Source organism: Perca flavescens, chromosome 8 (assembly GCF_004354835.1).
Source record: "Perca flavescens isolate YP-PL-M2 chromosome 8, PFLA_1.0, whole genome shotgun sequence".
NCBI classification, from domain to species: Eukaryota; Metazoa; Chordata; class Actinopteri; order Perciformes; family Percidae; genus Perca; species Perca flavescens.
This window is the reverse complement of record NC_041338.1, coordinates 8,265,999-8,338,087: the sequence shown is the minus strand read 5'-3', so window position 1 is coordinate 8,338,087 and position 72,089 is coordinate 8,265,999. Positions and strand designations below refer to the sequence as shown.

The window sequence follows — 72,089 nt, the reverse complement described above, 5'->3', positions numbered from 1 at the left end:
TGGTTTGGGAAAGGGCTGAAAGAGTTCCATATATTGTAGTCTCACTTTGCCAGACCCTCCTCCAAAGTGTGCTGGAGGGTCTGGCTACTCCACACAGCATTTGGGGATGGTAGGAAAATATGCTCTGGTTTAATGGCATTTCTTTAAACCAATCAGAATCATCATGGGCGGTGCTAAACTCCACACAGAGCCGCTGCAAAATAGTCGTGCGAGAGAAAACTCAGATTGAACAGATAGTCTAGCTAGCCATCTCAATTTATCCTGCAGAGATCTGAGGAGCAGTCAACAATAGTCCTCATAAATCCACCGAATTTAAAATTCCAACACAATACTAATACTGGATTTTGGTACCTATCCCTAAATAAAATGATTTTCTGTATTAATTGCGTTTCAGTTAGTCTTTTGACATACAAGCATACCTTTTAGCCATGTTGGAATGTAACTAAGTAAATTTACTCAAGTACTGTACTTAAGCACAAATTTTAGGTAGGCTACTTGTACTTGACTTGAGTCTTTTTTTTTTCATGCCACTTTCTACTTCTACTCCATTACGTTTCAGAGATAAATATTGTACTTTTTACTCCACTACATTAATCTGACATCTTGAATTACTAGTTACTTTACAAGTTAAGATTTGTGCACACAAAACACATGTAGTTTATAAAATACAATGTTTTATTATAAATTAAACTACCCAACAATATATAGGCCTATACAAGTAGGCCTACAGCTAAAATGATCAGCAGATTAAACACGTTTGATTGACAGAACTGTTTGGATTTTTCCAGTTTTTAAAATGTGAGGATTTTTTCTGCATTGAGTACTTTAACTTTTAATACTTTAAGTACATTTTCCTGATGATACTTACATACTTTTACTTAAGTAACATTTTCAATGCTGGACTTTTACTTGTAACAGAGTATTTTTACAGTGTGGTTAGTATTAACCTTTTAGTCTGCACCATAGTGATCTTGTTCACTGGCTATCAATGAAGCACAGAGATGAAAAGAAGAAGATGAAGAAATCAGGTTCTTATTAGAGAACTTGTCTTCCTGCTGTCCTTCTGTTCTCTGTTGGAGGGGAATCGTTTTATATCAACAACCCAAGAACCCCTCCAGTTGTCCATACAGGCAGAGATGTAAACAGGAACATACAATGAGGCCATTTTCCTTCTGAACTCTAAGCCAGCTGCTCTTCCTCCTGTTGTACTCATCTCTGTCCTCTTTAGACTCTGATGTAGTTGTTTGGGACTTCAAATATTTCAGACAAAGGACTTCCATCCATGTGACCCATGTTTTGACTCTAATGCCGCATCTAAACTGGTTTGCTTAAATGCATTTGTCAGTGCACCTCATTACATATAATCATATTGTTGTGAATATGTTACATTCCACATTCCATTCTATGAGAACTCTGAAGAAAGCCTCTCTCATCTGTTTTACTTGTGTCATAAATTGTTACACTGTTTTTCCTTCTGGATGAACAAACCTTGAACCAATCCTGTTTCTTTCTTATCTTACTACACGTCATCTAAATGAAAGAAGGGATTGTTAGAAAATATGTATCCATCCTTGTGTGTCTTGTTAAACCTTTAAAACGTGAACTGAACCCCGCTTTGTGTCCCTTTGTTTGATCAGAATCAGCTCACAGAGGTCAATCCAATAGATAGGATTTGAACCAAACTGAGACTTTCTTGACTTGTTGTATATTCTGCATTCCATTCTGTGAGCACTCTGAGAAGCCTCTCTCATTGTCTCTCTTTGTATCCTAAATTGCAACACTGTTTTCCTATGTGTGAGCCAACATCCTTCTGTCCATTCTGACTCTCTTTTGTATCTTACAACACTTCATCCAAATGAAGGTAGGAATTGTTAGAAAATGTTTGTGTATCCTTGTGTGTCTCATTAAACCTTTAGAACATTGTGTACTGAACCCTGCTTCATGTCGCTTTGTTCTCCGAATCTTGCCATTGCTTTCAGAATCAACTCACAGAGGTCAAGCTAGTAGATTATAGGATTTAAACCACAAAACAACTTGCTAAATTATCTTTTAAATGACATGACAAGATATGTAGTTCACTGAGCGGGTTCAAACAAAACTAAGTGGCCCTATGATGACCCTATGAAAAACTGACTTTCTTCACTTGCAAAATTCTAAATTATTACATAATCTAGATAGATTGGGGTGAAGTCTAGCAGCGGGAAGTGAGTCAGGCAGAGGGACCGTCAGCTTAAAGCAACACTAAAGAACTTTTCCCGCTTCGGTCCCCCTACAGGTTGGAAGCGGAATTGCCCATTACATTACATTGTCCAGTTCATTCGAACTACAGATCCGCTACCCGATCTGGCAAACTTGCATAATGTAATGTAATGGACAATTCCGCTTCCAAACTGTAGGGGGACCGAAGCAGGAAAACTTCTTTAGTGTTGCTTTAAAGGTACAATATGTAACATTTCTTCATTAAAATGTCTAAAAACGACTATACCTATGTTATATTTTTTGTTGAGTTGTGTACTTACACTATCCCAAATGTTTCCAACAATGTTCAAACCCAGAAAAATCTGTTATTTTATTTTAATGACACAGAACGTTTCATGTAGTCGCCTGTGAGTGGTGTCACCTTTGACCCCTCTAGTTACTATATCTTCCATCAAAACACAGGCACCCAGATGATACATTTGAGAGTAATCATAAATCATACAATGTCACAGAAAGAAGGCATAATTTTGTCATCGTTTACATTCCCCTTACAACACAGTGATGCAACAGAGACCTTATTTATTTATAAATTTCAATATCGATCGATCCAGCTTAACATTATGTGCTACGTTGACAAGTAGCTCATGCTAATGCTTGGTGGGGAACATTATAAGGTTACAAATATAGATATAAAACAAAGAATGATCACATATTAGATTCTGGCAAAATTTATAAAATGTAATTATTATCTGCAATATAAATGCAAAATTATGAAATTATCTTCATGAGTGAATGCATTATTTGTTCTGTTGGAGCTATAGTAATCAAAATGTAACCAAAATCTTAGATTTTTGGTTAATTCTAAAGAGGCACAGTTGTCCCACCCATTCATCCATCTTCGTCTGCTTATCCGGTGTCGGGTCGTGGGGGGAGCAGCTCCAGCAGGGGACCCCAAACTTCCCTTTCCCGAGCCACATTAACCAGCTCCGACTATGGGATCCCGAGGCGTTCCCAGACCAGGTTGGAGATATAATCCCCCCACCTAGTCCTGGGTCTTCCCCGAGGCCTCCTCCCAGCTGGACGTGCCTGGAACACCTCCCTAGGAAGGCGCCCAGGGGGCATCCTTACCAGATGCCCGAACCACCTCAACTGGCTCCTTTCGACGCGAAGGAGCAGCGGCTCTACTCCGAGCTCTTCACGGATGACTGAGCTTCTCACCCTATCTCTAAGGCGCCAGCCACTCTCCTGAGGAAACCCATTTCGGCCACGTGTACCCTGGATCTCGTTCTTTCGGTCATGACCCAGCCTTCATGACCTTAGGTGAGGGTAGGAACGAAAACTGACCGGTAGATCGAGAGCTTTGCCTTCTGGCTCAGCTCTCTTTTCGTCACAATGGTGCGATAAATTGAATTTAATACCGCCCCCGCTGCGCCGATTCTCCGACCAATCTCCCGCTCCATTGTCCCCTCACTCGCGAACAAGACCCCAAGGTATTTGAACTCCTTCACTTGGGTAAGGACTCATTCCCTACCTGGAGTAGATACTCCATCGGTTTCCTGCTGAGAACCATGGCCTCAGATTTGAAGGTGCTGATCCTCATCCCAACCGCTTCACACTCGGCTGCGAACCGATCCAGTGAGTGCTGAAGGTCACAGGCCGATGATGCCATCAGGACCACATCTTCTGCAAAGAGCAGTGATGAGATCCCCAGCCCACCGAACTGCAACCCCTCCCCACCTTGACTATGCCTTGATATCCTGTCCATAAATATTACAAACAGGATTGGTGACAAAGCGCAGCCCTGGCGGAGGCCAACCCTCACCTGAAACAAGCCCGACTTACTGCCAAGAAACCGGACACAGCTCTCGCTTTGGTCGTACAGAGATTGGATGGCCCTGAGAAGAGACCCCCTCACCCCATACTCCCGCAGCACCTCCCACAGTATCTCCCGGGGGAACCGGTCATACGCCTTCTCCAAATCCACGAAACACACGTAGACCGGATGGGCATACTCCCAGGCTCCCTCCAGGATCCTTGCGAGAGTGAAGATCTGGTCTATTGTTCCACAACCAGGACGGAATCCACATTGTTCCTCTTCAATCTGACGTTCGATTATCGGCCAAACCCTCCTTTCCAGCATCTTGGAGTAGACTTTACCAGGGAGGCTGAGAAGTGTGATACCCCTGTAATTGGCACACACCCTCTGGTCCCCCTTTTTGAAAAGGGGAACCACCACCCCAGTCTGCCACTCCTTTGGCACTGTCCCAGACTTCAACGCAATGTTGAAAAGGCGTGTCAACCAAGACAGCCCCTCCACACCCAGAGCCTTGAGCATTTCTGGACGGATCTCATCAATTATATTACTACATCAGTGACTTCCACCTGGGAAATTGACAACAATCCCCCATCATCCTCCAGCTCTGCCTCTAACATAGAGGGCATATTAGTCGGATTCAGGAGTTCCTCAAAGCGGTCCTTCCACCGCCCTATTACCTCTTCAGTTGAGGTCAACATTGTCCCATCCTTACTGTACATAGCTTGGATGGTTCCCCGCTTCCTCCTCCTGAGGTGGCGAACGGTTTTCCAGAAGCACCTTGGTGCCGACCGAAAGTCCTTCTCCATGTCTTCTCCAAAATTCTCCCACACCCGCTGCTTTGCCTCTTTCACGGCAGAGGCTGCAGCCCTTCGGTACCCTGAAACTGCCTCCGGAGTCCTCTGGGATAACATATACCCAGAAAGACTCCTTCTTCAGTCGGATGGCTTCCCTGAACACCGGTGTCCACCACGGTGTTCGTGGGTTACCGCCCCTTGAGGCACCTAAGACCCTAAGACCACAGCTCCTCGCCGCAGCTTCAGCAATGGAAACTTTGAACATTGTCCACTCGGGTTCAATGCCCCCAGCCTCCACAGGGATGCACGAAAAGCTCCGCCGGAGGTGTGAGTTGAAAGTCTGTCAGACATGGGCCTCCTCCAGACAGCACTACCCGTTTGGGCTTACCAGGTCTGTCCAGAGTCTTCCCCCACGCCCTGACCAAACTCCACCAGATGGTGATCGGTTGACAGCTCCGCCCCTTTCTTCACCCAAGTGTCCAAAACATATGGCCTCAGATCAGATGAAACGATTATTAAATCGATCATTGACCTTTGGCCTAGGGTGCTCTGGTACCAAGTAAACTTATGGGCATCCCTATGTTCGAACATGGTGTTCGTTATAGACAATCTATGACTAGTACAGAAGTCCAACAACAAACAACCACTCGGGTTTAGATCAGGGAGGCTGTTCCTCCCAATCATGCCTCTCCATGTGTCACTGCCCACGTGCGTGTTGAAGTCCCCCAGCAGAACTATGTAGTCCCCCACTGGAGCCCCATGCAGGACTCCACTCAAGGCCCGGAGAACCATCCCCCTCATTACGTTGAATAAAAAACAGTATTGAATGTATTGGTAGCGTAACACATTGATTATAAAGACAACATGAGCCTCTTTCACTATAGGTTCCAATTGAAGCAATTCTAAAACTTGACCCAGGTAAGATGGCCGCCATGTGGTTGCATCCTGGAGTGGAAAGTCAGAATTACATGTCACATCTATTGTTTTATATCTATGTGTTTAGGAGTGAAGAGGAGCGCTGCTTCTTGTTAACACTTTCTAAGTTTATACTTGTTCTATATCTATGCCTAAACCATTTTCCTATTATCTCAAGACATATGCAGCCAGCTGCGTTACAATCTACACAAAGAGTAATTCACAGGCAAAGCACTCCAACAGTATTGTTAACCACATCACAGCAACATGAAACACTAACGTAACCACACAATCAGCCAAGGGATCGCACTGAATGTGATGTTTACTACATCTAACGTTAGATAACCCCAAATTAGCTGCTTTCTCCAATCAGTTATCATATATTAAAAATGAGTAACAAATGGTTAGCTAATGATTAGTTACTGAATCAGTAACTAATTAACAGTCAATCAGTAAGTAGTCATTAGCTAACCATTTGTTACTCATTCATTAAACATTAGCTAACCATTCGATACTCATTCATTTAACAGTAGCTACCAGTCTGCTTACCAGTAACTTATCATTAGTGCTTGAATCACAGTCAATCAATAACTAATCATTAACCAACCATTTGTTACTCATTCATTCCTCATTCGCTCCTCAGTAACTACCTGCATTTTTGTGTACCTTATTGTAAAGTGTTACCGTATTTGTCTCTCCCTGTTTACTACCGTACATATTTTTTTACGAAATATGGTCCCATGGGGTCCACAGGAATGGGAGGGACTTTGCCTATCTATTTGTGGAAACAAGGTTGAATCTATTTCATACAGTTTATGGGTTGTACTAAAACCGTAAAGCTGCAGGTCGGAAAACCAACTTAGCTAAAGTGCTAAAACGCTTTGTAGGGCTGAGGTGAACTGTAGAGCTGGGTGATAATTCTCTGTGGGTTTGTCACTAAGAGCTACTTATTTTGTGGGGGGGAAAACTCTGACTGTTGTTTGTGCATATGCACCAAACAAGAGTTCGGAGTATTCAGCCTTCTTGGAGACCTTGACTGGAGTCCTGCATGGGGCTCCAGTGGGGGACTCTATTGTTCTGCTGGGGCACATCAACGCGCACGTGGGCAATGATGGAGACACTACAAACAGGCCTGAAATACACACACATGCTCAGGTCCTATACATGCACAAATGGAGAGATGTCAGAGTGAGGGGGCTGCGATTGCTGGACAGGTGCCCTGAGTGGTTGGAGGGGGTTTGGTGCCTTGCTCAAGAGCACATTGGCAGTGCCAGGAAGTGAACTGGCATCTCTCCAGCTACTAGTCCACACTCCGTACTTTGGTCCATTCGGGGACTTGAACTACCGACCCTCCGATTCCCAACCCAACTCCCTACGGACTACCGGCACCCCTATAATGTGAGTACCCGAATGTTGAAGTGACAAAAAAAATGCCTATCCCTACTAGTACAAATTAGTGAAGCTAAATGCTAACCTGTTCAAGGGTAAATTAGCCAACTCTGCATTCGTCCTAAAGAACTTTTTGGCTCTAAGCAGTCTCCACCTTTCAAATGCTATCTCCAATATTTACCCATGTAGCCTTTTTGTTTTTGGTCAGGTCGAATCTATAACTGTCGATCAAGTAAATTTGGTTGCTTTTTCCTTAAATATAAAACATATTGATTAATGCCTGGTGTATTAAAAGCCACTGTTTCTACCATGCATATCTAATTTTTCCAAAAACATTAGCACAAATGTTAAGCAGTAGCCTTCTAAAAAGTCTATGTGCTATTGCCAAGCTTGTTTATTGTTTATTTGATGATTTCAGTAGTCAGCCTACATGCAGTTTCCATGGGAGAGAAGCTGGAAACAGAGTGGATGTTACTACAGCTGCCAGGACAGAACCTCTCCCACATCGACACCACAGAGTTACGGCTTTGTTTACGAACCTTTTCCCATTAGAGCAGTACAGCGCGCCCTCTCATATCTGCAATGCTATGCTCTTGTAAAAGGCCCCACGTAAAGAATGTTCCCATACAATTTCATTGTTACATTCATAATGAGAGATCAGCAACATGTAGGACCAGTGTCAAGTGGGTCAGACTTTGTGGGAAACTTGCTGGATTTTTTTATTACATAAAACAGATACCCACTATCTGTAGTTCTGTTCTTTCTGAGATTTTCACCATCATCTGTAGATAGTAGTGAAAAATCTGCAGAGAATAAAAACTAAAGTTTGAAATAGAAACATCTTGCATCATAAAGCAACAACGTGTGTGAAATATGGTCCTAATTTTGACAAACTCTAGCGCTTACAATAGTCCCAGTCTTGCAGCATGTCTTGCAGCACCATGGCTACTAATCATCTGCAGCAAAGTCTCAGTTTGTTTGGAATACCAAACATTACAGTCATGTCACCATGACATTAAATTATATTGGCACACACAGAGCCTTTTAATGAACATGGTTGCAGACTTGAATGCACACTGATGTGCGATAAATCTTCCATCAAAAAAATATAGCCTATAAGCAATAACCTTTGTTTGAAAATTACACATGAGCCATAATCGTCATTGTTTAAAAATAGTTCTATTTTACAAAAAAGTGGGAGAGGGAATTTGTAATCAAATAAAAAACACCTTATCACAGACAATAATCTATTAGATGTGTAAATCTGTGTATTTTTTCAAAAATTATTTTTTGGGCATTTTATGCCTTTATTTTTTATAGGACAGCTGAAGACATTAAAGGGGAGAGAGGGAGAATGACATGCAGCAAAGGGCCGCGGTTTGGAGTCAAACCCGCTGCGTCGTTTAATAAAGACAAAATATAGTTTGTATGCATTTTCACATTGTCAGCAAATCCAATGAAAAGACATAAACTAACACTGTGTTGGCCCATCGCTGAATAGTTTCCAACCCTGTCTGTGGCTCTCAGCCCCAATCCATTGGTTACTACTGAAGGAAATCGTGATTTTCTAATGCGGAAGCCAGAAGCAGACCAGGACAAGGTGAGTTGAATGAAGGGGAGTATTTATTCAGTGATTTGAATGTGGAAGCAGGGGAATCCAGGTGTCGGAGCAGGCAGTGGAGGTGAGAGGGAATGAACAAACGTTGTTTCTGAAGCAACAGACTACCAGGCAGAGTTGGAGCGTAGAGTCCAGGAGAGTAACTGCAAACAGTAGAAAAGTAGGTAAGCTCACAGCAATGAAGACTAACAGAGCAGCTAAACTAACTCTCAGAAAACAGAGGCTTAAACGCAGGCACAACATACTGTAAGTGGCTAACGATCCGGCAGGGAATGGATGTCAGGTCAGAGCTTATGAAGTGAGGAGGTGATGATCAGGACCAGGTGTGCAGATAGCTGACGAGATGCAGGTGTGGGTAATTGAGAGATCTCTTGCTTTGTCGCCAGGCAACCAGACAGGGTGCATTCAGGAAACACAGGAAAACAGACTCCAACACAGGAAAACAGACTCCAGGACAGAATACAGGCAGAAAACAGACTCAGGAAGCGGGATTCATGACAAATCTTTATATAAAATTGATACATTTTGTTGTCCAAAAAAGGGGAAATTCGTGTGAATGTTTCATTTGTTGAGGATTATTTTTAGTTGCGGAATACACATTTGGTGCTCTTGTGAGTATTTACAGCAGCAGGACGGTGTATGTGGAATCGATTCCAAATAAAATACAAGGTTTTATGGGACAACAATAAAGCTCATTGTCACAAAGGAGTAAGATATATCAGGCTTTTATTGCCACTGTTCATCACACCCCCAACCGGCCCCGTCAGACACGGCCTACCAAGAGCCTGGGTCTGACGAGGTTTCTTTCTAAAAGGGAGTTCTATTTCGTATAGGCTTTGCCATGTAAGCCACGCTATGGGTTTATCCCTTCACGCATGCACATGTCGTGAAGATTTTCTTTCCCGCCCTTGCGTGCCGCACGGGCTTCAACTACGTCCGCCATTACTGTATAAAAACAGTATTTTTTATTTTTATAAATTTAATTTATAAATTTATAAATATGTAATTGCTCTGCTCCCCCTTTTTCTTCAAGCAAGAGCAGTTATGAAGAAGGTAATGAAAACTACCAGCTCCAGCGGCGTCCGCCTCTGCCCCTCTTGCGAGGCCGGCTACATCTTCTCGCCGGACCTCCACCCCCGCTGCGAGACCTGCCTCGGCGCCTCTCACGCCGGCAAGGCTCTCGCCTCCGACGCCTCCTGCCCGTTCTGCGCCCGCCTGCCTTCTAAAGAGCTTCAACGGCGAGCGGATGCTTTTCTGGCCTTTGAGGTCGACGGAGAGGGGGACGGCAACTGGGCGGACCGACGCGACACCGTCGACGCCCTGGAACCGCTGGTAGAGGGCGTCTTCGACGGGCACGAGTCCCGATGACTCGTCTCCCCCGAACAACGGCTCTCTCACCGGGTTTCCTTCCTCCCCACTGGGAGGACTGGATCTGGAGACAGGGATCGATGCCCTTCCGCTACGGCTCTCCCCGTCTCCAGAACGGCCAGGCTAACGGCCTTAGCGGTCTTCCCCTCTGCCGCAGGTGGCTCCACCCTCCACCACCAAGGCTCTTTTTATGGACCTGCCGGAGATCATAAAAAGGGCGGCGGATCAGAGGGGCCTTCGGCCGTTTGTGGAGGAGGCCATGAACCCGTGTGCGGGTTCATGGCGACACAGAGGCAGGCTTTCCTTCGGTCCCCCCTCTGGAGCAGAGCCTGGCGTCGATCCTGCTTCTGAAGGCTACCTTCTTCGGCCATCGGAAGCCGACCCCCCCGTCCCCCCAGGACCAGGTTTGCGCCCGAGTCACTGACCGGTCTCACCAGTGTGCGGCCCAGGGCTTAGCGGCGCAAAACAACATAGACTTGCTAGCCTCCGCCGTCTCCGCCATGGCCACCAACCCTTCCTACGGAGCTAGCTACGGAGATCGGCAAGGCTCACCCTCACCACGGCGACCACGGTGGCGTTGTCGAGGATCCAGGCGTGGCAGACTGTGGCCCAGCGAAATATCTGGCTCCACATGTCACAGCTACCCACGGAGGTCAGGCGCGAGCTTCTGTACGGTCCCATAGCTCCCGATGGACTATTTGTCTACAGACAGCCACATCCCACCTCCACCAGGCAGCCGAACAACAGCGCCACCGCTCCACCAACCGCCATAAGAGGAAACGCCCCACAGCCTCTGCTGCGGCTGCGCACTCCCAGGCTTCGACATCCGCCCCTCCGCCAGCCCCACCACAACGACAGCCGGCCCCCGAGCCGGCAGGCTTCACGGGGTCGAAGGATCATGAAGGCGGCTCCCACCTGGTCTAACCCGCCCCCAGAGCCACCCACCAAGCAGCGGCGACGGTGGCAATGACGGGGCGCGGAGAACGTCTGTCCCTCCATGGTTGAAAATCGGAAACACAATGGCCCTTTTAAGGGCATTTCGCTACATTACGCTGATAATATGACAGATGTTCCCCACACAAGCACAAGCAAACACCAGGTCACCGCTGCTCGCGGAGCTGCACCGCTCTCTCACTATGCAGACAGTGGGACGCCATGCCGCTACACTTAGCGCTGCTCAGTTCTCATGAGGACGACGATGACCCGCCACCCTTTCGACAGGGCCCTACCATGGGCTGGGCGACACGTTCTACCCACGTCTCGCCCAGCGGCGGGACGGGCTCTTCGCTTCCTGCTAGCTATGTCTGTGAACAACACACAGACATGCGCGCGCCCGCTCTCAGAGCACAGCGCGGCATGGATCAGACTGACACACATGGACTCGTGGATGTCAAAACTGATATCACGGGGCTACACACTCCAGTTCGCCTCCCCCCCCCGTGTCGTCCCAGGCGGAATCAGACGCCATGACGTCAGAATTACGGGAACTGCTGTCAAAGGGAGCAATTTCCCGAGTTCCTCCGGGGGAGGAGAACGAGGGTTTTTACTCCCGATACTTTCTCACTCCAAAAAAGTCAGGCGTGTTTCGCCCCATCCTCGACCTGTCCCAGTTCAACCGGTGCGTCATGGTACGTCCATTCCACATGTTGACGCTTACTTTCACATCCAAGTCATCCCCAAACACAGGAAATTCCTGCGCTTCTTTTTCCAAGGGGCTCATTTTCAGTACAACCGACTGCCATTCGGTTACTCACTGGCCCCTCGCACTTTTTCCAAGTGCATGGAGATGGCACTTCAGCCGTTGCGGAAAAAAAAGGCGTCAGAGTCCTGTTTTATCTGGACGATTTGCTCATCCTGGCTCCCTGTCAGGAAACGGCGGCGCTACACACCGTGTCAGTCCTGCAGCACCTGCAGACAAACTGGCACTGGCACACAAAAGCACTGGCAGAAAAGCGCATTGGTTCCCTCACAATCGATAGTTTATCTGGGCGTAGTGCTAAACTCGATTGTTATGAGGGCCAGGCTGTCAACACCGAGGCAAGATGCGCTGCTTTCTCTCCTGTCGCGCACCACGCCCCGCGATAGGTGTCAGCGCTGTCTATCACGCGCCTTCTGGGCATGATGTCCGCGGGCTACATGGTAGTACCCCTGGGGCTTCTCCACATGAGGAAAATCCAGAGGTGGTTCCTTCGTCAGCACATCGACCCCACATGCCACAAGTGGCCGAATGCTGACTATCCCTCCCTCTCTGCAGTCAGACCTGTCATACTGGGGAAACCCCCAGACCCTGTCAGCTGGGGTTCCCCTGGGCAGAGTGACGTCATACGTGACCGTGTACACGGATGTGTCCCTCACTGGCTGGGGAGGAATGTGCGAATCACAGGTGGTGGGAGGGGAATGGCCTCCTACTCCCCTCCCACACATAAACGGCTTGGAGATGTCCACGGTGCTGAAGGTCTTGAAGCACTTCGCCCCGAAGGTAGCAGGGAGACATGTTGTGGTGCAGACAGACAATGTCACAACAGCGGCGTTCATAAATCGCCAGGGCGGCGTAAGCTCGGCCCGGCTATTGGAAATAGCCAGGAGCCTCCTGCTGTAGTCTCACAGTCACCTGCTGTCCCTCAGGGCCGTCCACATCCCCGGGATACTAAACCGGCCGGCAGACCTAATGTCGAGGGGGGGACCCTCTCACAACGAGTGGAAATTGAATCCCACTATCGTTCGGAAGCTGTGGAGCAGGTTCGGGGAAGCGGAGGTGTTGGACCTGTTCGCCTCACGAGAAAACACACAGTGCGCTCTGTGGTTTTCCTTGAGCTCACGGGACAACCCACCCCTGGGCGCGGACGCTTTCTCCCACCATCCCTGGCCCAGAACCCTCCTATACGCTTTCCCCCCGGTCCCTCTGATCCCTCGCCTCCTGGAACGCATCCAAGAGGAAGGCCTGTCGGTCATCCTGGTGGCACCGGAGCGCACAAACGCATCTTGGTTCCCGACGCTGGTCCAGCTGCTGGCGGCTCCCCCCTGGCAATTGCCGTGGCACGAGGACGCCCTGTCACAGCTGGACGGCGCAATAGCCCCGGTGATAACCCAGCGACTGTGGGGCTGGCTGCTGAGCGGGAACGCTTGCAGAGGTTAGGCTTGCCACCTGCCGTGGTGCGCACCATTCAGAGCACGAGAGCTCCCTCTACAACAGCGTGTTACGCGGCGCGTTCGTCCGCTTTCCAGCGCTGGTGCACGGAGAGGGAGTCAGACCCCATATCGTGCCCCCTGCCCGTTGTACTGACTTATCTCCAAACACTGGTAGATAACGACTTGGCCCCATCCACGGTCAAAGCCTACGCGGCGGCCATTTCATCTTGCCACGAAGGCTATGGAGAGAGAACGGTTTTTGCGTACCCCCTAGTTAAACGTTTTTTGAAAAGGGTCCGACGGCAGAAACCCGCCGTGCGTTCTCTCACGCCCCAATGGGATCTGACCCTGGTACTCCAAGCTCTGGGGAAGCCCCCTTTCGAGCCCCTGGCACAAGCCCCTCTCAGGTTGCTGTCTCAAAAAACGGCGCTCCTCCTTGCACTGACATCAGCCAAGCGAGTGAGGGACTTATGTGCGCTGTCAGTCTTGCCGTCCTGCCTCTCAATCAGAGGGGACGGGAGCGCAGCCGCGACAACGACGCGGCGGAGGCTTCCCACAGATTGTGCCCGGTGCGTGCGTTATCACAGTATGTTTTACGCACGGCGGACATAAGGCGGACACAGCAGCTGTTTGTTCACTACAGGGAACACTCCCAAGGGGTGGCCCTGTCGAAACAACGCCTGTCCCACTGGCTGTGCGAGGCTATCACCCAGGCCTATAACACGGAGGGGGCGGTGCCCCGCCAGGGCATTCGGGCACATTCTACACGGGCTCTGTCTACATCGACAGCCCTGTTCAGAGGTATGTCAGTGGCCGAAATCTGTGCTGCGGCCTCTTGGGCATCTCCATGCCCTTTCATCCGCTTCTATTTGCGGGATGTGTCTGAGCCCTCCCTGACTCACTCGGTCCTCTCTTCTCACAACGACGAATGAGGCCCCGTCGTATGTATAATTGTATATATTATGTACATATGTATATGTTTTTGTCACTATTATACAATCACGACATGTGCCGCTTTATGTTTTCTTCTGCCCCCTCCCCCCCTACTCTGGGTGTCTGGGAGGAACTCGGGCGTCCCATAATTATCAATCATGTATTTCCCTCATCAATCATGCACGCCTGCATTCTCGGCTTGGGCTTTCAGCCAGCTAACAGGTCGTTGCCATGGCGTCACATGAGAAATAAAGTGACAGTAAGGGAAAATAAGTTAGTCTATGTTACACTTGTGGGATCTGTCGCAGGTGGCATTGACTACATCAGCTTCGCCCTAACCCATAGCGTGGCTTAGAGGGCGAAGCCTATACGAAATAGAACGATAGTTACGTTATTGTAACTCCAGATTCTATGAGTATAGGCGTAGCCCTCTAAGATTCGGGCCACCTGCTCCTATTGCATTAGCTGAAGAAAAAGCTGATGTTGGGAGCAGAGCAACGGGTCCACCCTACAGTAATTGCGGACTTAGTTGAAGCCCGTGCGACACGCATGGGCGGGAAAGAAAATCTTCACGACTGCGCATGCGCGAAGGGATAAACCCATAGCGTGGCTTAGAGGGCTACGCCTATACTCATAGAATCTGGAGTTACAATAACGTAACTATCGTTTTTTTTGCACTGTCGCAACAGCAACTGCTGATGCTTGCTCTTGGGGGAATTACTGGAATTGTTGGGGCTTTGTAAATTATAGAGTGTGGTCTAGACCTACTCTATCTGTAAAGTGTCTCGAGATAACTCTTGTTATGATTTGATACTATAAATAAAATTGAATTGAATTGAATTTGACTATACACAGAAAATACTAGTTTCAGGAATCCATTGCTGGTTTTGTTCTTAAAATGAGTTTGTTGACAATAAGCAAAATAAATAATTACCACCAACCTTATACTTCCTTTACTGTTGGGCGCAAAGTATTTTTTATGACTGCTGTGAGTTTATTCTTCATAACTCTTCATTCTGGATCAAAATTGGCCCATTATTCAAATACAAACAACAATGCTGATCTTTTCCTATGCTGAAAAAGATGGAGACAGCAATAAACCATTTTCATAAGTTATTAAAAGCAATTGAAACATCAGAAATCTCTACTGATTCAAGAAAAGAGTCAAGTTAGGTGTAACATTACTCCGCAAACCAGGACTTTTACCCTGTGACTCCATCGGTGAGTAGAAACTGACCTGTAGTAGGTGCAATGTAAGCAAACTACTAGTTATTTGAGCTGCATGTGAAATATTTTGAAGTCAGCCTCCAACAGTGACCAAAAGTAAAGCTTGTTATCCATTCCCATTTCTCTTGGGGCCCGTGGGAGCTGTTGTACAAGTTTACAACATTCAGACAGTTGCAGTGAAATGAGCCAGGGACAACAGACATGGATTAAGGTATATTTGTGGCTTCACCTGAGATGAAGGTCCTGCATTCTTCAGGCTTTGTGTAGACGGACAGAGACAATATCAGGACGCTCCTTTAGGCTGGATTTGGCCAATAAATGTTGACCGTGTCAACCTGGTCTGAACAAAGGAAATTGTCTGTCTGTGGCTTGTGTGTGTGTGTGTGTGTCAGTGGATGTGTTTGTATGTATCAGAAGTATTAAGAACACAGCTCAGACTTGTGTGTTTGTGTAGCGGGAGCTTTCACAGTCCTCCTACAAAGCTATGAGACTTTTCTTGTTTATATAAAGTCCCCAGTGTGTCTCACCGTGATGTGAGACAGGGAGGATATAACAGATAGAACTTTCCATTTTAACCACAATATGGCCCATGGTAATTAGATTTGTATCTGTCAGTGGTGAATGTAACTATGTACATATACTCAAGTACTGTACACACATAAGTACACATTTGAGGTACTTTACTTAAGTCTTTTCTTTTCATGCCGCTTTCTACTCCAACCCAACTACATTTCAGAGGGAAATAGTGTACTTTTTACTCCACTAGATTAATCTGACAGCTTTACTTACTTTACAAATTAAGAAAAACATGTAGTTTATAAAATGCAATGTTTTAATCATACATTAAACTACCCAACAATATACAGGCCTACAAGTCCAGCTGAAATGATTAGCCGATAAAACACTTCGTTGATTGACAGAAATTATTTGATTGTTCCAGTTTCTAAAATGTGAGTTATTCTGCATTGAGTACTTTTACTTTAAATACTTTAAGTACATTTCCCTGATGATACTTACATACTGTAACAGAGTATTTTTACAGTGTGGAATTATCACTTTTACTTGAGTAAAGGATCTGAATACTTCTTCCACCGCTGGTCTCTGTTAACGAGCTTGTGGGACTGGCACAGAGATGGTTTGAGAGCAGGGACGTGCACAAGGTACGGGCTATTGTTGCCTGGGCAACAGCCCATTTGCCCTGATTGGCTTAGCTGCCCCTCTGGTGAAAGTGCCTAAATAAATATTTCTTTCTTTCTTTCTTTCTTTCTTTCTTTCTGCTGTTGTGGCTGCATCAATACGATAATACGGCCATCATTACTAAAGTTCAATGAAATTAAATCGCTATATTATCCAATCTTGCCCTCAACGATGCCCTCTGGCCCCAGTCACGTGACTTTGTTTATATTCTCACACACGGAGCCCCGCATATGAAAGATGGAAAGCCAAGCCCTTCTGCCTTCACATGAGTTTTTAATGTTATGGAGATTATGACAGATGCCCTGTGAATAGTAATCAAATTTATCCAGCTCCAGCTGCAGCTTCAGCTCGCAAGCCAGCGGAGAGTTGCTAGACTGACCTTGGATGCAAATTACATTTGCTGCCGCTAGGGTGCGTCTAGACTTTTAGGCTACAGCATTGCCTTATATTAACGTAAAATGCTACGTTATCAACCAAAGCTAATGACTATGTTCAATTCACAGGCAACAGCTCTGGTGGACATTCCTGCAGTCAGCATGCCAATTGCACGCTCCCACAAAACTCGCGACATCTGTGGCATTGTGCTGTGTGATAAAACTGCACCTTTTAGAGTGGTCTTTTATTGTGGCCAGCCTAAGGCACACCTGTGCAATAATCATGCTGTCTAATCAGCATCCTGATATGCCACATCTGTGAGGTGGATGGATTTTCTCGGCAAAGGAGAAGGGCTCACTAACACAGATTTAGACAGATTTGTGAACAATATTTGAGAGAAATAGGCCTTTTGTGTACATAGAAAAAGTCTTAGATCTTTGAGTTCAGCTCATGAAAAATGGGGGCAAAAACAAAGGTGTTGTGTTTATAATTTTGTTCAGTGTAGGTGCTGCTGCCAATAGTATTCTTAATTTAAAGGTACATTATAGAACTTATTCAGAAATTGAATGTTTCTTTCAGAGACTTTTGCCTTTTTTTACCAGATTAGAGCAATAGCCCCTCCGAATGTCTGTGCACGTTCCTGTTTGAGAGTCAGCTTTCAGAGTCAAATTGCAGCAACTGTGTTGTCTGGTGTGTGTCTGTCCCTTTAAACTAATCCCGGACGCTGCCTTGCAACAACAGCACATCTCAAATGTAAAAACTGTGGCACTAAAGGCAATGCTCCAACCACACACCCATTAAAAATCTTGACCTATAATCTGCCACTCTATGCCCCGAAGCCTTCTTCTTTGTTGTCAATTCATAAATCTAGGGCATCTAATGGGTGTAGTTTGTTTAGCAGCATTTTCAGCATTGTCGTGTGTTTGAATGTAGCTTGTGATTAGGACCATTTTTACATGTACAAACTTAACTGCTTCTCTACTGATATCTCCTTGATCACACTGCTTTGTTGCCTAAAACTCTGAAGTTCAGTTTTAACAGGAAGTCTTTCTTGACATCCTGTACAAGAAAGTCTTACAGTTAATCGCTGAAAGACAAAATCTATAAATGACTAAAAATTGATTATTATTTGTAGGTACGATGAAAAGAAGAAAAAATTATATTGAAAAAATCCAGAAACATACATTAAAAGGTATACGGTCAAGAATGAAAGCATGAAGTTAAACTCTCCCCCCATGTTTCTTCTCATGCAGCAGATGGGAACAAATTTCCCTGCTAAAAAAAAAAAAGTGTGCTAATTAAATACTAAAATTACCATAATATTAACAATTGGTATTTCACTTTCAACATTTGCATATCCAACCAATTTTCAATCCAGAAGGGATGCAGAGTGCTACAGAAAAAAACTTTCCATTTTAAATTAGTAAGTGACAACCTATATTTCACTCATGGGCTGCACAAATAAGGCTAGGCAATGCTTTAAAGAGGATGGAGCAGATCTGTAAATAACACAAAATGTTCTAGATATCAATTGGAAAATTACTGGATCCGATGTAACCTCACAAAACAGCATACCCACTTTGCTCAGAGTTTCCCCTCCTCCCCTCTGGACATAGATTTCGAATGCCCCTTAACAAAAACTAAATGTGCCATTACATCATTTGTGCCGAGGAGCATTCAGTTACTGAACAGATCAGACACAGATCAGGCATATAGACATTTTATAATGTGCACTATTGATTATTTATTTAATTATTTATTGATTCATCTTAGCTATTGGACTGATGATTGCACGTCACCACCATTGCTGTGTTGTGTTGTTGTTGTTGTTTATGTTCTGTTTTCGGTATCCTCTATGTCATCAGTGTTGTTGGATGTTTGGTGTGGTTTTTACTGTTATTGTTATTTACTATGCAAAACAAATTCCCCTTGGGGCAATAAAGGTTTCATTCATTCAACTCTTGGGGGGTGTGTCAACTCCAGTTTTAGTGTCTCTCTGAAATTACAACACCATAAAACCAGTACAACTGGTTTGGGGAGTACCTCTTGCTACTGTGCTGTATTGATAGATGGTACTTCGTTGTTGTGTGCCCAGGGTCCGTCATGTGGAGTGGAATGAAGTGTAGCCTACCGTAGAGAGGAGTAGTGCCTCATTCCGCCGCTAGGGGGCGGAAAATGACAAAAGTGATGCAGGCCTAGCCTATTGGTGAGGAGACGCCGAACCAAAGCAGGGGCTGGCCTTTACGCAGGAGGGACGTCATGTCAATTTCAAGAGTTTCTTCGTAAGCGGATGGAGTAGGGCTACGAGAAAACACGCTGCTCTGACTCAAGCCAACAGACACACCGCGGACTCCTCGTGGTTGAGCCCGGCCGGCATCAGACCACACACCGGAGCGACACAGAGAAGAAGAAGAAAACGGCGAGAGAACAAGAGCCGGCAAAGCGGGAAGCTTTTTGTCCCCGAGTGAGTAAAAAGAAAAAAAAGAAACTCAGCCAACGATGTCAGGGTTGAAAAAGAGAAACTCGAATTCCTCGGCAGACAGGGATGAGGAGGACAAGCAGGCAAAGGAAAGGATGCTGTCCGGCGTGGAGAAGGTGGATTCCAACCTGGGTGGAGCGCCGGGGAGCGACCCCGACAGCCCTGACAACAACGCCACCAGAGGAGACGAAGGGGGAGAAGGGGTCGCCCTGAAGAGGACCATCACCCTGTTGAACGGCGTGGCCATCATCGTGGGCACCATCATAGGCTCGGGCATCTTCGTCACACCCACCGGCGTGGTAAAGGAGGCCGGCTCGGTGGGTCTGTCCCTGGTAATATGGACGGTATGCGGGGTGTTCTCCACGGTGGGAGCCCTCTGCTATGCGGAGCTGGGGACCACCATCAGTAAGTCCGGCGGGGACTATGCCTACATCCTGGAGGTGTACGGCTCCCTGCCGGCTTTCCTCAAACTCTGGATCGAGTTGCTCATCATCCGGCCGTCCTCCCAGTACATCGTCGCCTACGTTTTCGCCACCTACGTTCTCAAGCCAGTGTTCCCTGAGTGTCCGGTGCCGGAGAACGGGGCCAAGGTAGTGGCCTGCCTCTGCATCCGTGAGTACCAAAGCCGAGCCGAGCCATGCTGCCTGCTGATGCAACTTTAGGCGTTGTTATGTGCAGAGTTTTGCAAGCAGTACAATATAAGTTAAACTTCCTAGTATTTGTACGGACAGACGGACCTACCGACTCAACTCACAGGCCTACATACAGTTTACATGACCAGCATCGGTGCGAAATCTGGCCCACGTGAGATGCAATTGAAAGGCACACGCACACACATACACAAATGTATACCTATCCACGCGCGCAGCCTCAAACAATGGTGAAAAATGCTGCGTTATTACATCAGCTCCGGTGATGACAAAGGATGCTCGCGCGCATTATTAACTTGTCTCATAACGTGACACCCATTAGAAGCAATTTATGGCAATTAACGTTACTTATATGTATTACTTCTACGTGTTCTCGTTTTACTTATTCATATTTAGTGATATGTTTTTTTTTCGCGTGATTTTTCTCCTTTTATAATGATTCTGTCTATGACTTTCAAAAGTGAGAAACGACGACGTTAAGAGCATCTTTAAGCCGAGTGGCTTAACTATGCTAATAAATTAATAATTTGAAAACCTTTTTGGATTTGACAGAATTAAAAAGGCCACAAATGTAAAATGTATTCAAAAATATCGTTGATTAACTTAATTAAAGTGAATTCGGTGGGCCCACACAGCACATTTGTTTGATTTAAAAAGTGACATATTCAAATTTAACAAAAACCCTATTTCCATTAATCGTTATTATTTAATTGTCACCGGGTGGTTTGAGTTCCTATTACCTGAAACCACACTTCGTAGGTTACTTATTTATCTTATTGCATCTTTCTCTACATTTGACGATAACTTGGGATATTTACAAAAACGAAAAGAAAAAAAAATTCATTATAATATGTACGTGTACCAAAGAAATTATAAGCATTCAACCAGGCTAAATATGATGAACAAACATATTTAACATTTGTTTATTTTCACCCAAGGCAGTCCGTTAAACCTTAATTATAATGTTGTATTAGGGTCAGCACATTTTTAGCCTGTAGACAATAGCTTCACAGTTCAGCTTTGGCTAAAAGAAAATGCTGGTAAATTTCATTGCAACTTGTTTTCTATGGAGTCTTAATAAGATTAACTCTGGATTATTTGCTGCTTTAACTCGTTTGCACCAGTCTCTGGTTGTACATGTTTTCATTGACAGCCACACACAAGTATCCCCCCTTTCATCTCACACACTGCATATCTATCTGAATATATGGTTACACAGACATTGTGTATACATGTATATTAATACGTTTGTGTGTGTGAGTATATGTGGTGCCAGCTAGTAACCCTAGAACCTAATCTTCAGATTGACTGAAGGCTAAATCCTGACTGAAACCACATGACAAAGCCGTAGACTGAGAGGCTCAGTTATCTGTGTGTGTGTGTGTGTGTGTGTGTGTGTGTGTGTGTGTGTGTGTGTGTGTGTGTGTGTGTGTGTGTGTGTGTGTGTGTGTGTGTGTGTGTGTGTGTGTGTGTGTGTGTGTTTTTCACAAGGATTGCTCGCTTCGTTGTGCATGTGCCTGCCATGTAGGTAGTGGGGGGGTCAGGGTCACTGTGGGGCTGAGAGCCAAATCTCCACACACACACACATTCATCCACAGCTCTGTAGTTCTATTTTAGTGAGAGGTATAGTTCCATTTGACCGGTTTCTCTGGGAATTATTTGTAGTTGAAATCAGTGTGTTTACTTGCAAACATGCGTACGTTTGTGCATACATGTATAAATCTATGGTTGCACACATACTGTATATGCCCAAGTTAGCCAGTTGTGTGTGTATGCTTGTGTGAATTTGGATGCCAGCCTCTGTGTGTATGCATGCGTAAGGAAGGAAGTGTGTGTCCATCCCTGTACTGTACACAGGCTCCCTCCCTCTTTGGCCTTGGTCTCTTTAACAGAGAGCCTCATTGTGCTCTGTCTCGTTTTCTGGTGTGGCCCCGACCTGATTTAGGAGCTTTGAAGGGACCTGCTTCTATAGTTAATCACTTTTAATAGTGTGTGTGTGTGTGTGTGTGTGTGTGTTTGTGTGTGTGTGTCGCAGGAGGAGGTGGTTACCATCACTGTACATGTGCGGGAAAAAAAAAAAAAAAGGGGTATAGTGGAAAGCATTTTATTCCAGCAAGACTCTCTCAAAATTCTTCTCTATCTCCCAGCATGTTTTGAAAGCTGCTAATACACACATACGCATGCACACTCACACACGCCTACATTACCTCAAATTTGAGTGAATGATTTAAAGAGGGTTCGGGGAAAAGTTGTTAAAAGATTTTTTAACATCAAAAACACCTGCAGAAAAGTTAGTTCTTCGTGTGCCCTGTAAGAAATCCTGTATTACACGCATTATCCAGCAGACTGAGTAAAGATGCCATGGATGGGATTCGGTGCATACACTTTGAATCAAATAGTGTAAGGGGCCCTTTAATTCATGGTAGAATCAAGAGAAACTAAAGTGCTGCTTCCTAAGGATGCCCCCCACTTACAGTCTTTCTCTCTCTTCTTCTCTGTTTTTGTCACTCTCTCTCTGCAGTCTTGTTGACCTTTGTGAACTGCTACAGTGTGAAGGCGGCTACCAGAGTGCAGGACTTCTTTGCAGCGGCCAAGCTCCTGGCACTTGGAATGATCATCATCATCGGCTTTGTCAAGATTGGCCAAGGTACTTCACACAAGCTCATATACACCTCCATATACATAAACACACACACACACACACACACACACACACACACACACACACACACACACACACACACACACACACACACACACACACACACACACACATTCACAAGGTTCCATCCAAGGGTCATGGATGTCTTTAATGCCCCCTTGCTTCACCACTAGTGACAACTAAGCAACCTATAAGATTTGTGCATCAGCCCTACAATAAAAAAAGTCATGTTGAATTCAATGTTATCGGTTTTCAGCAGATTCACTTTGTGATGATATGAAAAATTTCTGTTGTCCAAATTAATTATTTTAAATAAGTTGTAATAAAAAAAAAGTGTGATCTGTATTAATATGCAGTTGGATTTCTGTATTCTGGCAACATTATTAATGAATCAAGAGTCAATAATCAGCATTTTATCATTAAATAAGCATACCAGGTCTTACAGCCAAGTACTCACTCTTATTAGGGGTTAATCCTCTTTGCAAATTGTTTGTTGTTTGTTTAAGCACATACCAGTCAAATGACAGTTGTCTTAAAGTACTGATAGCACACACTCAATAGATAAGGAGTTTATGCAGCATATGATTATGGAGCATACCATCGTTAACTGTGTAGTCTGTGCCACGTGGCTTGAAACAGGAAGTGGTTTATTTGACTTGTAACGGTTCTATTTCTTTCTATGAAGTCTTCCCTGCTGTGTGTGCTTATCTCCTCCTCCTCTGACAGACAGACAGACAGCATCATGCTCTAATAGGGAATGCTTAACTAAAGTCAATTTTATTAAAAGAGGCTGTTGAATTTTTTGTTTTGGCAATGTGTTTCTGTGAAGCTAATTTAACCAATAATCTCATGTGCAAAACACAATTGCTTCAAAGTCAATATGAAAGATACTTTTTTTTTTTTTTTTTTTTTTTTTCTTTAGCTAAGGAGATTTTATATAATCCAGGAGGCTATGATCGCACTTTTTTTCTCTGTTTGAACACCTGTCACCCCAAATTTGGTTTTCACAGCTTCTGACTAGGGCTTTGACTTTTGCCGAAAAATCAGTTTGTTTGTTAATATTAATATTCAAATATATTCGAATATTTATTAATAATATTTTGACCATTAAATGCCTTCAGTAAGACCTATATTGGTATCAAACTTAAGTTGTATATGTTCTGTTCACCAGAGGGCAGTGTATCAGTCAATGTCAATAGACAGGCAATGATGTTTTCAGAAGAAAAACACACTGCCACGACTGTTTAAAAAAAAAAAAAAATTAAAAGTCAGACCCTGGATTAAACACAAACAGTATGCTTTTGACAGGAAGTTCGGAGCTTTCCCCATAGCCTACGTCAGTGGTATGATGTTTATACTTGTGTGCTGGTGTGTGCGTCGAGCCGGCGTATGTGTGTGTGGAGAGTGTGTGTTAGAGTGAGAGAGTGACAGTGATTACCGGTAGCTTCAGAGTGAGTAGCGACTCTAGAGTTGTAGTGAGAGGAACAAAGCGTCTCCCCTGTTCTTGCTGACCACGGTGAGACATCTGTAGCAGGAAAAGTTAACCCTCTCCTTGATTTCACGTTGTTCATGGAGAAGGAGAACCAGGAAATGAGTCGGTGGAAATGCAAGCCACGGCCGAGCGACGCGCGTCGCCGCGACGTATAGATACCATTTTGAAATGCGTGGAAAAATTTTAAACGTTAACAAGCAAACACATTTACAAAAAATAATGCCCATAACAGGTTCAAATATTAAGGGCTGCCTAATATTTGTTTCGAATATTATTATTTTTTTTTAAATATTCGAATAACGAAGTTCGGAGTCAAAGCCCTACTTCTGACACTAGCTAAGTTTCCATCCACTTGTCAATTGAATTATCTGAAGATCGGTAAAAAAAAGCTGGTGAAAGTGTGTTTCCATCCAACGGCTTTAAAGTGAATAAAAACCTGTGCGTAATGACGTCGCATGCTGTTTTGCGGTCAAATTGGTATATCGAATTGATTTGAGACATTTTAAGGTGTGTCCATTCATTTACGCACTGAATCGGACAACAGTCAAGAAAACATTTGCGAACAAAGTTTTGCTAGACAAAAAGAATCGCGCCATCTACCAACAATATCAATCAATATTGCACTGCAATTGTAATAGTGCTTATGTGCCAGCTGATAGCGACATATCAAGCTATAATAAGAAAACAACGACACTATCAACACATTGATGATGCAGATGCAGATGCACGTAAATGCCCGACGACAACGGAGGCGGCCTGTGGTGCGGGAACGACACAGTTCTCCGATTAGATCCCCTGCTGAAGGCTACAGGGATTTTGTCAATAGAAAAGGCTGGCAATCAATCGTACTACAGGCTGTAGTAGATGATCGTTAAATTAAAAAAAGTCTCTCGTCTCCTCGTTCGTCCACTTACATCTCTCCTTGTTGACACCCGCCATGTGTGCAAACAGAGCAGAAATACTGGGCGGAAATGAACTAAAACTTCTTCTTCTTCGTTTTGTGGCGGGTTGCAACCATAAAATGACCTAAAACTTAATCGCAATTCATTATTTATTCGGAAAACGTTTTCATCAGCGTTTATCGCATAAGCCGTATATCAATCAAGATAAAATCCGATCAGACCGAACGTATTTCCTTTGAGTCGATATTCATGAAATTCAATCGAATTTTACTGTTTCCATAAGGCATTTTTCATTCGATATCACTTAATTTGGATAAAAACGTGTGGATGGGAACATAGCTACTATCTGATGAAATTCCAGCAGTGTAATCCCATTCTGGCCAAAGTAAATCTCAACCAGGCCGGTTGGATGTGAGCAGTGAATCTATAGTGAAGTGGAGTAACTGGTGTTTAGCTTCCTGGAGCGGGGCCGACCCCTCATTAAGGCCACAGGATTTTGTGAAGTGTAGCCAAGGATGGCAGGACAGCACAGAGACCAGACAATGGCTCTTAAGCAGAACACAGCTCCTTTCATTGGAAATCCACTTATTAGCTGCAAAACGTCTGAGTCACACAAACACTCGTCTGTCTCAACAGTCAGTTTGAAGCAAGCAAGGACTCCATTCACTGTAGGTCAACAGAACATTGAATGTTTTGTTACGAATATATATATATATATAATATTATGACAAACAGGCAGCAAGTGAGCTCAGGAAAAAAAACTGCCATCTAGAGGAAGGCAGTGCAACTCATCTTATCATTTCATCTGGTTCATGTCATAGCAATCTCGCTTTGCCAGACCTTCCTCCACAGTGCTGCGAAGGAGGGTCTGGTTAGTCCCCACAGCACTTCGCGATGGGAGAAAAACATGCTCTGGTTTATTGGCATTTCTTTAAACCAATCAGAATGGTCATGGGCGGAGCTAAGCGCCGGACGGAGCCACAGTGCCGCTGCAAAATAGCCTCGGGAAGGAACTTGTTTTGGTGTGTACGTTCAAAAGTTGTCTAAGTCGTGCAACAGAAATCCAGCCGAAAAGAAGGACACCCGGCGGAATTTCCGGCGGCAAAGGAACGATCGCGGAAGTGGGAACCTCGTGGATATGGACTACTGTCATAGAAACTAGACTACTATTGTTTGTAGTCTTAAATATTGAAGACGACATAATACTCAATCCGCTTCCTTTCCAGTGTACCAGGTACCTGCAGGCATTTATCCCCTCCTGCTGCCTGTGTGTGTTTGCTGCCAAACCCTGTTGTGCTGCTATGGCTGGCTTTCTTTCTGTCTGCGGCGAAGTTGTGGGTTGCTGTCCTCCTCTGAGAGAACCACAGGGGCAGATAGGAAACAGGGGTACGGGGAAACCCAATAAATGGCAAGTCAGTAAGCACGTGTGTTGAATGTGAATGAGTCCTTGTGAGCTGCAGACCAAGTCTTGCAGATTGAATATAATCACAAAGCAAATTGTGTTATAAATTAGGAGGGGGGAAGCTGACAAAAGTCTCCGGTTTAGTCAGATTTGTACTCGGTTGCAAAGAAAGATGCCTTTTGAGGAAAAAAAGTGAAATGTCACTGAGTTTAAACAGAAGTGGAGTTGAGACAGACTGAGGGGGGATTATGGAGCTCATCTGTGAGTTTCCTCTGTCTGGAGCACTGAGCTTACCTATGACCTCTTGGCCTTTGTCCTCACACCTGACATGAACCACAGCCATTCAGCTTTGAAAATCAGATCTTTTCTCACTTGAACTCAAACTGCAACACCAAAGCTACAGTTTAAAGGTTAAAGCGTCTGAGAAAATCTACAAAAATGCACACACACACACAAGCACAAGCACAAGCATAGTGGGTTATTTGTGCACAGGTCACAGATCTCAGACCAGCTGACTAGTGGGCAAACAGGACCTCAACACTGACTGGAATTGTTGGAGGTTAGAGAGAGGGAAGGAGAGAGAGGAAAAAAAAGTCTTTTGAATTTACTTGATTTTAATGTGTACATCGGTCCCACATGATCAGAATGTGGCTAACTGACATACTTTTTCTCTCTCTCTCTCTCTCTCTCTCTCTCTCTCTCTCTCTCTCTCTCTCTCTACGTATTTATTGTCAAACCAACATATGTTATTCACATTAGACTGTTGTAAAATTGTGTTAATTTAACAGATTATTTTTCCGTTACAGTAATATGAATTTATTGTGTACTGTTAAGTAATTTCATCATGTCCAGGATACCTGATTTTAGACTGTAACTGCAACTTGATTTCTTAAAGCTAGTATTATGTAACTTCAAGGCACTTTCATCATGTCCCTGGTACCCGAGTGGGGTCTCTAAATCTAACATGATTTGTTAAAGTTAACTCTATCCAAATGTATTGTAGCCATTGGTTTCTTGGTGTGTGTGTGTGTGTGTGTGTGTGTGTGTGTGTGTGTGTGTGTGTGAGAATAAAGTTGTATGTTGAAATGATTTGCAGTGACAAAAAAAGGCAGAGTCAGAGTTCTGTACTCAAAATTGTTTTTCAAAAACTCTTTGTTTTCATAATGGCTTCACAAAGGATGCCCGTTGGCCTGTTGGTTTATCGTTGACAGCTCAGTCTTTACTAAAGGAGCCTTTTTTCTAAAGAGCAAACTTTTGCTTTGTTTGCAAAAGGTTATTTCCATGCAGTTCAATGCAAATCCTGCCCAGTTAATTCAAACAAACAAAACTAGTCCAAATGGTATAGCCATACCAACGATGCCTTTAGGGACAACTACACCGTTTAGCTGAAGGCGCAGTCTCTCTGACCCTTTCACTGCTTTGTTGGAAAGTTTCCCTCCATCAAGTTCCATGAAAATCGTTTGGATTACCTCAAAGGTATAACAAAAGGTCAGCAGGGTAGCTCAAGTTCAGGGCATACATTAGTCCGAACAGCAACAGCTAATGCAACATTATCAAGATTTTCCAACACCTTTGTGCCTTCAAGGACAATTTTGATGTCCTCTGGTTCATCACTTGAAGCATGTTATTTAAGAACATAAATCCGAACAGTGCTTTGCTTCATTTTGAAAATATGACAGGTGTACACTGTCATATGGGTACATATTTCTCTAAGAATATTCCAAGAATTCTTAAATCTTAATGTTTTTCAATAACACGATCATAATTCTTAAATAGGGTATTTCACAATGTTCCTTAAGGTCTCCAAATAGGGTATGTAACATTGGTTGGGCTGAAAATGGCCGGGTGGTGTTCTATGCGCCCTAATGCAACCCTGTGAAAGAGAGACAGCGAGTCAGCGAGCTTGTTACGCCCGCAATCTTGGCAGAAAAGACAGTCGGACTGATCAGTCGGCTCCCCGAGGTCCAAAAAGTGCCTCAGAACACACCGAAGCGACGCCGACTTGAGCGTGCGTTCTGCGCGTGTGCGAGACGTATTACGTCTCCATAACAGCAGGCGGCGCTACTCCGTATTGTCGCCCAAAAAATGAAAACCCGGCAGCTGATTGGACGAATGCGTCACGCAGTGTTAATTTCGTCAGACGAGACTAAATATGTTCGTCGACTATCTTTTTTTCCATGACTAAGACGAGAAGATGACAAAACTGCACCAATGTCCAAAAAACGCTGACTAAGACTAAATTAACATGCATTATTGTTGACGAAAAAAGACGAGACAAAAAAGTTTTGCATAAAATAAAAACTAAAATCTCTCTTCATTTTCATCTACAATCGTCTCTAATTTTCCATCATGAAATAGAATATTCAGCTGTTACTAGGGTTGGGTACCGACCGGTGCCTTAACGACCTTTATGTACCGGACCGAATAGTTACGCGGATTTCGGTGCCACTTAAATGCATGCGCTTCTCATGCTCTCAATGTATTGTAAAATACCCTTTTCCTATTAAGTGGTTTTTGTCGTTTAACAGGAATTTACTGGTGAAATAAGGAAGAGGCTCGATTTTTATATAACTATTTGACTGAAATGGTTATCAGAAATAATCTCAGAAATAATTTGTTATTTAAAAAAAGACTAAAATGTTTTGACTAAAACTTGACTAAGATATATTGAGTTCTTTTTCGACTAAAGCTAGACTAAAATGACGAGACTTTTAGTCGACTAAAACTTGACTAACAAAAAAAGATATGTGAATGACTAAATATGACTAAAACTAACAAGGATATTTGGCACAAGACTAAGACTAAATAAAAAATAGGTGACAAAATTAACACTAGCGTCACGTGGGTCTGGCTGCGCCCGGATTTTTCAACTGGCCATAATGGCGGCTTTGTTCAGAATACAATCTCATATTTTACGAAGATAGTTCACCAAAACGTGTTTCTGAAAACATTTTAAGCGAGAAATAGGCCATGCAGTTGCTGAATCTGTCTTCATTTCAGATCGACAAAGGTCAGTTTAAAAGATTTTTGAAGATTTTGAGAGGCTTAGTCACGCTCATCCCGCTCGTCATTTCCGGGTTAGCACTCCACCAATCAGATTGGTCATTGAGTCCGACTGCCTGCCCTCCGACGCAACAAGTCAGGTCGGCCAAAATGAAGGTCGACAGCTCCTTGGACGGACGACGGCACGGAACACACCGAACAGACTCGAGTCACTGACCTCGCCAGACTGTCCGACAGCCGATTATCGGGTTGGTGTGTCACCGCCTTAAGAACGCTGCTTCATTTATTTGAAAACTTAGCGATTTATGGAGGGCTTCTTTTGTGTGCACAAGAGGAGAGAGTGCATTTAGGAATATGACTTGATAAAAAGTTCCCATTAATGTTATAAACTGTGCTAACGTTAGTTGCCCCCAATACATTTTCCATGCATCTTCCCACATATAACCGACAGACACACACACACGGCATACAAATTGTACAGAAAGCAATTTATTTTTCATCTTTCTCCTACTATAGACATCTTTTTGTCTAGATTTTAACTTTTTCTCTATTTATATATTTATTTATTTTCTTACTTATCTTCATATTTGTGTCTTTCTTTGTCTTTACTGTCAATCTCTTTCCTACGTGATTTGGAGCTGACAGCAAGGCTAGTACAATTGTAGGAACCATGTTGTAATATTCTTAGAGAAATATGTACCCATATGACAGTGTACACCAGTAGTTGACTTCAAAATGAAGCAAAGCACTGTTCGGATTTATGTTCTTAAAGAACATGCTTCAAGTGATGAACCAGAGGACATCAAAATTGTCCTTGAAGGCACAAAGGTGTTGGAAAATCTTGATAATGTAGCATTAGCTGTTGCTGTTCGTATGCCCTGAACTTGAGCTACCCTGCTGACCTTTCGTTATACCTTTGAGGTAATCCAAAAGATTTTCATGGAACTTGATGGAGGGAAACTTTCCAACAAAGCATTTGCTCTAAAAAAAAAACTCTTCCAGTGAAAGGGTCAGAGAGACTGCGCCGTCAGCTAAACGGTGTAGTTGTCCCTAAAGGCATCGTTGGTATGGCTATACCATTTGGACTAGTTTTGTTTGTTTGAATTAACTGGACAGGATTTGCATTGAACTGCATGGAAATAACCTTTTGCAAACAAAGCAAAAGTTTGCTCTCTAGAAAAAAGGCTCCTTTAGTAAAGACTGAGCTGTCAACGATAAACCAACAGGCCAATGGGCATTCTTTGTGAAACCATTATGAAAACCATTTTAAGAGTTTTCTCTTTGTGTTTTATGTAAGCTAGTGGTGGTATTAGCTAGCTAACCTTAACTATTAGCAAACCAATATATTTATATTTATAACGTAATGCCCAAACAACTCAACGGACTTTTTTAATTGTTACATAAAGTAATTTTACAACAGCATCAATGTAATGGAAATGTTGCAAACAAAACCCAACTACATTACTAACATTCATTCTCCCCGAGGTGGAGGGTCAAGCTCGGGGAAATTGAGGCCGACTGGCTCCTCTTCACCGGCTGCCATTACCGTTACGTTAGCTACATTGAAATACCATTTTTAGGAGCGGGACCGTCAGTGGGGGGGGGGTCAGCAGAGAAACACAGTTATTAATGCTAAACTAAGTAGTTAGTGATGGTATAGAGCTCAACAGTCCCGCCCCTCCTCTGAGAGACCTTAGGTTCCGGAAGTAAATTTCCCATTCATTTCTCCCATTGACGTCTGGAAAAATCCGTACATAAAGACTTTTAGACAATGCCTTAGGCTAACCAGATGGTACGTAACTCATAAGCATACAACGTACCATTTCGAGTGAAAAAACGAACAGAAAATCCAAAAAAAGTCAAAGGTACAAGACTGGTACATATCGTCATTTCAGAGCTAAGGAACTAGTCATCCCATAAACCACCGCGCACCACTGAATAAAGGAAGCTATGTTAGTTTAGCTAACAACTAATTTGGCTAACTGCTAGCTGAGACAGTATGTAATAACTTTAAAAGACCCTCAAAATAAAACCTGAAAATAACCGTTAAAATATATAACGGCTGTCAGCTGTAGCCTGCTTTCCCCAGTGTTTAGTTTGAGTTAATGTTATTTTAGACTAAATCAAGCTGTCAGCTAGCGGTTAGCCAAATTAGCTGTTAGCTAAACTAATGTTAGCTTCCCGGCGGAGGCTAACGGCAGAAGCGTGGAACAGATCGTGATTCGTGCAGTGTCGTAAATCGTCGTGACGGATCGTGCAGGCAGCTCCCCCTCCTCCCCCTCCTCACCAGCATGAGTTCCACCAATCAGAGGCATCACTGTGGGATTGTTCACTATTGTGAATAAAAGACGTTTATCTCAAAACAAGGTTGGTGCCCCATGATTTTTGGCGTCTATATGAGCATATAGAATCGCTTAGTCACGTAGGCATGCTGGTTTTAAGTCTACCATCGACGGTTACCATTTTATGGCTTATACTCCAATTTGTCAATGGAGAAATTGCATTGTATTTTTACTTCCGGAACCCGCTGTGGGCGGGGCTGTTGAGCTCTATTAGCTAACTTAGTAATAAGAAAACCAATATATTTATCTAATTTTTTTAGATATCGCTTTTATGAACATGAACAAAAATAATTTTTATTTTTGTTAACTTACTTTTTCGTGTCGGAGACGACACATGGCTGCTGTAGAATGAATTTAAAATGTTGAATTCATACAATTTTAAATCAACGCAAAAGGAAATCCATACAGTTAACATTCTTCAAAAACAACCAAAGTCTACGTGATTGAACCATGTTCTTGAAAGGAATATAAATGAATTGTGTAGCATATTCTAAATTAATTTTTGTAAATTCAAAGACCTGCTCTTTCCCATTTTTTTCTGTGTAGTTTTCCCATTGATAAACTGCACTCAAGCAGTCGTATACTTCATGTTAAACATAAATATATACTGATTTGATTACAGCAAAGACAACATCGGCAGTATTGACGGCAAAATAGGCTACAGAATATTTTGTTCTGTATTGACAGGTGCAATATTTGAAAATTGATAATTATTTATTATAATTTGTTTTAAATTACATTTATATCTGCATTTACCTGTATGTCAAAACCTAGAGACTTTCAAACATCAAAATGTAATTTATTTAATATATTCGTGTCAAAATGACACTATATTTCAGCAGTGTGAAACATGCTGTTGGTGAGGGCTCAAGTTAGGAATGGAATCAAACAGATAGCTGGACATCGTATGTTGACTTTTTTAATTCATTAATGCTACAATCAAACAATAATGCCCTGAACATTATTAAGTATTTAAACAAAACGACAAAGTTTAGACAAAAGTAACCTTTGGTTATTTAAAATGTTTAAATGTACCTCATAGCTAATGTCTGAGGCCACAACACACCACTAACAGTGGACTGGTAGAGTTTAATAAAGCAAAACCAGATAATTAAGTTCATTAGGGTTTCTTAAGATCACATTTAATTAATTTACAGCCATCCTCAGGCCAATGTACATCATATCAGTGACTGTAGAACTTGAACTAATTTGCTGATTTTTGGTTAAATTGAGTACTTATTTATTTTAGAAACAGGCACATGAAATTCGCACCACTGTGTCCCAAATCTGTAGAGGGATCACCCTTTCCCATGATAAATTGCTATTAACTTTGTTTTTCAAAAATGTTCTTTTGTGTGTCCTCCCTCAATTCTAGCATCAAGCTGGAGCCCATCTCAACTAACTGATCCTCCTCCAGTTTTTTTTCAGTAGAAGCAGAGACTGTATCCACCTTTTTATTCTTTAAATCATCTTAATCCACATGAATTGAAAGCAAACCCTGCCTGCCTAATACCTGTTTAGGTGTATAGCTGACTGGAGCATGAAGAGTAATTATACTCATTTGTAATTCTAGGCCTTTAGTGTGCTATTTCAAAAGTGAGCTTTTCTAACATCTTTAGCCTCATGGCATTCCTAAATCTTTCACAACAATGTTTGTCATGATAGTGCCTCTAGTAGCGGTTTATCTGAGACACCTCAGATTATCTAGCTTTAAACAAAGACTGGGTGCGTGGCTGTGATTACATCAACAGACTCACCAGACCGGTTGTCTTCCCTGCACTGCTGCCGTCCTCTCTGGCTGCAGTTGGAGTGGAGGGTTTTGAGTGGTTCATAGTTCTGTTTCAGAGTATTTATTGTTTAATCAGCCATGTGAGTCAGAAGAAAGATATAACACAGGCTGTTTACTAGTCACTATCTGAAATAAGTAAATCATTTGGAGTGTTGTTTCTAGACCGGAAAAGTTGGGGAATTTAATCAATGGGTTACATTACAGGAATAATCCTTTAAAAAAGGGGTAAACATATTTTAAAAACCAAAAACCTCAGATTTCCCACTGTTCTGAAATCTCACTTTTAAATTTTTTCTAATAGGCCGTCACACATAGCGGCTTTATTGTCATCTTCTCCAGTCTTGTTGACTGGAGAGGCCCCATTTTTACCTGATTGGAATCTGATCTGTGTGATCCAATCACATGTGGGCAGCTCTAAGTACAATGTGATTGCACCCAGGATGCATTGAGGACCCATTGAGATCCGATCACTCACACCACATTATGTACGTGTTAATTTGCATACAGAGCAAAGAAGTGAGATCTAATCAAAGTGCTTACTCAAGACTCATTTGGAGTCACGTTCTACTGCCAGGTGTGAACACACTTATAGCTGTCCACTCTAAGAGCTGGGAAAAGTTAGCTCAAGTTTACTTGCAAATCGGTTTGGCATTTTGGCGACAGTACAATACAGTTTCTTACATTTGTTAGCAGTCAGACTCCTGTGTTGATTGACAGCCAAAGCATGCAGTGGCATACAATTGGCAACGGGTTTCACTGAACCAACTCAAAGGTTGGTCCAAAAATGTGTGAATTGTACTTATACTTTTCTGTCAGTTGCTAATAATTGTAAAATGATCATTGATGTACACTGCTTAAATATAATCACCTAATTGCGGGGACTGTATGACAATAAGTTTATTTTTAAAAAGACAAAGTGTAGTAGCAAAACTATATACATACTTTGCTCCCCCTTATTGAATAATGGGGATGCATTTGCTCCATTGCTCGTGTGTGTGTTTTTTTCACAGAGCTCATAAGGTCAAAGTCTGCTGGTGTCTCAGATTAGAGAACAGTGTTATCTGATTAGCCTAGCTGAAGTAAACCCCTACCTTCTTAATCGGGCACTTGCCCACACTGTTTGGAAGTGAAACACTCACAGAGACTGAGCTTGTTGACCAGCCATGTGAACGTACCCCTGATTTACTTCAGTTTCTTCTCGTCACTTCAGTCTATCTGTGATGCAGGAATTTGGTTCTCATTATTCTTTATCCATCTGATACTTACATGGTTTATTTGATAAAACGCACATACATACACAGTTATACTTACAGAAGAATATTTTCTGCCCCCATGTGCAGTGGGTCTGAAACTGGTCTGGTCTGAAACGTGGAGAACTCCATTCATTTCAGTCTTAAGAGTAGTCCATGTAATGCTTTTTCCTTTACCTGATCTACGGTCTCTTTGAACGGAATGTTAACTCAGACATTGCCAAGTACGCACCCCAACAGCCTTTGATTTGCTGTTGACTGAGCCTAATCCACATAACGTGAGTTTCTTGTCCAAATTCCCCATATACACCCAATATCTTTAAAACATAAAGAGTAGTCATTTGTTATTCTAGCCCATTTCCTTTGTTTTTGCAGCAAGTAGGGAATTAGGGCAATGAGTAATCCTCTAAATGGTTTTCTTAGCTCAGCACAACCAATCACTGCTTCTCAATGCTACAAATGACGCAACCTTTCTTATCCTTTAAACTGTACATGTGATTTTTGTTTAGTTTTTGCTCTGTCCACATTTCTATTAAACCCTTTCCATCCAGGTATTTTCACTGTAATTCATAGGGGGACGTTACTTTCACATGCTCAACATGGCTATACCTCTGGGACTGAGGCCATGACCATTCTAGGCAAAGATGACAACAATTAAAACACATTAGGAGAATGAGAGATTGTTTGTTTAAAAGAATAGTTAGGACATTACCTGTTGCGCCATTGTCATTATGTTCCATGCACTGTCCTCGATACAATCAGCCAATTTCTGGAACAGCTTGGGTGACCGAGACTTGTGCTTATGCATATTTAATTGTGTCTGTCTGTCTGTCTGTCTGTCTCACTTTCGCTGCCTGGCACTGGTATCGTGTGACCTGTTCATCGCAGCTCTGAGTGTTTCCTGACCAATGTTGTGGAAAGTGATCTAGGAGTTACCGAAGAAGGAATAAAGCTGTAAATTGCAGTGCAAGCATAAAGTTGACAAAAAGAGGATTGGAGGATGACATAGTTGTGATTGTCTACCACACATTATTTTCTAATACAGAGTCCTCATCTTACAAAATAAAGGCTGGGCAGAACAGGGTTGAAGAAGGAGGAATACAAGCATGAGTCAGCGATGACTCAGACTGTACCACCAAAAAAAAAGCTATAAAGGTTAGGAACCAATCAGGCTCAAGCCTCACAGAGGTGAGGTGAGCTGTAAGATTGGAGGCGGACAGCCCTGAGCAATAGTTGTGTGTATCTGTGTGTAAAGAAATGGACAACCAAGGCCTGAATTGTATGATAGTCTCACATGAGATCTTAAACAAACTTTATTAATCGTCACATACACACAGTATAATGTAGTGAAATTCTGTTACTGCATTTTAACCCATCCTAAGTACTGTATTAGGAAAAGCAAACAGCTATTTTTACAGCATCTGGAGGGCAACTTGGGGTTCAGTGTCTTGCTCAGGGACACTTTTGACATGTGGCCGGAGGAGCCTGGGATCGAACCGCCAATCTTGTGGTTTAAGATGACCATTCTACCTCTGAGTCACATGCCACCCCTTAGATAAACCTGCAGTGTGGGAAACAACTTCGATATTTGAATGAAACATGTTTGTTGACACAGAAAAAACTATAAAATAATGTGAGTGCTTCTGTCAAACAGATTACGGTATTGGTATTGCAAATTTATACCCAGCACTATTCATAAGTGTTTAGAGAGTGTGTAGAGTTAAAACATTCAGGACATTAATCTGATATTTTGATAATTAATTAATTAATGAATTGTCAAAGAATATTTTTTTTTTTCCCAGCGGAAAGGCCAAACATTCATTGGTTCCAGCTTCTCTGTTGGACTGTTGGTTAGACAAAACAAGACTTACAGAACGATGAAAACACCTTGGACTTTAGGTTACTGTGACGATATCGCTCACTATTTTATTGACATTTGATAACAACAGATTAACCAATAATAGCAGAAGCCCAACAACTCGCAGGCCTGAATTACTTCAACCTAACTGATGGAAACCTTTTTGTGCTTGTATTAACAAGTTGAAACAACCATACAGAACCTCAGCTATAGACGGAACGCTTGTTGAATGATTTTATTTAATGTGCTGTTGGCCAATCAAGAATTGAGTCAGTGCTTGATGCTTTTTTTTTTTTTTTTTTTTTTTTTTTTACATGTTTTTGACACTTTTTTCTTTGCGATTTTTCAACACATCTTTTTATTTATTTTTTTTGCGCTTCTTTTTTGAAGTTTGAGGTTTTTTCTGATGTTTTTTGTAATATTTTTTTTTTCGAAAAAAGAAATCAAAACCCAACCCATTTTGTAAAAGGTCCAGTATAAGCTGACTTTGGGGAATTACAATTTCTGCGTTGAACACTGTTCGAGATGGTACAGACCAGGACCCAGAGACCCCCAGCACAGCTCCCCTGTCAGGCTGGTATGTAGAGCAGCACTGACCGGCTGTGGCAACGCCATTTTAGGATGCTGTCGTCACACATCAGCCTGTTTGTTGTAGGAGGGCAGTTAGTCAAACGGACAGTGCAGTAATTGGGCGCTTCCCATGCTACACACTGGCTTAGGGCTAACCCTCCCAGTACCAACATGGCCCCAGGCTGTTGGTTTAGCAACCGTTGCTGTGTCTGAGAATGTGTGCGCTTGTTGTGGGGAGCAGCTCCGTCAGGAATGTGGCACAGATCCCCCTCAAACCAGCAGCAATCTGGAGGTCAGCGAAGAGGGGCTGTGGCCAAAATGTCATAAATCAGCTGATAAATTAGTAGTCAAATAGTAATACTGTCCCATCCCTCAACTACTGTTGCTCTGCCCTTTTAAGCAAGGCAATACAACTTGTATGTGTCTCGTTCTCTTTTTTGTAGTCCCTTTTGTTTGTCTGTTGTGTGCATGCCTCAGGTCAATCCGCAGAGCCGCGCCACAGTCTGGGTCACTTATTGAGCGTCTCAGCCTCAGTCTTACCTCCATTACATTCTGCAGTCCTTCCCTGATCCACATACCGAGACAGTTTTAAGCTGAACGTTATCCCTCCCCTCCAAATGCTTTTTATTGTGTGTTGGGCAACTACAGATCTTTGTGTCCTTTATTGTTCCACATTTTGGGTTCTCCAGACTGGCTGGTAAACTTGCCTGCAGAGCAATAATGCAGATAAATGGATTTGGGGCTTTTTGTTGTTTTCTTAACCCAATTTTTTTTCTCCCTGTTTTTCTCCAGGTAGCACGGACCGACTTCTTCCTGAAAATTCCTTCAAGGGGTCCAAATATGAGTTTGGCAGCATCGGCCTGGCACTCTACAGCGGTCTGTTTGCCTATGGTGGCTGGTGAGTTAACACATCAACCTAACTGTGTGATCAGGTTGTAAGCCACTGCGCTGCTTGTTCACTATCCAGTGTCCAATTTAGGCGTATACAAATGTTAGTCCTGCTGAGTTAGTGACCCCTCATGGTGGAATTATGGAAATGGACAAATGTAACCATCGATCATTAATTGACTACACCATTCTGTTAATCAATAACATAACAATATTAATTTATTTATAAACCATAATAAAGGACATTATCATCAAGGTGGGACTCCACTGAATGTCCATTAGCCATAATAATGAATTTTCACCCAGCCTGCTTCTTAGTATTTTTGCCTTCTTAAGCGTTGATTGCAGCTTTTTACTGTCTTTCTTGTCTTTTCACTGTAAAAAAAAAAAATGCTGCCAACTGGATTGCTCCAACTAAGTTTCATTGTGTAAATGTATGCAATGACAATAAAGATGTATCTGTTCATCTAAAAATAGCTTTCTTTGTCTAAATAAAGTATAATTTTCTTGTTTTGAATGCAGTTTGGGAAAATTCTACTTATCTGTCATACTTTTCCACTCATAGATTAATATACAGTATACAGTACATACATTATATTTGCACAGTGGGCATTATATAAGGGTTAATGCCCAACGAGGTGTCCATTATCAGGAATTAATGGACGACGGGGGGCCCGAACTGTCCGATGCGCAGTGTTGCGTCCGCCGGAGTCCATTAATTACCTAAAAGTGGACACCTTCAATGGCATTAAATAAAAACGTTTTTTCCAACAATAACTCTGTTTCCCTGGTAACCCCTGAGGGTTTGACTATTACCGGGAACATTCATTCCCATCCTATAAGGTTCTGATGCAGTGTAAACATTGTTCACAACTCCAGTAGATAGGACGGACCTTAGATACGATCTGGCAACGGGAGATATTTCTAGTCCGCTCAGCTCATAGAACCCTTTTGCTCAGCTACGAGCCAGAAAGCTAACGTTATGCTTGCAAGATTTAAAGTCACCAATCATTCACCATTTAATGTAGCGCATTTATTTAGAACGGTAAACAATCAGTTTCATCCGAACTCCTTAGTAGGTGTCCTATATCACTTTTCAATGCACACCCTGGAGCCAATCACAATAGAGTATTCACTCAGACAATGGTATAAATCTGTTTTGATACATACTATGTCTCTGATTGTTGCGTCTTCTGCTTACAGGAACTACTTGAATTTTGTCACAGAGGAGATGATTGAGCCTTACAAGTGAGTATTAATGAGTGACTTTTATTTTATTTTATAATAAAATACAGACTTGTTCGCGGAAGAGTGATTGATTGAAAGTCTGTCATTGTAATCTGAGTTGTAAATAAGAATGTTTGTGCATCTTCCTCAGAAACCTTCCCCGTGCCATCATCATCTCTCTGCCCATAGTGACAGTAGTGTACGTTCTGACCAACCTGGCATATTTCACCACCCTCTCCCCTGAGCAGATGCTCGGCTCCGAGGCTGTGGCTGTGGTGAGTGCACACACTTACTTTCTGTGACTACTACTTTCTTTGTATGAAGGCTGCCAAACGCAGTCCATAGATTTGTGCTGTTTTCTAACCTTTTGAAGTTTAAAACACAGACCCAGATATCGTAAATGTGTTCCTGGCACATCATCGATCAGTTACTTAAATCATAAGATCAGATGAACTTTTATTGATCCCCAGTGGGGAAATGCAATTGTTGCAGCAGCACAAAGACAGCAATAGTAAATGTAAATAAAGAAAGTAATATAAATCAAAAATAGCTATATATATATACAGCGTTTCCCACAGGTTGAGAATTTACTTGTGGTGGTGGGTGGTGGTGGGTGGCACAGAATGTGACGGCGTGGCGCGATTGCTGGGTTCAGTAAAAACTAGTCAAACGAAGGTATATGAACTATTTATTGAAAACAATGATAGGCTACATAACATCAAAAGATACTTTCGAAATAAATAACTATTTACATATTAAACATATTAGACTAAAAGGTGATACAGATGAAGTGTAGCCATGATGTGCTTTGTCAATTAAATCTAGTTGGTTTGTCAAATGTTATGGTTTAGCAGATAAAATACCTGAATACCCGGAGCCCAAATAGGCTATTATATGTAACTTAACCTTAATACCATGATCCATATAAAAAGTTACATGTTAATAAAAATCTCAACACTGTCTCCTCCCAATTCATGTTAAATCCTTTACGACTAAGGCTATCTAAAGTAAAAAAAGTGCTTTGTTCGTTTTTTAAAGTGTTTTAATCAGTGTTTTGGGGATCGTAAACACACTGTTTTGTAGACTACTATAGCTATGTCCTTGCTGCATTCTTTAAGCTCTAATCTGAAGATAGATAGCTACTGAGCCTGAAGTGAAGCGCTGACTCTGTCATACACGCGGAGCGCGACTTCATAAGGGGTTAGGGGCTGGAGGCCGCTGGTCTGGGTGCGCTGTAAAAAATACATTGTTGATTGGGAAAAAAATTTAATTAGGATGTTATCTACCTGGGCGGGTCTCAATCTACCTGGGAGGTGTGCCCAAGTAAAACCTATGTATGGGAAACACTGAAAGAATTATATAAAAAAAAAACTCAACGTGGCGTTTTATTTGCCCTGGGCCATCGCGCAACCCTTATTGTTGAACCCTGCTTTTATTTAACACTCCTCTGTCTGAGTAGAAGTCTTTCCACAGGAGAGCAATATTCTGTTGCAGTTATTAAACAGAAGTCGATGGGACAAATACTTCTTTTGAATAAACTGTGTGAACCTGGAGTTGATGAATTTTGGGCCACTTCCTGGTGTGACTGGACCTACTTTGTTGCTTAACTTGACTTAGAGGTTTCACAGAGCTTTCCACTTGTGATCCAATCACTCAGGACGGATGTTAATGCCAGATAAGAATGGGGCTGTAATGACATTGTGTGTGTGTGTGAGAATGGGGCTGTAATGACATTGTGTGTGTGTGTGTGTGTGTGTGTGTGTGTGTGTGTGTGTGTGTGTGTGTGTGTGTGTGTGTGTGTGTGTGTGTGTGTGTGTGTGTGTGTGTGTGTGTGTGTGTGTGTGTGTGTGTGTGTTTTGCAGGATTTTGGGAACTACCACCTGGGTCCGATGGCATGGATCATCCCGGTGTTTGTAGGTCTGTCCTGCTTTGGATCTGTCAACGGCTCTTTGTTCACATCATCCAGGTAACACTCACTGCTAACAACACAATCCAACCACGATTGTTTTGTGGTTCGTATCCTATCATCTACTGGCTTGTCTTCTGTGAGTTGATTCTGAAAAGCAGTTGATTCCAGAACTCGTGCACCTGTTCACACTCCCAGACCATATGTAGGAAAGTTCCAGTTTGTTCAGGTTGACCGAACGTACAATAGGGAGTGGGAATGGAATGGAATATACTGTTGGTTTGGGTTCTTGGAACAGTGAAAAATATTGTCCCAAACTGTCTCCCAATTAATTGCGTTCCCCTCAGGGCTCAGCTCTCATTCCCATTTCTTTACTAATGGGAGTTCTCCTATGGATACTTGCATCAGTTTAGCATAAATCTTGGACACTAATCCTCTCATAGGGAAATCAAAAAAACATTTAATGACTGGGTGCGCCTCAAGACTGTTTCCCCATGGCACTCTATAACATTTTAGGGCTGATCTTAAACAAATATACAAGTAGAAGGATGTCCTGGGGACCTCAAAATTAGCTCCCAACAAAGATGGAATAGAAGTGCGATGCCTTACTCTGTAGCTAAAACGGAGAGCTCAACACACAGGGTGAAAAGAGGAGCTGCAGCAATGTGCAGTACAACAAAAATATCAGGTCTTCAAAACTCAATGTACATTTCTCATTGAATAGCTGGTCTAAAGTATAAATACCTCTGTTACTCCACTGGTTACAAGCAAAGGGTATTCTAACCAGACATTAAGTGTGCATTGTGCCATATTGGAATATTCAAATGTCACTAATTAGTGTAGCGTAGTTGCTCCTCCACCTGTTTAAAGTTGGTCAATATGTTGGTGATAATAGGGCCATAGGCTAGCATACATTTTTTTTTTGGAAGCACACCTGCAAAGGCAAGATCTTGAAGTCTTAGACTTCCAGTAAGGTTTTGCTCTATTTCTCTCCATGGAACTGTAGATGAGGGATCCATCCACACTCTGAGATCCTGTAGCTGAAAGGCTCTGTGATACAGTTGATATATACTGTACATTTTCTAACAATCGCTCCATTCACTTCTTAGGACCTGAGAGTAGAAAGATAAGAAAGAGGCTCCAGAGGAAAGGCGAGTTCCTCACAAAAGAAAACAATGTTACAATTTAAGATACAAATTTATGATACCAATTGAAACACATGAGAAAGGCTTTGTCCAGGGTTTTTACTGAATGGAATGTGACACACACACACACACACACACACACACACACACACACACACACACACACACACACCCCAAATGAAAAAAAACCAAAACATTTAAGTATATGTAGACTATTTGACTAGGTTTGGGGAAATAGTAAGACCTCAAAAACATCCATGTCCTTCCTTCCCTCTCAGGTTATTCTTCGTTGGTTCCCGGGAGGGTCACCTGCCCAGTCTGCTGTCAATGATCCACCCCACCCTGCTGACACCGCTCCCCTCACTCATATTCACTGTATGTACTATTTCTTTTCAAATTCAATCTACGCTAAAACACAGACATCTTACACTATGAGTCAAGCAAATTAAACAAATGTCTATTGAGTCTTTAAATCAGAAGGGTACCACTGCACTGGTACACAGTGCTTATGAATTACGGAGGCCAATTTATGCTCCTGCTGTGGGTAGGTACGTGGAGATACGGACCCTACGGCGTAGCCTGACGTGCACCTCTCAAAAATGTAACCACACGTTGCGGCGACGCAGACTGCAACAACTGCGATTGGTCCGCTTGGCCGTGGCTTGGTAGCGCCACATTTCCCCCGACTCATTCCCGGGTTCTCCTTCTCCATAAACAACAGAAAATCAAGGAGAGGGTTAACTTTTCCTGCTACAGCTTTCCGACCGTGATCGGAAAACACCGGGGCGACACTTTGTTTCTCTACGCCTCCAGAGTCGGTACTTGCTCCGAAGCTAATTCCCGTCACTCTGCCACACACAAACACACACACACGCACACACACACACACGCCGGCCCTGCTATTCTCTTAAAGAGACGCTAGAATGACGCAGGATTAGGCACTGCACACCTAATTGCTTCTCTCCTATTATCTCCAGTGCTTGATGACGCTGCTCTACGCCTTCTCCAACGACATCTTCTCCGTCATAAACTTCTTCAGCTTTTTCAACTGGCTGTGCATCGCCATGGCAATCATTGGGATGATGTGGCTCCGTTATAAGAAGCCGGAGCTGGAGCGACCAATCAAGGTGAGCCAAACGTGATGCAATCAGCCGATCGGAACACGAGAAAAAGGATGAATAGGTTTCTTTTCTACTGACTTTCTGATGATGTTCATAGAGGGACATGAACGGCCAGTTGAGTACGAGGGGACATCAAAGTCTCACTTCTTGAGTCTCAGAGTTTGTCACCATCCACTTCTGGTCGAGTTAGCTTCGGCAGCACGACATGTTTCTACTTTGTTTCATGCGGCCAACAAAGATCCATTCAGCAGAGCTCAGATGAATAGAGACTGATCAAAGATTAAAGGACAGAAGCGAAGCTGGATGCTTGTCAGCTGGTGTTGAGGCCTGCTCGTATGTGTGTCTGTGTGTCTGTGTGTCTGTGTCATACAAGAGGAAGTGCACTATTCCTCCTGACTATACCAGTTGCTGCATGACTTCCCAAAACAGAATTGTGCCATTGTTGCACGTTGTGTGTGTGTGTGTGTGTGTGTGTGTGTGTGTGTGTGTGTGTGTGTGTGTGTGGCCGGCTGGACAGTGGTGGCACTGTCTCTCTGCTGACCTCTATCTTTCTTTCACTCTCCCTCTCTATTTCTTTCTCCTTTCTTTGTCTGTCACATTCCTGCTGTTCAACCGATCTGAAGCAGAGCTGCCAGAGAATCACACGATTAGATTTACTAATTCATCTCTTTGTTTAAGAAATTCTGTTCATCAGTAACCTGGTAGATTCATAACACCTTCAGTTCACGTTAGGTCTGCATAGCCAAAAGTATGTGGTCACCTGACCATACCACTCATTGGTGATTGTTGCTGGGCATTAGTCTGCTGCTATTGGACAGCAGCCTATTGGAACTTGGCTGCAGGGTTTTGCTACAGAGCATTGGTGAGGTCCAAACGCTGATACTGGGCAATAAGGCTTTGCTCACAGTCGGCGTTCCAATTCATCCATGGCTGTAATGGGGTTGAAGTCAAGTTCTTCCACACAAAAGTCTGAAAACCATTTCTTTATAGGCTTAGCTTTGTGCACGGGGACAAATTCATGGTGACACAGGAAAGAGCCTTTCCCAAACTGTTGCCACAAACTTGAAAGCACACTATTGTCTAAGATATCATGGTATGCTTTAGCATTAAGATGTACCCTCATTGGATCTAACAGGTCTAGTCTAAACCATTAAAAACTGCCTTAAAAACATGTTGACACAGTACTTAAAGCAGCTATAATCAGTATTATTATAATAACAATTTTTTTAATGTGTATAATGCGGGCGCCTGGGTAGCTCACCTGGCAGAGCGTGCGCCCACATGCAGAGGCGCAGTCCTCGGCGCAGCAGGCACGGGTTCGGTTCCGAACTGCGGCCCTTTCCTGCATTTCATTCCCCCTTTCTCTCACCTTTCAAGTCTAAGCTGTCCTATCAACAAGAAAGGCCTAAAACTGCCACACACAAAAAAAAGTGTGTAATGTGAACGGGATCGATCTTGGCGCCTTTCTAGTCATTGTTTGGGTTTTTCTAGCGTGCAACTTTACTATTTTGCTTCACTCACACATTCATTGCGTCATTTTTAGCCCACTGCACACTACCTGCCTAGCCCCAAACAGCAGACAGAGAAGGTTAGCGACTAGCTGTTGAACACAGTGGAGCATTTAGCTGCTAAAGAGCCAGGTATTTCCCTCTGGAGTTGGAGGTGACCAAAAATGGAGCCAAAAGAAGACTTAATATTGGACATTCATCAGGTGGCATAACATAACTCCAAATGAATGCTAATGTTGCTCCTTGCTGGCTTATGATCGTATCAACGTTTGACATGTCTACACCTGTTTCCAATCACATTAAATTCAAATTTGTTCTTTTTTGCACTCTAAATAGCTTTTTTTTTTTTTTTTTTTTTTTAAAGAGACTTGGGTTAGTCAGTTGTGACTTGGGGGCTTTTGTTGGGTGGGGTGTTAAGTAGCTGTTTTATCTCATTATAGTGTGCTGAGGCAAAGATAAACCTGTGTCGAGGGAGAACAGGATAGAACACCTTTATGGCCTGTTTCAGCAATGAAACAAATTTGTTTAGAGAGGAAAATAAAATGTACAGTATAGTCAAACAAAGGTTTATGAACAATTTATTGAAAACTATGACTACATGACATTAACAGATAATTTGGAAAGAAATGACTATTTAGATATTAAACAAATCTGACTGACACAATTGAAGTGCAGCCATGATGTGCTTTGTCAGTTAAATCTGGTTGGTTTGTCAAATGTTGTCTGTTATGGTTCAGCAGATACAATACCTGGTTACTTTGAGCCCAAATGTCTTAACAACTTAACCCATGAATCAAACAATCCCTTAAAACACCAAAGTGTAAAAACAACAAATTGTGGTTTTACAGGAGGTTATGTGCAAGAGTCCATAGTATCTGTCTTCTCATATAACTCCCAGCAAGAAGGTGATTAAGCTCATTCCCCCAAAATGTAGCGCTGTTCCTTTTTTAAGAAAGGGGAGCTGTGGAACTCCCATCTCCTTGTCTGATGAGTCTGAATCTTTTAGAGTTTCTGTTTAAAAAAATCTCCTTTTCTTCTCGCTGCAGGTGAATATTCTGCTGCCGGTGAGTTTCGTGCTCGCTTGCCTCTTCCTCATCATCGTCTCCTTCTGGAAGACTCCGGTGGAGTGTGCAATTGGCTTCGGCATCATCGCTACCGGAGTTCCTTTCTACTTAATCGGCGTGTGGTGGAAGGGCAAACCCAAGTGGATGCTGCAGGGAATCTGTGAGTACAACACCTGTCTCCTCGCATGTTTGACTTTCTGAAACTGTAACTTTACTTGACATCGTGGGTAATCACCCCGTGTGTGTGTGTGTGTGTGTGTGTGTGTGTGTGTGTGTGTGTGTGTGTGTGTGTGTGTGTGTGTGTGTGTGTGTGTGTGTGTGTGTGTGTGTGTGTGTGTGTGTGTGTGTTGCAGCCTCGACCACAGCTTTGTGTCAGAAGGTGATGGAGGTGGTGCCTCAGGCGACCTAAAAGGCCCCGCCCTTTACCTACAGCCAGGGACCAATCGGGTCAACAGTGATCTCTGGGCTCTGACATCGGATGAAGCTTGATCTCTGTTGACCTCTCACACACACACACACACACACACACTCTGTCTGCGGGATGCTGTTAGGAACCTGATGAAGTATGGACATTGTTTAGTCACTAACTACTATATTGTAGGTTGTTATGCTTTGTTATTGTTTTTTTTTTTACGATGCATTTCAATTTCAATTTTTTGTGAATAAGTTAATGTAAAATATCATCCCTCATCAGAAACCTATTGAATTTTGCAAGTTGTGCCTTACTTAATGAAGGTGTAACTGTCAGCTGTAGCAATATTTGTCAGTGGTGTCTGAGTCGGCTGTCAGCCTTGGCATTGACCTGCAAATAGCTGTAAACCAAGTCTAAACCTCTTTTTTTTTTTTTTTTTTTTTTTTTTTTAATCCTACAAGATTCCACTTTTAATCTCCTGGAACCAACTGTTAAGTGAAAGTTGGAGTTGTCGCAACCAGATTAGTTTAGTCAGATATTCATTAAGCTATGTATTGGAAACCTTTGGTCCTGCAGTCATTACAATACTTTCGCACTTTTAGGTAAAAGTCTTGTGTTGTCTGTTGTCGCTCGTTGGTCGGCGGTGTGGCATGTCGCACACTATTCAGTGTGTGTCGACTTTCAGCCCTGCTCTCTGTTGTTTTTGTGACCCAGTGTGGTTTTAAAGTCATCTATGCTGCTGTAGGATGTGAATGAAGTTGAGTGAAGATATTGGTGTGTTAAAGATGTTTTTGTGTTTCTCATTTTTACAGTAAAACTAAAAGAACTAAATCCCTCAGAGAAAGGAGAAAGAACTATAGATGTAAGTTCCATTTTTCTGTTCAGGCATGTACTTGCATTACAGGTTTATGTCTAAAGCAGAACAGACCAGCCGTGGTGGGAAACTTGATGTTCTTTTGTGTGTGTGTGTGTGTGTGTGTGTGTGTGTGTGTGTGTGTGTGTGTGTGTGTGTGTGTGTGTGTCAGTTTCTCATGTGATCTTCTTAGACACAGACAGATGAAGCTTAACTGCCTGGACTAACAGGCACCTGTGACATTTACATTTTAACGTTTCACTGTTCAACACTCCGTTATGTTCTGTCACATTTTGTTATATTTGTGTGTGGGTTTGGCAGTCAATGTGGGTGGAGGTAGGTGGGGATTAATAAGCAGACAGACAGACAATATGCTTCAGTCTATGGAGAGAGATGCTACAGAGGAAATGGGAAATAGGACATTTTGTTTTTAAATTAGGGCGGGTATGTTGGTGAAGTACAGAAGGAGCACATGTGCAGATCACAGTCAGAACTGCTAGTGTCTATTTTTCATTCTCAGTTCTTTTTTTTTTCCACACACAAAAATGAGTGGTGCATTATTAAGGTTGAGCCTTCTCCTGGCAACGGACCAAAAGTACACGTTACAGTGGCAACGCTGTTTCCGTATAGACAGCATGACAGCTGTAGAGCCTGGCGGAGTTGTTGCCATAGAGACAGCGCTGGTGGATGCAGGAGGAGTTAATGTGTCTGTTTTAGAGGTAGAACCTTTCTAACACTCCAGCCATCGCACAAAGCAGATGGGAAACTAACCTAAATAGGACTGTAGAAAGTTAATTTATTTATTTTTAGCAAACGTATTGTTTATTGTTAACAGTCCCTCTAACATGTTTACAGGGCATTTTGTGGAAAGTGCTTTACAAATAAATCTTTATTTTTTTTTCGCTCATTTTGTGTTGTTTGGTTTTGTCTCCTTTGTTCTCCTTAATTTCAGTTTTTTTTTTTATTTAATTTTTTACAAATGTGGCTAAATACCAGCTAAAGTCACAGCAACATGAGTAAATACCAAAGAATACGTATACTACATAGTGATGGTTTTGACTCTGGTTTATTTAAGCTGCTATAATCAATATTTTAACATAAAGAATGGATAAAATGAGTATGTGTAACGTGAAAGATGTCACTGGTAGTGACAAACCCAGAGAAAACGAGCAACCCAACTCTTCAGTTCCTCTCAACTACAGAGTGTTATAGCATCTTTTAGCTCATTGTTTTGGTTTCAAGGCTGCAGATTTACTGTTTAAGTTTAGGCTCATGTTAGCCTTGTTTTCAGTAAAAAGGTTCTTATAAACCCACTATATGCTACCTGAACAGCACCAAATGGCATACTGATAAAGTTAGCAACTAGCAGCTAAAAAGCCAGATGTTTCCTTAAGGAACATAACTAAAACAGAACTAAAATTAGAGTGAATATTGAACTTTTGATAAGAAACAGGACTCCAAATGAATGCTAATGTTGTGTCTGCTGTATGTTTAAATAGGTAATTGTTTGTTAACAAGTTAGCCATTAAAGCTTTACAAGCTTATTATACTGTACATACAGTACTGTATGTCAATGTTTTGTTGTACAGCTGGTTGCACTGTTCCCCAAGTAGCCAGAAAAAAATTATACAAGTAATACAACTTGTTCTTGATTTGACTGCCTCAGTGTGTACAAAAAAGTTTGTCAGCAATGAATTTCATTGAAATAAGTAGGAAAATACAATGACTGCACCAAATGTTGACAGACATAATATCGAGTTGCAGCTTCTTAAAACTGTTATTTATCCTCCACTCCTTTATGGATTTGACCCATTTAATAAGCAATATCATCAAGGACTGATATTCTAGACCCACCTCACCAGTGTTTTTGGAATACCACATGCAGTAGGTCCTCTGCAGGATTTATTGTGTTTTGAATCACCCTTGGAGTCACTTTAGTGAACAGGCACGATGAAAGACAGACAAGACACACCCTGCACAATATACAGTAGTTTTGTACAAAACAAGCTACGAAATGAATTTAAACCCAGTTATCTCTACATTGTGACAGTCTCATGAAGTATATATAATGTAATTGATGGCAAAAGCTGCACTACGGGGAAAAAGGAGTTGAAACAATAGGGCCTGTGCCTACTTTCTTATTAATAGAACTTTCCCTAGTGCCAAAAATAACACGCACACCTGTACAGCACTAAAGTGACTACAGCATTACATGTGTAAAAAGAAGAGGTTAGGTATCTTTTGGCAGATGTACTGTGATTTACTTTTGAAAGCTTGAGTGATGATAATTAGGTTTTATTTATTTTTCCAGGTGGAATAATACATTTTCAAATCAATGGCTGCAAATCTAAAGCTTTTATTTCTCTTTTTGCGGCCAGTCTTGACACCAATTTCATTTGATACGTTACTGTGACCATCAGTCTGCTCTGTGCCTTCATATACAGGTGTATAGCTGTAACTGTGCTGCCGTTGTACCTGTGTTAAACCGCCTCTCATCTAGCTCTGTAGCCTCTACAGCACGGACAGGAGGGATGCGTGTCTGACTTATCTTTTTAAGTCTTTCAGGGTGAAGTCGACAGAGAGGAACAAAGGGTTAGATTGTCAGATGTCCCCCCCTCACTACGCTGTGTATCTGCCAAGTGCTTTTCTGTTCTCCTTCAAGCCTTCACATACTCTTCTCACACTCCTCCGAGCTCCAGATAGGAAAGTGCTGATGTTTGGGTACTTTAGTATCTATCAAAGACTCGCAGGCAGTCGTACGTTCCTGCATTCCATTTCTGTTCCCACTTGTTGGTTACAACTCAATGGATGTGGAATGCCAAATCCTCTGAATCGCCTTGTTCTCAAAACTTGTACTGTGTAGATGTACCAGCAGTCTCAGATGCAGCCATGGTAACAGTGACATTTTCCTGTAACCCTATGGCACAATAGAAGCTGAGAGATTACTGCAAACACTGCTTGTTTTGGATCATTATGTGTTTTGTGGTACAATATGACAATTTAAATACATGTAAAAGTAACTTTTGATTTGTGCAATGGCTGCTTTTGTTGACTCACAATTTAAAATGAGGCTGTGAAGTCAGTTGCTCTCTGAGTAGCAACATTTAACCACTGCGCTGCTTTTATCTTTCTTTCATCTTGCTCATTGTAAGACTTTTTAGTTTTTATTCTGGAGATTAGAAATCAAGACTGAAATAAAACCGAACTGTGTTTCTGTCCCACTCTACATTAAGAAAGATTTTAACACAATACTGAGCAGGACCCTGTAACATTGGTTGCCTAGATGACACACAGCTGATGAATGTTCATAGAACCAAACAAACTAATCATCTCAAGTATTCAGAGCATCCATTGCAGCCAGGGTCAGTGTAACAGCCTCATGGTAAAGTTAAGTTATGAGGAAAAGAAAAGTTGAACCCCGAACAACAAAAAGAATATGTTACATAAACTAAAAAGGCTAAATACAGGTGTATAGGTGTTTTTCTGTATTTAGATTTTTGGGATTAACACTGTTAAAAGGTACAGAGGATATACTTCAAATCTACAAAAGTTTCAGTTTTTGGATTAACAGAAATGTCTGGAAACGTAATGGAAAAAGTACTGATAATTTTCTGCCATGACATTTTTATTACAGTGGATATTGTGTGATCTTCATCATCAGATGAAGTTTGCAACACTGATTTTGAGCCAACAAATTAGGAGTTGGTATGATGAACAGTGGCATTATAGTACCAATAAAGGTAGTAGAACTATGAATAAAAACAATAGTACTAGCAGTGCAGGGCTTGGCAGGGCATCGAGCAGGACCACGGCAGCAGCTGCAACCAGGGTCCGAAGTTAACACTCGCCAGTCGCCAAATGAGGATACATTTTCCGTTATCCGCCACATGGCAAGTGTTGGCAAATGTTTGTACCAAAATAGTTCTGTTTTTCAGTATTTATTTTTGGGAAGCTGCAGCTGCTTTCTTCTGTTCCTCTGCTGTCTGCAGGTTGGAGGTTTGCGGGGTCGGGCCGACACACAGACAAACACAACACCGGCGCACACACAAGACGCTAGCCACCACGTCACTTCTGTTTACTGAGAGACAGCGTTTACCTCAGGCTAACTACTTAGCTAGTAAGTGCTGATTTTTGGCAGCCAATCTGAAACTGAAATAGAGTCTCAGTTCACACGTCTGTGTTGATGTTCTGTGCATTGTGGTGGACACAGGCAGCTGCTGGGTCAAAAAAACAGTCAGTAAAAAAAAAAGAAATTGCTGGATATTGGCAGGCCACTCTAAAATGTGCTGTTTTACTGCATTGGGAGGGTCCGGGGTGTCCAAAAACCAGTCAGTAAAAAAAAAAAAAAAAAAAAAGTTGCTGGAGGATTTGGCGTTAACGAGCTAACTTAAGGCTCAACCCAGGATTTTCTGTACTACGAAGGTGGATCAGTTGTTATCGGGTTCAATCGCCGTGGTAACTCATGCTGAACACCTAACCTGGTCGGGAGCAGGTTAAGTTGGAGATCAGAGATCAACCGGTGTTAAAGCACCGCCTACTGACCAATCAATAGGTCGATTGATAACGGCGTCACCGTTCTTAGAAGATCAGGTGGAGCTCGGTGCAGAGAGAGAGAGAGAGAGAGAGGGCGAGAGAGGGGTGCGCTCATAAAAGTTAAAACATTTAGAGACCAACAACCCCGTTAACATGGGTATTTTTATGAAATATAGCCTATATATTTTAATGGGAGGGAATTACATATCGGCTTCTTGAGCCGTGTGTCGCCAATGCGCACATCGGTTTGAATTGTTTTTATATTTTTTATTTGCTCTCACGATCGCTTCCCACTGCCAGGATTGCAACTGAAATAATAGTCTACAGCAACGATAGTTTATGGAAAGCGTAAAGTGTAATTATGGCCAGATCTTGTTCTGACTGATGGGGAAGTGATATTGGAGTTGTGATTTAAACATCTACAACGTCGGCTATTTTTTTTTTTTGCCAGCTTTCCTTCCTGTTTTAGGAAGCCTGTATTGCGTTTTCCCTGGAAAACCGAGTCTGTGTTCTTCATATTTATGTAGAATTATAATTTGCTCTTCTTATATATAACATGCGGCTCTGGTAGAGGTTTGCCTCTTTTATGTGAACGCGAGCGTCTCTAGATTGGACAAACCTGGGTTGATTGAACTAGTTGATAACCACCTTCGTGACACCGGTTATCCGGGACCGCAGTTGTTAGGGTTAGTGAAGCCGGATTACTGAAAGAAATCCAGGCCATGTTGATTTTGCTTCGTAGTACAGGCCTCAGGAACATGCTGTCGTATACGCCGATCCAGAGCATCCCAAACATGCTCAATGGGTGACATGTCCGGTGAGTATGCTGGCCATGCAAGAACTGGAATATTTTCAGCTTCCAGGAATTGTGTACAGATCCTTGCAACATGGGGCCGTGCATTATCATGCTGCAACATGAGGGGATAGTGGTGGATGAATGGCACAACAATGGGCCTCAGGATCTCGTCACGGTATCTCTGCATTCAAAATGCCATCAATAAAATGAACCTGTGTTCGTTGTCCATAACATACGCCTGCCCATACCATAACCCCACCGCCACCATGGGCCACTCGATCCACAACGTTGACATCAGCAAACCTCTCACCCACATGAAGCCATACACGCTGTCTGCCACCTACCATGTACAGTGTAAACCCGGATTCATCCGTGAAGAGAACACGTCTGGCACCTCTCCAAAGTGCCAGACGACATTGAATGTGAACATTTGCCCACTCAAATTGGTTACGACGACAAACTGCAGTCAGGTCGAGACCCCGATGAGGACGACCATTATGCAGATGAGCTTCCCTGAGATGTTTTTTTATAGTTTGTGCAGAAATTCTTTGGTTATGCAAACCGATTGTTGCAGCAGCTGTCCAGGTGGCTGGTCTCAGACTGGTGGGCCCGTGTGGGATGGGGCAGTTACACGTGGTCTGCGGTTGTGAGGCCAGTTAGATGTACTGCCAAATTCTCTGAAACGCCTTTGGAGATGGCTTATGGTAGAGAAATGAAAATTCAATTCAAGGGCAACAACTCTGGTGGACATTCCTGCAGTCAGCATGCCAATTGCACACTCCCTAAAAACTTGCAACATCTTTGGCATTGTGCTGTGTGATAAAACAGCACATTTTAGAGAGGCTTGCAACTTTTTTTTTTTTTTTTTTTTTGACTGGTTTTCAGACCCTCCCCCAGACCCTCCCCCCAATACAGTAAAACTGCACATTTTAGAGTGGCCTGTTATTGTGGTCAGCCTAAGGCACACCTGTGCAATAATCATGCTGTCTAATCAGCATCTTGATATGCCACACCTGTGAGGTGGATGGATTTTCTCAGCAAAGGAGAAGTGCTCACTAACACAGATTTAGACAGATTGTGAACAATATTTGAGAGAAATAGTTCTTTTGTGTATTTTTCTCATATGTTACGTAGCTCCACAAGCACACAAAAAAAAGAGGAGCTTAAAATGCAACTTGCTGGTTTAAAGTTAGGACTAGCAAGTTAACTAGCAGTTAGAAATAGATTGCATAGCTTATTTACATTTTTATCATGCAAAAGACTGCATTAATATTGGTTTGATCTGATAATAAGTTTATCGGTAAATCCTACTGTCGGTTAACTGTTAAACGGTTAATCATTAACATCCCTACCAGCAGGACGTGCATCCCCAACCATAAAGTTTTGTTATGTAGGCTTACAAAAAACTGCAATTTAATATTTTGTAATAACTTTATTTATATAGCGCCTTTCATGAAACCCAAGGACATTTTACAGAATTACTGTGGCTAAGCTAAAGGAGGATGTAGGCCGTGGTAAACAGGTGGTGTTTCAGGTGTTCTTTTAAAAATGTCCAGGGACAGCATTTTGACTATCTGCAGGGAGGGTGTTCCAGAGGGATGGGGCTGCAACACTCTGTCTCCGAAGGTACGGAGTCTGGTTTGGAAAATTGAGAGCAGGCCAGCGTCTGAGGAGCGCAGGTTTCGGGGTGGGGATGGAGTAGGTCGGAGAGGTACTGTGGGTCCTGGACATGGAAGGATTTGTAGGTGAGAAGGAGGATTTTATATGTGATGCAGGACTTAATTGGGAGCCAGTGAAGGTGGATGAGGGTTGGGGTGATGTGCTGCCACGTCTTGGTGTGGCTGAGGACCCTGGCAGCATCCAGATAGATGGACTTTTTTAATCCCAAATTTGGAAATGACTGTTACAGAAGCAAGTTGCAAGTAACCAAGGACATACACACATACTACCTCACACACATACAAAAAATACAAGAAATATAGTAGAAATAATAAATAACATACAAAATAAGATTACATAAAATAAGATACTACTGAACTACACTTAGGATGAATTTTTTTATTTTTGTCAGTTTCTTTTGACTCACTACTGAGAGATAGATGGATAGACAGATCTTTATTGTCATTGTGCTCAGAGTACAATGAAAATCTGTTTAGCAGCTCGTCAGCAGTGTGCATAAAAAGTAAAGAATAAAATATCTTAAATACTAAAACAAAAGTGTTAAAAGGTGACCTTAAAAACAGTGGTAATGTTAGTTAGCAGCATAAAAATGGATTGTGCAAAACGGAGATTCAAGTTGACAAGCAAAAAGTCACTGACAAACAAAAGGAAACAGGCTACACACTCCACACTCCCACAACCGTGATAGCTTGTCAGGAATTGCGAGGCTTGGAACCAAAATGCAGAGTTGAGGTAATTTATTAAACAAAAGACTTACAAAATAAGGTGCCCTGAAGAAGGGAGGCACAAACAAAGATAACCAAAAGACACGACAGGGGAAAAACAACCAGGAAGGAACAACTCAGAGAAACCCAGGAAGGGAATACAATGAACTGACTCGAGACAAAGACAGCACACAAAAAATACACAAGGTAACGAGGTTGAAACAAGGGATAGGTGACACACATCAGGATGGGGCAGACAATCAGGCAGGCGGGAAAACATAAGGCAGGAAGTAAAACAAGACATAGCAGGGGAGAGAGAGAGAGAGAGAGAGAGAGAGAGAGAGAGAGAGAGAGAGAGAGAGAGAGAGAGAGAGTGTGTGTGTGTGAGTACTACAAAATAAAACAGGAAAAACTACAACAGAAAACCACAATCATGACATGACCCCCTCAAGTGACGGCTACCAGACGGCCCACAAAAAACATCCACAGGATAAGGCAAAAAGCCCAGGGAGGGCGAAGGGAGGACCAAAACGGGAGCGAAACAGGCGACAGTGGGGCTCAGGAACTGAGGACAATGGGACCCGGGGACCAGAGGGCTGCGGGCAGCTAGGCTCGGGGACCGGGGGCTGTGGGCAGCGGTGAAGGCGGAAACCCTCTGGCGACCGGCGGCGAAGGTGGAACCCCTCTGGCGGCTGGTGCCCAAAGTAGAACCCCCCTGGCGGCTGGCGGCGAAAGCGGAACCCCTCTGTCGGCTGTGTACAGGATGGCGGAACACCTCTGGTGGCCGAGCACGACGACGAAGACTCTGAAGGCCGGCGGCGAAGGCGGAACCCCTCTGGCGGCCAGAGCCAGCACAGCGGCCTGTATGATTTACAGATTAGTCCATCCATCCATCTTCGTCCGCTTATCCGGTGTCGGGTCGCGGGGGGAGCAGCTCCAGCAGGGGACCCCAAACTTCCCTTTCCCGAGCAACATTAACCAGCTCCGACTGGGGGATCCCGAGGCGTTCCCAGGCCAGGTTGGAGATATAATCCCTCCACCTAGTCCTGGGTCTTCCCCGAGGCCTCCTCCCAGCTGGACGTGCCTGGAACACCTCCCTAGGGAGGCGCCCAGGGGGCATCCTTACCAGATGCCCGAACCACCTCAACTGGCTCCTTTCGACGCAAAGGAGCAGCGGCTCTACTCCGAGCTCCTCACGGATGACTGAGCTTCTCACCCTATCTCTAAGGGAGACGCCAGCCACCCTCCTGAGGAAACCCATTTTGGCCGCTTGTACCCTGGATCGCGTTCTTTCGGTCATGACCCAGCCTTCATGACCATAGGTGAGGGTAGGAACGAAAACTGACCGGTAGATCGAGAGCTTTGCCTTCTGGCTCAGCTCTCTTTTTGTCACAACGGTGCGATAGATTGAATGCAATACCAATCTCCCGCTCCATTGGCCCCTCACTCGCGAACAAAACCCCAAGGTACTTGAACTCCTTCACTTGGGGTAAGGACTCATTCCCTACCTGGAGAAGGCATTCCATCGGTTTCCTGCTGAGAACCATGGCCTCAGATTTAGAGGTGCTGATCCTCATCCCAACCGCTTCACACTCAGTTGCGAACCGATCCAGTGAGTGCTGAAGGTCGCAGGCCAATGATGCCATCAGGACCACATCATCTGCAAAGAGCAGCGATGAGATCCCCAGCCCACCAAACTGCAACCCCTCCCCACCCCGACTACGCCTCGATATCCTGTCCATAAATATTACAAACAGGATTGGTGACAAAGCGCAGCCCTGGCGGAGGCCAACCCTCACCTGAAACGAGTCCGACTTACTACCGAGAACTCGGACACAGCTCTCACTTTGGTCATACAGAGATTGGATGGCCCTGAGTAGAGACCCCCTCACCCCATACTCCCGCAGCACCTCCCACAGTATCTCCCGTCATACGCCTTCTCCAAATCCACAAAACACATGTAGACCGGTTGGGCATACTCCCAGGCTCCTTCCAGGATCCTTGCGAGAGTGAAGAGCTGGTCCGTTGTTCCACGACCAGGACGGAATCCGCATAGTTCCGCATTGTTCCTCCTCAACCCGAGGTTACAGATTAGTGACGTACCTAATCAAGCCTGCTCAGGATACGTTTAAATCTAATTTTTCAGGGAGGTTCACAGATATCTCCGCCTTCAGGAGATAAAAACACATCTCTTGTGACAAACACTTTATGCTTTAAAAAGAACTTGCTGGTAACGTCATCAAAGAATCATTAAATCCCTCTACCACACACCAATGAGGAGTTGAAACTACATAACAGCCAAAAACTATGTAACTTTGAAGGTGTGTTTTAGGAAATTGCAGTATAGTGGAGGTTGCTGCAGGTTGCTGCAACATTTCATGGAGAGGCCTCAACTACCCGTCTCTCAGAGTTTTCTTCAAACAGCCTTGGACACGTATGAGTGTGAGCTGATCATGAGACTGTTGTTAGAGGAATACTTTCATGTGTATGTTAGTTTTTGTAGGCACAGTATAGAGTGTGAAGTCCAGTAGCGTACCCAGAAAAACTGTTGGTGTGCAAGAGAAAAAACTGGTTGTGCCACATCTAATTATCTTAAACGTTACAACCCCACGTAGACCAGACAGACAAACAGACAGACAGAAAGAACATGGCAAAAAGAGCACTTTTTAGCAGCCATGGGCAGCTTTTTGTAGCTTAAGGCCCTGTGACCACAAAAGCATTTTTTTTTCCTGAGACCAGCATTTGTTTTTTAATGCCGCTATGCTACAAATGGCAGCAGCGTGATGAGGCACTGAGCGTCTAATCTGCGCTAAAAAAAAAAAAGGTTGAACTTTGTGTAAAAACGCTGCAGTCATCACTGTCACTTTTAACCCAGCTGTCCAATCACAGTGGAGGAGTGGTGGGACTAATACCGTGTTTTGCCTTGTGTTTTCGCAGGAGTTCCCCGAAGCCTTGAGTTGAAAAAAACTTAGACCTCAATTTTATGCTAATAAGGATTGGATTTAATTTCAAATTAATAAAAAAAAGTGGAAATGACAGTCCACAGGGGTGTTTTTGGATGTGAGGGATTGCGTCGCTTCCCAGCATTGAACACTTGATGAGAAAGCCACTATGATTACTGTCCAACTAAAACATACAGGATGGATGAACGCTGTCACTCGCGGGCTGTCTCCTCCCGGATTTCAAAAGGCACCAACATGGAGGCTCGTTTGTAAAATTCCTTTTATATTACGATCATCGGTTCACTGAAAACATTTGAGGCGAGAAATAAGCTGTGCAGTTGCTGAATCTGTCTACACGTAAGATCGAGAATGGTTAGTTTAAAAGATTTTTGGGAGTTTCGAGAATCACATTGGAGGCCATGTCATATTTTGTGCACAATTGTGTTCATTGTCTTTTGAAAATGTTGGAGGTGGAGATTGTGCAACTTAAAAAGTGTGTTTCCTGTTGTAATTGCGTGGGTGCTCAGTATGAGCGGAGCACCAACGGTATCGGCGCCTATGCCCAGCAACCCGTTCGACCCAGAGGCGAAATCTCCCCCCTTCCCTTTCCCCTTCTCACAGCTTCTCTGTGCAGTGTGCACAGTAGGCTACTTCTCAGCAAGCAGGGGCGCCAATTTGCCAATTCCCCAATTCCCCACACGGTGAAATGATAGATAATACAGTAGAAAACCGCTTAGAGGATTTTTGGCCACAAGCCTAGTCCAGCAGTGGCTACAACTGGCTACAATCAAAGCCGGTCTACGGAAAGCCGTTCCACTCCCTATCCAGCCCCATTGTGCCGAATTTGGTTGCAGTTCCACCAGAGTTCCACTGGGGATGATCGCGGTCCAGTGCAAAATGAATGTGACTCTATGGAGCTAGACGGCTGAATTTGTCTCTTTCGCCTGATTGTCGTTGAGAAACCTCAGATTTGATTGTAGTTTTTGCAAGTTCAACATGGATTATAGGTCAAAAGTTGAATGAACGAGTACTTATGTCCTTTCTTACAGGTTGAGTCGTTGTTGCCCATAACACACTAGCATTATATCATTAGCATTTTGCTAATGAATGCTGATTGGTCAGTGAAGGACTGATTATGATCAGAGATCCAGCTTGACGGCATCCGAAGCAGAGCCTGAATGTCAGAGTGAATATTTCGGCATGGTCTTTAAAACATTAGCAAACCTCTTTCTAGCACGTGTATTGACAGGGAGAGCCTTACCTGTTAGCTGTGTTGTTGATGCCTTGAGAGAAAAAAGGAAGCGACTCAGAGCTTGCCGCAAAGCAGTATCTCTGGCCGTATATATATGTGTATGACGTCATTGACATTTTAAAAGGCTTTCTAGAACAAAAAAGCGACTTTAAAAAAATCGAACACCAAGCAGTGTTTATTTTCTTAGCCTCCCCTTTCAAATGCAACATTCAAATTACTAGACAAAAAATGATATCCTGAGAAAAGTGGATTTTGAGGGGTATAGCTCCATAGAGTCCCATTCATTCTGCAGTGGCATGTGAGCGCCCCCTATATGGAACTCTGGTGGAACTGCAACCAGTTCAGAAGCCGGAAGTAACGAGGGAGTGGAACTTCTTCCTATATTTTTTGCTACAATCCAACACTCATTATTTGAGAATTTCCTTGATTTTTTTTGTCGATTCTTTAACTTAATATTTGTTATATAGTCTTTGTTAACAGGCAGTGTTCAAACTATACCGTGGCCTTCGGGGGTCGTGCGCTTGCGACTTACAATGACTTACATAACAGCTAAGTGTATGCACTACAAGATTTACCCTATCAGCAAAGGCTTTCAAATGAACACACACATGAACCAATTGGTTAAACACAGCCACCAGGTATGAAAACACATGATTGCTTAATTGTAGACACACCAATCAGGTTTAAGCACTATATAAAATGCAGCAGGTAAGTTCACCTGCCTTCAACCAAAATAGAAGGAGTCAGAAGAAGAAGACTGAGAGTGAGAAGGGGAATCCACAGAGGAGGAGAAGGAGGTAGAGGAAGAGGAAGAGGCCCAGCCAGAGGTAGAGGCTGAGGTGGAGGTAGAGGAAGAGGAAGAGGGAGAGGGAGAGGGAGACCTGAAGCCGGAGAATATTCTCAAAGAAGAAGAGGACCAAATTTATCAAATGAAAGTCGCGCACCACTAGTGGACCATGTTGTGAACCACGGATTGATGCTGAGGGAGGCTGGACTAAGAGTTCAGCCAAATCTTAGTAGATATACAGTGGCATCTGTCATAAGGACATTTCGACAAGGAAACAGGTAAAAAAAAATCTGTCTACAATTACAGTAATCAGCTGCTCGTTGTATGCACCATATCAGCACTTTTAATACCCCTCCATGTGACATTTGAGGATTGAGGGTCGAGAACGACAAGGAGGAAGGTGGCCCTTATTCACGCGAGGGTTTACCATCTCCGGCCCCAGGCTCAGGTAGCCCTCATTCAGACAATGGAGGACGCCTGTGACCAAGTCGACGCCGCAGCTATGCAAGGATGGATTCGACATTCAAGAAGGTTGTCTTGTCAATGATGATATCGCTTGTGATGTTGATGAAATTCTCTGGCCAGATCCAACTAGGCGAAGAGATAATGTCTAGTATTTTTTGTACTTTGTCAGATCATTTTTTTGTTTGTTGTTGTTTTTTTGTGATTGTAACCTGTACTGGATACCGTATTTTATGTTTGTCTGTTGTTTACTGAGCTAACAGTGTTATGCACACTACTGTAGTAGCATGAAAACTTGTCATTCTCCATGTCGACATGTTGACTGATTTGGGTATATGGAGAGAAATAAATTATATTTTCCTCAGTCTGCAGCATTGGTCTTATGTAGTGTTTGGTGAACTTATTGTAAATTTCTCTGTGTAATTCATTTACAGTACTCTAATCACTGAGAAGTAGAATTGCTAAAAGTGTTTTAGGTTAGCAACAGCAGTGTGTATCTGGTTAAAACTTAATTAAGTTAAATGGAAAGTGTGTGTTTCATATGGTAACAAAATATGTTTTTTATAAATTAGTGTATAGTTTTTGCAAGAGTGTTTAATTTTGCAAAGGTGCAAAGGGGTTTTGCTGGGTGTGTGGTTGTGCTAATTGTGTGTAGTGTTTTGAAAAAGACTGTCCCTGTTTTCAAAATTGTGCTTAAGCAATTGAAAAAAAACTGTAAGTATGTAAATCTGCCTGAACAATGAAGCAATGAAAGAGGAATGCCTCCCCTTTAATAAGAAATCACAGAAAGAAATCAGAAAATCATAGAAAACAAACTGAGGAACTCAAATAAACTGCAGACATTTCCAAGACACTTAGCTAGAGACTTAGCTGCGTGCACCTATTACCAGTGATCCTGTGATCACCTTTCACCAATAGTTAACAAATTATCGGATGTATCCAAACCCTTTAACCTTAGCTCAGCTGATTAGAAATGTTGAGCTACAATGTGTAGAACATGTGTGACTGAAGGCCTGCGTTGGCTTGTTTGGCATGTCTGATGGAAACCATAAGAGCATCTTGTTTTCAATTTGAACCTGAGTTAATGGGGTCAACTCATAATTACCATCGCAATGATTCCATACTCTCTAATTAGTTTTAAGGTTTGTTACTGGGAGGCGAAAGCAAGCGGGCGTGAGCCAACAAACTGCAGCGTACAAACAACTCCTGACACCTCACTGATAATTGTCAGATCATCTGGCACAAGTCAGATTTACTGTAGGCAAGCTGACCGAGAGCAAGAATTAACTGTGTATATGTTGAGACTATTATGTTTAAAGGCAGGAAGGCTGAAATTCAACTTGACTATTTGCAAGTAACTAATGAGACTTGCATAGCCGTAACATACGTGTGGGGGACTTTTTCCAAAGCTTTTGTTCCTTTTCCATGTTTTTGCCGCTTTGTCGACTTTTTTAGAGTTTTTGTCACCTTTTTCAAGTTGTTTTTTGACAATTTTTTCGGACCACTTTTTCTGAGTTTTTGTTGCCTTTCTCAAGTTTTTCTGGAAAAGAATTGTCATTTTTGTCACCTTTTAAAAAAAATCCCTAGATATCTAAACCCCCCTCCAATGTTGAACCCAAAGTTACGCCCTTGGAGACATGTTTGACAGGGTGAACTGCAATAATAATTCACAAGCACACTAATGCATGATAGTAAATCAAGTGCTCTATTAGCTAACCTACAACAATTGTCTTTGTGTATTGGTGGAATTAATGCAAAACATATCAGAGCATTCTTTATACATAATCTTCAGAGTTAACATAAATATTTGTTTTAACAAACCACTTGCTTAGCGTTAATAAAACATAGTTCATTGATCATGACAATTCGGCAATTCAGCAATTCAGCAATAAGAGGAGAGATCATAAATAATATTATATTTTAGACATATTACGAATGCAGTGAAGACAAAACGTTAATAAAAGACTTTTCCATTATGTCTAAAGGCTGTTGGTGCCTTGGTGGGCAATGCCGTTTTTGAGGAACAGTTTCAGTTGCATGTGAGCATCATGTGCTTACTATAAACATAGAAAAACTGCCAGCGGCCATGCTAAAAAGAATGATCTCTTCTGCAGTGTGAGCAGATTAATAATCCTCTACTGAACAACCCAACAGTATTGTTTTGAATAAGATGAAAGCGCCAAGTCGGTTGACCCACAAACGTATATTTAATAAACACTACAAACCAGTGAGACTGAATGGAGATGTGTTCTCCAGAGACTTGTTATGACTAATAATCAGAGTAAAAGCTGCCAAAAGCCATTTCTTGTACTCAATATTCTTTCATCTGAACATTTTCATTCTCAGTAGACCTTTCTCACAGCAGACACACAAACACACACACACACACACACACACACACACACACACACACACACACACACACACACACACACACACACACACACACACACACACACACACACACGTCTTTGTCATTAAAGTATGGCATTGTAGCCCTGCTTTTAAATGAGACATTGTTAGTGTCAATGGGCCTATCTTGCACCCAGTGCAATTGACTTTGTACACCGACGCAGGACTTTTCCCTCCACAGACAAACTTCAGCAAATTATGGAATGTGTTTGCGCTCCCGGGGGCGGTTCAGCGAAAAGAGGAGGCGTGTTCTGGCGCAAACGTTCAGAATCAGAATCAGAAATACTTTAATGATCCCAGGGGGAAATTATTTTTGTTACCTCTCCAGGTATACAAACAACAGATAAAAACAACATATATTATCAAGACTTTTAACATATATAATAAAAACAAATATACAGTAATACTATTTTGCAGTTTCAGAAAACAATTCCACCACAGACCAGGATAAACCTGGTCTAAAGTCAGTGGCGCGTTATTCAGATGCTATTTTAGGGGTGCATGCTTGGCCATAATGTAGCGTGTGCACAACGCGCATACACCTTGCTTCTCTCATCTACACGGACGCAGCAGTTCCCATTTTTGCAAACCATACATAATTACAAGGAAAAATATTACTGAAAATGCGCTTCAGGTGTTTGGATAGATCAGGTGGCACTTTACAGTACAGTCCTCAAAATGTCGCAGCATTCTTTGTGGCTTGTTGTGTTGATGTTCAACACATCCATGAATCATGGATGTGTTGATGACATAAATGAGGAAATATTAGAGGACTTAAGGAGACGTGATGTTGAACTACGGCTCGCCTGCTCTTAAAGGGAATGTGAGATGACGCTCTGATTGGTTATTTTCACGTTACGCCCAAACCACACCTAGCTACTTCAGACCAACCCATTTTAGATTTGCGTTGGGTGCTTGACTCTTTTATCCCGCTGGTATAATAGCAACAGCGCCCGATATCTGCCCACAAAGCTACTTGCGTTCAGCGTTTCATACTTGCGTTTCAGATTGTTAAAATAGGGCCCAATATGTCCTTTTTGAAAATGTGGTGACTTCAAGAGAATAGACAAAACTAAAATATGATAATAAAAATGTAGACATTTGAAAAATAACACTTGGTTTAGAACAATTTCTGGTTTAGACTCTGATAACTAATGTTTCATCCATCAATGACACAAACAAGTTGTGACTAATGTATTACATTAAACCAGGCGTGGATGAGAACGACATAACATTATCCAATTTTTATCAAACACGATATTTGGCCTCATAGCCAATACACTGACAAATGGACTTCCCCTCTCACTCACAAACCTACTCTATTGTCAGAACAAAACAAACAAAACAAAACCCATTTGGAAGCTTGCGCTTAAACAAGATGAGATAAGCCAGGCTCTGTAAATGTCAGACACCTTTGTGTGAAATGAGTAAACATTGAGTCATTTCTCAGAGACCAGCAGGGGACAAATATGGCTATTTATCTGACTTACATTTTTTTTTTTTTTTGATTGCTAAAGCACTATTTTGAAAGCAGGGACTGCTTTTTCAGAACACTACACACAATCAGCACAACCACACACCCAATTAGCAGAACACCTCGGACCCTTTGCAAAATGAAACACTCTTGCAAAAACTATACACTAATTGATAAAAAGCATATTTTGTTACCGAAACACACGTTTCATATGACTTAATTCTGTTAGAACCAGTTACACACTGCTGTCGCTAACCTAAAACACTTTTAGCAATTCTACTTCTCAGTGATTAGAGTACTGTAAATGAAGTACACAGAGAAAGTGCAAATATACTGTACAATAAGTTCACCAAACACTACACAAGACCAATGCTGCAGACTGAGGAAAATATCATTTATTTCTCTCCATATACCCAAATCAGTCAACATGTCAACATGGAAAATCACAACAATGTCCCAGTTTTCATACAGCTACTACATTAGTGTGCACGACACTGTTAGCTCAGCAAATAACAGACAAACAGTACAGGTTACCATTACAGAAAATCTTTTCGCCTAGCTGGATCTAGCCAGAGAATTTCATCAACATCACAGGCGATATACTCACTGGCAAGACAACGTGGGAAGAACAGTCTTGAATGTCGAATCCATCCGTACACAGCTGCAAGTCAACCTGTTCACAGGCGTCCTCCATGGCCTGAATGAGGGGTACCTCTTCCTTTACCTCCTTCTCCTTCTCTGTGGATTCCCCCTTTCACCCTCCCTCTTCTTCTGACCCCTTTCACTTTGGTTGAATGGCAGTTGAACTTATACCTGGTGCATTTTTATCATCATGTGGCAGAGCGACAGGGTGGACACACAAGTTAGAAATGATTTTTTGTGCTAACTTATTGATGTGACTGTTTTACAGTAATTAAATATAGAATGCTATGTAACAGTTTGTTCAGTCAATGAAATACATTATTCTGCTATTGTTTTTTAACTATTTTAAGTTAGCTGCGTTTGTCATGTTCAATGGGTATGTTAGGTTGCAACATTGTTTTATGTATTTACTGTAACACACATTTCAGACAGCTACACAAAATATACTAAATCCCAATGTTTCATTCCATTTTCCTTCAACTATTCCCTCTGTTTTCACTTGCTGCTGCAGATAAAGGATGTATGAGAGGAAACCTGACTGCAGTACAACAAACAGTCTAAATCCACACTACAGGGAACACAGACAGGTGTGAGCTCTGATTTTCACTTCCTTGCATAAACACACACATACACACACACACACACACACACACACACACACACACACACACACACACACACACACACACACACACACACACACACACACACACATACACACACTGCAACATCCACATGTAGGGGACATACTAAACAGATGTGCATGGATGCTAACACAAACACAAAGACACAATGGGTGGTGCACTGGGATCAATCAGTCACGGTTTACTTGTGCTTGTCTTTCTCTATTGTTTTGTTATTGAGGTTTAAAGGAGCACAGAGGAAGAAGATGTGAAACACACACACACACACACACACACACACACACACATTTTGTTTATATCGCTGTGCTGCTGATTGATTTTGACAAAACTGGGATATTATGATAGAGATGTATTTTCACAACCAATACATATTCCACACAAATATATGATTCTCACAAATATCCTCTAGCACTTTCCTACTTGCATTAATGAAAACATTTTAACTTCAGAACAATTTGATAATTTCTTATATTGCTGTTTATGTGTAAAGTCACTTTGCACTTGGTATATGCACTTAAAAAAGGGGAAGAGAAAGTTGGAATCTGGTGAGGAGGTTTGAGAAGGACAAAGAAGTTAGATTAGTAGAGGAGGAAACAGGCAACATGAAAGAATAAAAAGCAAATATTGTGAGGGTAAACTGTAAAAATGACATGGGCTCAGAGAGAAAGAGCGAGGCTGGGCTAGGCAAGGGAGAACAAAGAAAAGGAAAATGAGTGGGAAGGCATGTGTCAGCTATTGCTTTATAAATTAGTGCCTTAAAGCTGTGTGTGCCAGCTTAGTGTTGACAGGTTAAATTTATAACAACAAAGAGGATGAATAAAAATAGAAGGTTGAATTGTTGAACAAACTAGATGTCTGTCGCTCTAGCAAGAAAATGTCAATATTTTGTAATATAAGCTCATAAATTTAAAGAATACTTTTGAGCCTGTTGTCCCTAAGATAAAAATGGAGCCATATTATACTGTGGGTCTTAATTAATATTTAAAAAATCAAGAGTTCTAATCTCATGGTGAATACAAAAAAATTAGTGGCAGACTGGAATGGACCACGACTTGGATAAATCTAGAGCCGGTGATACCGTTTTAGGGCCAGTAATGTGTGTGCTGAGCTGACGGACGTTTTGGGATGTACACCAAGTCCAATTTGCTTTCTTACTTAGACTGCAGTTCAAGACGTTCCACTTTCAATTCCGCCAGATTTCACTTTTTTCAGCCAGATGTCCGTTACCTTCCGTTTTAGTTGTGTTGGAATTTTAAACTCCGGTGGATTCATGAGGACTATGGTTAACTGCTCCTCAGATATCTGTAGGGTAAGACAGACAGCTAGCCAGACTATCTGTCCAATCTGAGTTTTTCTCTTTCTCTGTTTTCCAAAGCGCTGCTTTCAAAATCTCTGAAAGCGTATTTCCCAAAATGTTGAAATAGGTGAGTTTATTGCCAGCTCTAGTCTTAAAAATCTAAGAAACATGCAGATTTAAATATTGATGGTTACATTAATGTAAAAAAAACAGATGGTTAACACTGGAGGCTCAAAATAAAATTGAATTTGGGATTAGATTGATGTTGGCCTAACAGTTAATTATGAAATTAATATTTTACTGTAAATGCAAGGTTTTCACAAAAAAACAATGATAGAAATATACTCTATGTTTATTTGCTTGGATTTTATAAAGTATGTTTCTGAACAAAAGAAGCATGATGTCAGTTCTCCATGTTGTTTCACAATTGTGTGTGTATTCCTGCTCCCTCACTGTGTGTGTGTGTGTGTGTGTGTGTGTGTGTGTGTGTGTGTAGCAACAGCATCTATTTCAAAAATCTTGATGATCACTAATTGCCTATCTTTTCAGTTGTCAACATCTCTGCTCATCTCATCATCTCTGTCCTTTATTCTCTCCCCCCAGCATCAGTCACGACCAGACGTTCAGGCAGACAGCACGGTGCTGAGGGCTGTATTGACGCAAGGATGCTGAGTCACAAAAGCATTTGTACGTGTGTGTCTGTCTGATTGTCTCTTTGTGTGTGTGTATGTGTGTGTGTGTATGTGTGTGTTTTATTGCAGAAGGCCACAGGTGTAAGCCAGCAATTTGTTCTTCTGTCTTCGTCAAAACAAACAACAGTTGTTCAGAGAAGATGTCCATTTTCCCTTTTGGCTCACTGATTGGGTACCTGTGTTGTCAAGTCCAATCCAAATGGTCTTGAATCAACTTGAATCTGATCAAGGCAAGTCAAACTAGGTCATGCCAAGCAAAGCCAAGTTATTTCAAATCAAATGGAGTCAACCATTGCTGTGTCAACATAACTGAAGAACCACAAAACCAAATCAATTCAGGTCAAGACAAGTCAAATCAAAAACTGAAACCATGTAATGTCATATCATGCCTTGTCAATTCCATTTATATAGCCCAATATCACAAATTTGCCTCAAGGGGCTTTACTGTTAGTCAAGTCAGTAAAATCAAACAAACTCAAATATAGTCAAGTCAGTTAACTCCTGCTTTTTAAGAAGAGAAAATGACAGGAGCAACTAGTTTAAGGCAGGGTTGATGACTATTTCCTATATACACTTTTTTATATATTGCTTGAAATGGTCTTTACACCCTAACAGAAATAAATAACTCATGGCTCTATAAAAGGTCGGATGAAATAGATCCGTCATCTGCTGCTGTAATCCTGTAAAAATGCCCACTATTCACTGCCTTGTGGTCCACTTGGAAAGAACCAATGAAATGCCTCCTTGCCACACTGCATGTACTCTACCCCTCCCGTGTACGAGCCTGAGCCCAATGCGCGTCACCGCTGCATTGCTAACAGTAGTTACACTTGTTTTAAACATTCAATATGATTATGTCAGATGTTCGCTTCGCGGTGAAAGTCAAATTGTGGTCCTTTCTCCGCTCTGCTCTGAAGCAGCAATGCAGTGGCAGGGCTGTAGTACTTGAGACATTTTTCTACTGTCTTGGACTTGTCTTGGACTCGCCAAATATTCTTGTTGGTCTTGACCGAGTCCAGCACTAAAATAAACTTTTTTTTTAGTAAGTAAGTAACTTCCTCCCACAAAACAAAACACTGATGAAGCGCGCTCATGTCAGAAAACAGGTATTAGTTTAAGTACAAATCTATCTAAAACGGCATTGACATCGTTCGCCTGGTACATGCCTGGCTGCGTCACATACCTCAATCCTCAGGCATCAATCATTTTAAGTTAGGCCTCAGACCAAATGTCAGCGAGCAAAATGTCAGCGAGCAAAATGTCAGCGAGAAATTGTTACATTTTCCATTGGCAGTCCAGAATGTTCTTGTTAGTCCAGAATAAGGACTCAACATCTAAAATGTGAAGTTGCACTTCAGCTTTATGTGAAATTGCTCCACTTAAAGTAAATAATATGGCCTAATTTGATCCTAAAGTGTTCCACTTGCTTTTTTATCATTACAAATAATAATAAAACAAAATGATCATCTTAAAATAAAAGATATACCGTGCCTCACATCACATAAATTATGAACAGGTGAGAAAGTGGTCTTGAAGAGGATTCTTTTTTTGTCTTGACTCGGTCTCGACTAGTCCTGGTCTTGGACTTGTCTTGGACTCAACAAAGGTGGACTTGACTACAGCCCTGCCCAGCGGTGTGTGGGTCAGAGCCCCGAGGGCAGAGGGAGGGGTTAGAAGGAGCCCCAAGGAGATGCTTCTTTCAAATCTTGCTAGCTTTTCAACATTACCAACCCTGCCTTTAATGTGAGGAACTGATTCAGACACCATTCACATTATTTGTTAAAGCCTGTGCAGGCTACCTGAAAAGTTGCATAAACTAAATCTACAATCTCTCATCTTTTGCAGTTCAATGTAAATGTATCTTTGACATTGCCTCTCATTTAAATACATGTTGGCTATTACTTTATTTAAATGTCCCTCACATATGGACAAACAATGCAAGACATCCAACTGAAAATTGGTTGACGGTGTGGGCAGAGAATTGTCTTCCCTTGCATTTAAATTATAACATGCTTCCTAGAGTAAGTGTAAGTGATAGTAAAATCAACACATGCACCTGTTGCAAACATTCACCACCATGTGAGACAGCCAGTAATTTCACAGAATGGCTTTTTCAGTATTGATGTATTCACCATGTCTGCTGATCAACAGTATAACTTAGTCCCCGTGATTTGTGTGCCACTTTTGTTGCATCCTGCATACATTATTACATCTGCAGGCGGGCCTCTAAGACAATCGTCTGGGAACCAGTATTGCTCATGAGCCCCTGTCCTGATCCCCACATGACTCAAATTATATGTATTAGTGGGTCTGGCTTCCAGGAAAAAGGGTATGTCCATCTCTCCCCCAACACACACACACACACACACACACACACACACACACACACACACAAAGTAGCACATACCCTGGGGCGCCTCCAAAAAGCACCAAGGGTTCGCAGTCAGGAGTTAGTTGTGGTTGTCATGTGATGTTTGTGTGTGTGTGTGTGTGTGTGTGTGTGTGTGTGTGTGTGTGTGTGTCACCTGATGTGTGTGTGTACATGTGTGTATGATCTTTTGCAAGTGTTTGTAGATGCTGGGAAGGAAAATTAATATTACAATATGCTGACAGATGGTTGGAAAGAGCTGACACCCACAACAGAAACTGGCCTTGATAAATTCATAAGTAAAAAAAAGACATTGTCTCCTTAATTTCTGATCACTGTGAGCTGATATGAAATAATAAGGATTGATGGGGATGAAGGATAAGACTTCCATTTAACCAGAGAGGGCTGATTGATTCAAAAGACCGGAAGGCATAGATGAGACACTGATATAAAAAAAGCAATACATAGCAATCTTGTACATCATTTGACTGCCAAATTTTATTCTGCAGTTGGCAATATATATCTTTAGAAATAGCCTCCTTCCACAAAGCAGACATTACTCAATTTCTGGGTGTTGCTTTAGTTGGACATGTTATCTCTTTGAGTGTCAGGCACTAAAATATTTCTCAACCTCTCATTATCAAAGGAGATTAACATAATGCCACATAGTGACAAACAAATGCCATATCATAAGACCATAAGACACTTTCCTGCTCATTAGCACCTGCCATTTCTCTTTGTGACATTCCACACACACTGAAGATAAATGGACACATGGGAACACAGAGTGTGTAAATACCCATACTACCACTCAGTACTAATCATCATCATTATCATCATCATCATCATCATCATCATCTGGGATCTTTGTCTGGTTTAATGTGTTTTGTACGTCTATTAAAAGTGTCATTTGTGCAGTGTTGTAATGTTACGAAGTACAAATACTTTGTTACTTGTAATTTTCACATATCTGTACTTCACTTCATTATTTTATATTTCTGAAAACTTTCACTTTTACTACACTACATTTCATAAATAAAAGGTGCTGTAGGTAGGATTGCTCCAGGGTGGTATTTCAGAAAGCAGGTTTAGTGAAAACTCTGAGTTTGTTACCCTGAGATGAGGGAAACTCTGGGTTTTCTGTTTCAGAAAGAGAGGTAACTTCACCTCAGAGTCAGTTACTATGGTAACTGAGCCTGTGAACCTAACCTGGTCGGGAGCAGGTTTTCTTCAAGAAACCTCGAGTTTGTCTCAGTCTCCTCCATAGACAGTATGGTCTCCTCCCTCTGACAAAGCGCCCTTTCATTTCCTCATTCATTCATTCTGTCTGTATCAGGCGCATTTTAAAGTGATGGTTCAGAGTAATTTCACCCTAGGGTCCTTTGCACCATGACCTCGAGCCAAACACCCCCCCAGAAGCTTTTTTCACCTGTGTCGAACATTGGGAGAGTTAGCGTAGAGTAGCGTTATCAGCTGAATAGCTTAGCGCTAATGGACCCATGCTTGTATCTCGTAAGTTACCCCAATAATAATGCCCGAAATGATACCAAACTTCTACACTAGTACAAATAGGTTATGCACTCATAAAACGATGGATTGGAAAGTTTGTAAGTACACCAGAGGTTTACGAACACTTGCCTGCTCCCTTCTGCTAGCTGCTGCTGCTGCTGCTGCTGCTACCTGCAGTTAGACGAGCGCTTAGGGCCGTCTACAAATTACAACACCGAAAAGAGATACAACAAAAATATTTATTAATTTAATGATTAAATAAGGTAATGTCTCCAAACTTACCTCAATTATTACTTGTCTCCTGCTAGTTATACTACAGCACTTACTTTAAAAAAAGAGTTAAATTAATAAATATTTTTGTTGTTAATGCCGCAGGAGCAAGCAATATGATGACACATAGCTTTGCTTTACA

At 42.5% G+C, this 72,089-nt stretch overlaps 1 protein-coding gene across 1 annotated transcript; it reads left to right on the top strand.

Moving 5' to 3' along the window:
- The first annotated feature begins 19,033 nt into the window (after positions 1-19,033).
- Positions 19,034-48,391, top strand: slc7a5 (solute carrier family 7 member 5). Its single transcript, XM_028585303.1, has 10 exons — positions 19,034-20,051; positions 22,611-22,736; positions 38,152-38,257; positions 39,451-39,495; positions 39,626-39,749; positions 41,337-41,440; positions 42,804-42,900; positions 43,503-43,652; positions 46,201-46,378; positions 46,572-48,391. The coding sequence occupies exons 1-10, from the start codon at positions 19,460-19,462 to the stop codon at positions 46,625-46,627; spliced, it is 1,578 nt and encodes a 525-aa protein (XP_028441104.1). The 5' UTR covers positions 19,034-19,459; the 3' UTR covers positions 46,628-48,391.
- Positions 48,392-72,089: the final 23,698 nt, after the last annotated feature.

Bases quoted from the DNA above. Each gene is read 5' to 3' on its own strand.
- slc7a5 (XM_028585303.1), top strand. From the start codon at position 19,460: ATGTCAGGGTTGAAAAAGAGAAACTCGAATTCCTCGGCAGACAGGGAT. The intron at 22,737-38,151 runs GTACTTCACACA...GTTTTTCTCCAG, and splicing joins CTTTGTCAAGATTGGCCAAG to GTAGCACGGACCGACTTCTT. The intron at 43,653-46,200 runs GTGAGCCAAACG...TTCTCGCTGCAG, and splicing joins AGCTGGAGCGACCAATCAAG to GTGAATATTCTGCTGCCGGT.